The sequence below is a fragment of the Uranotaenia lowii genome, chromosome 1 (genome assembly GCF_029784155.1).
Source record: "Uranotaenia lowii strain MFRU-FL chromosome 1, ASM2978415v1, whole genome shotgun sequence".
NCBI lineage: Eukaryota > Metazoa > Arthropoda > Insecta > Diptera > Culicidae > Uranotaenia > Uranotaenia lowii.
Genome location: NC_073691.1, coordinates 9284073 through 9343021, shown reverse-complemented (window position 1 = coordinate 9343021; position 58949 = coordinate 9284073). Strand labels below are relative to the sequence as shown.

At 38.2% G+C, this 58949-nt stretch overlaps 7 protein-coding genes across 9 annotated transcripts; 2 read left to right on the top strand and 5 right to left on the bottom strand.

The window, feature by feature from the left end:
- Positions 1 to 9598: 9598 nt before the first annotated feature.
- LOC129739240 (intraflagellar transport protein 140 homolog) lies at positions 9599 to 15959 on the bottom strand. The gene is made up of 4 exons (XM_055730662.1): positions 15414 to 15959; positions 14982 to 15355; positions 14693 to 14914; positions 9599 to 13951 (listed from the first exon to the last, which is right to left on the bottom strand). Exons 1-4 carry the CDS (start codon positions 15558 to 15560, stop codon positions 10279 to 10281), a joined length of 4416 nt encoding a protein of 1471 aa, XP_055586637.1. The 5' UTR covers positions 15561 to 15959; the 3' UTR covers positions 9599 to 10278.
- A 1247-nt stretch (positions 15960 to 17206) lies between these two features.
- On the top strand, positions 17207 to 18005 carry LOC129739133 (frataxin homolog, mitochondrial). Its single transcript, XM_055730531.1, has 2 exons — positions 17207 to 17605; positions 17669 to 18005. Exons 1-2 carry the CDS (start codon positions 17282 to 17284, stop codon positions 17942 to 17944), a joined length of 600 nt encoding a protein of 199 aa, XP_055586506.1. The 5' UTR covers positions 17207 to 17281; the 3' UTR covers positions 17945 to 18005.
- A 114-nt stretch (positions 18006 to 18119) lies between these two features.
- On the bottom strand, positions 18120 to 19484 carry LOC129754399 (uncharacterized). 2 transcript variants are annotated; one of them, XM_055750453.1, is made up of 3 exons: positions 19348 to 19484; positions 19123 to 19293; positions 18120 to 18963 (listed from the first exon to the last, which is right to left on the bottom strand). In XM_055750453.1, the coding sequence occupies exons 2-3, from the start codon at positions 19263 to 19265 to the stop codon at positions 18141 to 18143; spliced, it is 966 nt and encodes a 321-aa protein (XP_055606428.1). In that variant the 5' UTR covers positions 19266 to 19293; positions 19348 to 19484; the 3' UTR covers positions 18120 to 18140. The 2 variants fall into 2 exon arrangements, with proteins under 2 accessions (XP_055606428.1, XP_055606438.1); XM_055750463.1 differs by having other exon boundaries at positions 19123 to 19284; positions 19348 to 19427.
- LOC129754420 (DNA-directed RNA polymerase III subunit RPC9) lies at positions 19424 to 20159 on the top strand. Of its 2 annotated transcripts, XR_008739024.1 has the most exons (3): positions 19424 to 19583; positions 19647 to 19816; positions 19893 to 20032. XR_008739024.1 is itself a non-coding variant. In XM_055750485.1 (2 exons), the coding sequence occupies exons 1-2, from the start codon at positions 19576 to 19578 to the stop codon at positions 20041 to 20043; spliced, it is 405 nt and encodes a 134-aa protein (XP_055606460.1). In that variant the 5' UTR covers positions 19424 to 19575; the 3' UTR covers positions 20044 to 20159. The 2 variants fall into 2 exon arrangements, 1 of the variants encoding a protein (XP_055606460.1); XM_055750485.1 differs by having other exon boundaries at positions 19647 to 20159.
- On the bottom strand, positions 20048 to 26898 carry LOC129754409 (density-regulated protein homolog). Its single transcript, XM_055750475.1, has 4 exons — positions 26836 to 26898; positions 20982 to 21068; positions 20685 to 20912; positions 20048 to 20619 (listed from the first exon to the last, which is right to left on the bottom strand). Exons 3-4 carry the CDS (start codon positions 20905 to 20907, stop codon positions 20216 to 20218), a joined length of 627 nt encoding a protein of 208 aa, XP_055606450.1. The 5' UTR covers positions 20908 to 20912; positions 20982 to 21068; positions 26836 to 26898; the 3' UTR covers positions 20048 to 20215.
- Positions 26899 to 38600: 11702 nt separating this feature from the next.
- Positions 38601 to 39832, bottom strand: LOC129751141 (ras-related protein Rab-35). The gene has a single exon (XM_055746463.1). The coding sequence runs from the start codon at positions 39511 to 39513 to the stop codon at positions 38902 to 38904; it is 612 nt and encodes a 203-aa protein (XP_055602438.1). The 5' UTR covers positions 39514 to 39832; the 3' UTR covers positions 38601 to 38901.
- A 2086-nt stretch (positions 39833 to 41918) lies between these two features.
- LOC129751121 (uncharacterized) lies at positions 41919 to 52911 on the bottom strand. The gene is made up of 3 exons (XM_055746431.1): positions 52428 to 52911; positions 43306 to 43585; positions 41919 to 43232 (listed from the first exon to the last, which is right to left on the bottom strand). The coding sequence occupies exons 1-3, from the start codon at positions 52527 to 52529 to the stop codon at positions 41935 to 41937; spliced, it is 1680 nt and encodes a 559-aa protein (XP_055602406.1). The 5' UTR covers positions 52530 to 52911; the 3' UTR covers positions 41919 to 41934.
- Positions 52912 to 58949: the final 6038 nt, after the last annotated feature.

Below are 58949 nucleotides of genomic sequence, written 5' to 3'. Positions count from 1 at the left end.
CTGCTGGAGTGAGACGGAGATGTATCTTATCACCGCTTCTTTTTCTAATCGTAATGGATGAGATTCTGACTGAATCGATCAACTGTGCACCGAACCGAAGATTGCCGTGGAATCCTTCAACAATGGAGCAACTGAATGTCCTTGACCTGGCTAACGATATTGTTTTGCTCGCCCAAATACAACCGGATGTGCAGAGCAAACTCGACGACCTCACCGAAAGCTTCAAGGCAGCATGTCTCAAAGTCAATCAAGGGATTTTAAACCAATTGGTTCATTCATCCCCATCCCTCGGAAAGACCGAGTCGATGGAGATCAACACAGGAAATCCCTCTAGTTTCATGGTAGCGGGGCAACAGGTTGAGAAAGTGGAGTGCTTCCAGTATCTCAGATAACGCCTGATGGTGGTACCAAGAAACACATCGAAATCCGGATCAGAAAAGCCCGATTTGCATTTGCGAGTCTCCGGAACATCTGGCGCTCACGTCAGATATTTCTACGAACGAAAATTTGAATCTTTAACTCAAATGTTAAATCCGTATTGCTGGACGGGTGCAAAACTTGGTGCACATATGCGGTAACGACGCGAAAACTGCAAATTTGTAAACCGCTGCCTGCGGAATATCATCCGCATTTGGTGGCCTGACAACTGGATCTCAAATGAGGAACTACATCGCCGGTGTCATCAAAGGGCGCTAGAAACCGATATTCGGGAACGTAAGTGGAGATGGATTGGGCACAAGCTGCGAAAAGATGAGAACGAGAGGCGCTTGAAGGAATCCAGAAGGACTTCGAAAAAGAGGCAGACCCAGAAACTCGTGGCGGCGAAGCCTAGCCGCCAAAATACGAACTGTCGACGAGAGTCTTGACTGGGACCAAGTGAAAACGCTGGCTCCGGATCGTTAACAGTGCAGGTCTTTTACCACGGCCCTATGCACCCTATGCGGTTAAGTTAATGTGGCCTGAGAAGATACAGTAATTCTAAGAAAATCGAACATTTTGGACGATTACAATTCAAACTACAATATCTTAGAAATGATACAACGCCCATTATTGAAATTTTACAGAGGGTTTGTAGAGGCCATGAACCTAAAAACGTGATTTCTATTGAATTTTGGACGAATGTTTCCACATCACATTCAATATGTTCAACAACCGCTAAGTTTATGTAAATCAAAAACTTAAAAAAATATCAATTCTGATTTATCTTTTTCGCTATTACTTTTGTCAGACATTATTGACTAATTTGTGGATGGAAAAGATATTGTTCTCAAGAACCGTCCAAAATTCTATAGAAATCGTATTTTCTATCTGCCCCACGCGTGAGGTGACGATAGTTGAATCACCCAGACTCACTCGATTGCAGGAGTCGCCTAAGTTGAGAAACGTTACTTTGTTTCGCTTGGAACTTTGGGAATGAACCTCTGTCACTTCACTTACACCGACTATCGGAATAAGGTGACTAGAGACCCGTGACGGTAAGGTGATTCAACTATCGTCACCTTACGCACGGCGCATAATAAGGGCTTGTATCTCAGTTCACACATGTTTTAGAAGGCTCAAATTTTGTGAAACTATAATGTGATTGTTACGCAGAAAATTTCAACAAAAAATATCACAGTAAAGAGTTACGGAAGTTCAAAGTTGAAGTGACCGTGCGCGGATTCCCATTTCTACAGAATTGCGAACGGTACGTTTATTTTTTTTAAATTTATTTATTTATTTAATGTCTTTGATAGAAACCATACAGACGTATCTTAAACTAAACATGAGTTATGTTCTAGGACTACGAATATTATTTCTAAACACTTCTTTGGATTGATTAAAATTGAAAACGTTAGACACTTCATTAAAAACACGACAACAATTAAGCATAGAGTTATTTTGGGCACAAACTGTGCGACTAGATGGAATCCACAAAAAGTTCTGTTGACGTAGACGTCTCGCTGGAGCATGAATGTGGATGCTTTGTAGCAGTAGAGGACAGTCAATATTGTTCATCAACAAATCAAAAACAAACATTCTTTGGATGTATATTCGTCTGCGTCACAGGGTCTCAAGACTTATTAGATTGCATCTTTCGGCATACGGTGGCAGTCGAACGGCATCGTTCCACGGCAGTCGACGGAGTGCAAATCGTAAGAACTTCTTTTGTACCCTTTCTAATCTTTCAGAGTGTACTGTTTGATGCGGCGCCCAAACTACCACGGCGTATTCAAGAACGCTGCGCACCAAGGCGCAGTAAACCGCTTTAAGACAATATACATCCTCAAACTCAACAGTGTTTCTACGAATAAAGCCAAAAATGGCAAAGGCTTTTGCGGTTGTGGCAGCTATGTGTTCTGAAAAACTCAGTTTCTGATCAAAAATAACTCCGAGATCTTTAATCGAAACTACTCGTTCCATTTCTGCTGTGTCCATTTTGTAGGCCAAAAGAAGTGGAGTTCTTGCTCTGCAGAAAGTTATGCATCGGCATTTACTGGCATTAGCTTCCATCCCATGAGACTTGCACCAGTCTAAAAATGTCGAGATGTCGGCTTGAAGTGCTGCACAGTCCACTGGTGATTAGATTTTCCGGTAAATCTTAAGGTCATCTGCGTACATCAATTTAGAGGATTTCAGTAAACAAGCAAGATTATTAACAAAAAGGATAAAGATAAGTGGTCCTATGTGGCTACCCTGGGGAACACCGGAAGAGACGTCAAATGGCTGAGATCTGATTCCTCGTAGATTCACAAATGCTCGTCGGTTTGTCAAGTAGGAGTAGAGCCAAATCAAATGCTTTAGAGAAATCTATGTAAATGACATCTACTTGTTGCTTTTTGCTGATAGCGGTATGGAGTGTGACAGAGTAGCTCATCACATTCGAGACCGTTGACCTTTTTTTCATGAAACCATGTTGGTGTTCGGTTATTATTGGTTTAGCAGCGTTGTAAAGTCTCTCGTAGATAATTGACTCAAAAACCTTTGACAAGCAACAGAGAATCGAAATAGGTCTGTATTTCTCCACGCTATGACTGTTTCCCGATTTGTGTATTGGTGTTATAGCGGCCGTCTTCCAAATGCTAGGGAAAATACCTTCGTTAAGTGACCGATTGAAGATGATTTGCAGTGGTTCGGCAAGTGATTCCGCAATGCCCAGTATAAGACACGGCGGAATGCCATCTGGGCCTGGTCCTTTCGACGGATCGATAGTTTTCAGAGCTGTCAAGACTTCATGCTGGGTTAGAAGCGGCTGAGGAAGGTTGATGTCAAATGCAGCCAATGTTGCGAAGTTTTCGTTAATAGCAGGTGGCATTTGTGTTGAATAAACGCTCTTAAAAAAATCTGCAAAAAGGTTTGCAGATTCACAGGCAGTTTCGGAGGAGCGCCCGTCAAACGATATTCGTTTTTTTTCTTTTTCTCGGGATTTTCATCCCGAAGGATGATTCATCCCTCAAACGATATTCGCGATGGAAAGCTGCTGGTACGACGTCTAGACTTGATAAATTTCCAGAATTCAGAAGGATTGCTTTTCACTTCCCTCTCCATATCATTGACGTATCTCCTGAAAAGAGAGTTGCGTAACGCTGAGTAATTAGCTTCCGTTGATGCTAGATCGGCTTTGTTTGCTGCTGTTTTATTCAATAAGTATCGTTTGCGTATCTGGCGTAGCCTGTTTCATAAACGACGAAGGTCGGCGTTCCACCAAGGTTGCTTGTACGACTGATGTTGGAAAGGTCGTTTCTTTGGAGTGTGAAGCGCAACTATTCTTAGCAACTGTTCGTAGAAGATCGAGACAGCTCCATCGGGACAAAGGCTGCCAATAAGCTGTGACCAATCTATGGATGCTAATGCTTCTATTACGAGGCGAAAATTACATCTTCTGAAATCGAGGTCGAGATGATATTCGTCTTCGATAACAGCATTTTCTTAAAAGCAATCGAGTAAAACGACATGCGGTTGGTGATGGCGGTCAGTGTGGCAAGATAGAATTCGGGGGATCCACAATCTCAGCTATCTCAGGTCTGTTGGAAAGATAAGTCAAGAACTCTACCGTTTGTATTTTCACTTGAGCACATTTGAGATAGCCCAGCAGCTCGTAGCTATATTGCATAAACAAATAAGTTCTAAAATCTCAGTAATTTTTTTTAGGTTTTATTTTTGACACTTTGCCAGCATTATGGCATTCGTGTCTAATTATCTCAGTAAATGTTAGAATGTGCCAGATTGGTATTTTATTTCAAATTTCAAAATTCCTAGTATCTAATTTTTTTTCTGGTCAAAATAAATGGAAGAACTTATTCCGATTTATAAATATCGTTAAACTGGGATTTGTTTTAAAGTTTCGCAAGAAAAAAAAATGTAATATCTGTACCAACACGTGAAAAGGATCTATCTCCAAAAGTAAACAAAAACCATTTTCAGTACCTCATGATAGGCCAACAGTTGCCCTACTTAACGGTAAAACCCTTTTGAGTAAATAATATTCCGTTACATTGAAAACTCAATTTGAGTAAAGGATCTTTTAAAAAAAAAAACGAACACACACATATAGGATCTCAGTGAAACTTCATGTTTCTTTGAAGAGATCTAATTTACTTAACTCTAAGGCGTACATCTTTCAAGAATATTATGGCTAGCATTTAACAAATGCTAAAACCACCAGACCACAGAAAGAGTACTATATGTGCCGTGATCGGGATTCGATCTCATGGACTCTGGCTTAGAAGACTGGAACGCTATCCTCTAGGCCACGACCGGCGGCAAACATTCTATAAACATTCTAAAACCAGAACTGCCATCACATGGATATACACCCTTTACTCCGGATCAATTTTTCGCTACTACTCCACAAACAAACTCAAAATAATCAATTCGACTCTTTATGCAACATAAAAACATAATTGTAAATGTATGCGAGCTTAAAACTAAAGCTAAAAATAAGAAAATAGCAAAGGGTGTATAAACAGGTTAGACAAAATATTACGTGAGCTAGGTTCTACCTACGATAGCGCGTTGTTTTTTTCATGAAAATTGATATTCCCCTATTCTAACATGGGATGCTTTTTAAAAATCGTTTGTCTTTTATAAAAACCAAAAATTTGAAGTGATTTTTAATTAGGGATTTAAAATAGGTTGTATTTTTTTCAAACGCGTTTTTCTTGATACGCCATATATGGAGATAGATGCTTTTTATGTGTTGGTAAAGATTTGACACTTTATTCAACAGAAAAACATAGTTACAAATGAACGCGAGCTTAAAACTTATGCTAGAAATGAGAAAATAGCAAAGGGTGTATAAACAAAGGAGACAAAATATTACGTGAGCTAGGTTCTATCTACGATAGCGCGTTGTTTTTTCACTAAAATTGATATTCCTCTATTCAAACGTATAGAGGATGCTTCTAAACATCGTTTGTCTGTCATAAAATGCAAACATTTCAAGTGATTTTTAATTAGCGATTTAAAATAGGTTGTATTTTCTTCAAACGCGTTTTTCTCGATTCGCCATATATGGAGATACATCCTTTTCACGTGTTGGTACAGATATAAATAAATACAAAAAAAAAACAGTTTTTGCTTTCACAGTCTATAAGAGCAGTTTCGCTTCTTTTTTTTAATAATTCGTTTATTTGACACGGCTCAAACCAGTTTCGCTTCTTACTAAATGCAAGACTCAAAAGAAATGTCCTGATTAATCAACAAATACCTCTGAAATGACTCAAATTTACTCAAAATTTACCTTAAAAAAATAGCTTAAAAGCAACTCAAAACAAAGCTCAAAACTAATCAGAAAAACAAATGCATTTTATTTCAAATTTCAAAATTCCTAGTATCTAAATTCTAGTAAAAAACAAATGTATTTTATTTCAAATTTCAAAATTCCTAGTATCTAATTTTTTTTTCTGGTCAAAATAAATGGAAGAACTTATTCCGATTTATAAATATCGTTAAACTGGGTTTTGTTTTAAAGTTTCGCAAGAAAAAAAAAATGTAATATAAATAAATACAAAAAAAAACAGTTTTTGCTTTCACAGTCTATAAGAGCAGTTTCGCTTCTTTTTTTTAATAATTCGTTTATTTGACACGGCTCAAACCAGTTTCGCTTCTTACTAAATGCAAGACTCAAAAAAAATGTCCTGATTAATCAACAAATACCTCTGAAATGACTCAAATTTACTCAAAATTTACCTTAAAAAAATAGCTTAAAAGCAACTCAAAACAAAGCTCAAAACTAATTCAGAAAAACAAATGTCTAAAAAATGTCAAAATTGATAAGAATTACATCAATGTAAAAAATCACAAAACAACATGTTTCGAATAATTCGGCCAGCGGTCTCTAAAAAAGCTGTGAAAAAATACAAAAAACAAATTAAAATACAATTTACAAAAATTATACTTAATAGAAAAATACACCAGAAAAAATATAAATAAGAGCTAAACACTGATTAGTTACCCAAACCTGTTATCCGTATCAAGCTCAAACATTTCAGGAAAAAAACTGTATGATGCATCGGTACCATTGGCATTGAGAACGGATACAACAATACCAACCCGGCTCTGCTGGGATGAGCCATAACTAATTAGTGAAAGATGAACCTTCTCCGTAGCAGGTTTGGGAAAACGAGAAAGTTATGCCCCTTTTTATATGTAGGTATGTTCTCAGCTTCCCAGAACTCGCTCATTTACTGGGATGCTACTTGGGTTTATCCATGCATGAGTGTGGAATGCAGAAAGCATAGAAGGAAAGAAAAGATTACCACACATTAAACTGTTTTTCCTTCTTCTTTTGTAAAACGGAACTCCTACAACACAGTACAATCCGGAAAAAAGTTAAAACTTTTGGAAGCTTTAGAATGGTTACGTTGCAAATTTTGAAGCTGAAACTGAAGGGTATTGTAGAGAAAAAAAAAACAAACAAATCTAAAAAACAAATCTGAAAAAAATCAGGCTGTTAAACGTAACAAAAAAGTACCAATTATGCATGGTATTAAATTAGATTTCATGAAAGTTTTTCGAGTTCTATGAGGCCAGTGAACTATTTAACAGAACAAATTTGTTATCAGTGTTTCACCAGCATAAGCTGGCATCCATGTTTCAGAGTTGGTCAATGCATTTTTTTTAACTTTAGGCAACCATTGGAAACATAGGAATGGAAAGAACGGGGGGAACAGCAGTAATAAATCATAGGGCATCCGACAAGTTTTTTTTATAGAGATTGATCATCTTCTTTTTCTGCTGATACGTTTTTGGAATTGTTTACGGAAGTTTCAAGACAAATAAAGAATTTTTACTCTAATTAGTTTCCAGTAGATTAGAATGCGTCGTATTGATTTGTACGGTGATTGCATTCACAAATCCTTGCTACTTATACTCAATACCTTAAAGCGAGAGCATAAATTAATCCAATGTCTCTACTCCAATCAAAAGTAGTAACACATAGGTCTTCCACAATCCATGATTCACTCCACTCCACTCGCCTGTGTTTTTATTTGTTCCTACTGTATTCCTTCTCATGGAGGAGCGGAACTCCAAATGGGTTTCCAGAATTCCGAGAAATTTCCGACCCAAATTAGTCACTTCGATTCGTTTTGATACACCACCATATCCGTCTCATCAATGAAACTCATTGATATCGTCCTGGTTGAGCATATTGTCGAAGGTCCAAATACCAAAGATCATAATTATTCTGATATTCTCCCACACAAAGGGTCAATTGTCGAAAAACACTCCCAAGATTTTTCCCGTTCCAAAGGCACTTGCATCGAAGCAGCCATTTTGATTTTTGTTTACTACACTGGATTCACATTCACGAGACACCCCCGCGCTCGCAGCTCTCCAGCCATTCCACTTCGTTCAATACACCTAATTCGTCCACATGAGAGCATATCGACTCAGCCAGCAGGCCGAATTTTCCTCCGCCTGCTGTGTGCGGTGCGGAGCCCTAGGAAGCACCCTGGGAGCAAAAAAAGGTCTGCTTTCAAGATTGCTTCGTTTTACAGCTCTCGATTCTTCAAAGCAAATCCAATCACCACACCCGCGCGTTTCAATGTATTCCGAACGACTTTCAGCTCAAAACCCACCGTTTTTCCACTCTAATCCAATAACCCAACTCACCGTCTACCGAATTGCACCGTTTTCACAAAATATTCAAGTACTTTTGACCACCGGAAAAGCCACTTTGAAAAAATTCGTCAACCGTTCGCGTAAAAGTTGGACTGCCTGCCAACGAGCGAATGTTTTTTCTGCGGTGGCTCTGCGAAGAAATTTTACTCCTGGCCCTGGCTCGCTCCTCTAATCAATTACACAAACACCACCGAAGGAAGTTGTAAATTTTGAATGAGATCGAGATTTGTATAACGCACACTAGCGCAGTTCATTCGCTATTGAACAGTGTAAAAATTATAAACAAACGCACACTGTCCCACTCGGATGTTTGAGTGTGCGTGAGAGAGACAGTTTTCGCGGAGTTTTGACAGCGCGACAAATTGCGCGAAAATTTTATAACGCATAAACGAGGGACCACATTGTTTTCAAGAAATGGAACATCATTCAAATTTTGTTCTTGAAAATTAACCCGTCGTTTCAAAATGTAACAAATCAAGCGTGAGTTTTCAAAAGGACGTATGTAACATCAGACAAAATCTGAGAAAAAGGAGGGATAAAATTATGTTAATATAAATAAATGCTATTTAAAGCTGTTTGATCTAGAATCAAGTTTTATCATGGCAGCTGTAGGAAAAACAATAATGTTTTAATTATAGGTTTGAGCATACTGGATTTTTTGCTGTTTCCTAGTGAATTTGTTAAAAAAAATATTTTACACCGTATTGTTGAGTTTTTTTTTCACATACGCCATAATGATTCGTCGTTGTGACAGTTTAATATTTACATACACCCTTTATGATTCGTCGCTTGGACAAATTGTTTTCATTATGCGTCAAATCAGATACGTCGGTTTTTTCACATCATTGCAGATGCGTCAGATATCATTGCAGATACGACGGTTTGCTGCGATCCTATCTGCTGTGTGTGCGATATTATTTGTTTTGACAGATGCGTCGTTTTACCAAAAAGAGGTGTAAAGAAGAATTTCGAAAACACTGAGAAAAGATGACATAGGTCGTTTGTATATTTTTTTAGCTAACGGCATATTATTTTTTTTTGTACAAACAGTTAATTCATACAGAAGAAAATAAAATTTACTATACCGTGCAAACAGTAACTCAATTTGTTTACTTTTGCGACATACGTCCTTTTGAAAACTCACGCTTAAAATTTGCAACAATTAATGTATGAAAAAATGGAAAAATCGCATTTTATTTTACTTTTTTTTTTAGATGTACGCATAATTTCTATCTGTTTAAAATAATTTTTCAGGAAAAATAAAAAATTCATGAAACGAAGGGTTAAAGTTATTACTTTATTGGTTTTGCTTCAACTTAAATAAAAATCAAAATTTATATTTTTTAAAGCTATAGCTGTATACATATTGCAATCTATTTTATTTACTTTTTTTTTAATTTTTTTTAATTCGATGTTTCTTAGTAAAAGCAAGTTTGTTCTGTTCCTATTGTAAAAGTCAATTTGTTTCAAACTAAGAGTCAATTCAAATAAACAAGCTTTAAAAAACAACATTTAATGTTGTAATAATATCACCTTTTTCACGTTAAATAAAGCCAGGTAAAGATTTTTTACTATGAAAAAACAGAGGATGTAGACTTCCGTTTACCAGAACTTTTTCCGAGATCTTTCCTCAAAAGAGGACCTTCTACTTTGTAAAAAAAATTATTGAAGCCGATTGAGACTTCCACTGCTGTTAAAAAAGAAACCGAATAGAGTTATCTTTTTCGATTTAGCTTAAAAATTCTGCTTATGAAAAAGTGCACCATCAAATTGAGACCTCTACAAATTAAAAATGGGCGGTTTGAGATTTCTATTGACAAATGATGACCACAGATTGAGACTTCCGCTGGTTGAAAAAAAATGTAGCAAATTGAGATTGCTAGTTATGAGGAAGACTTCTGGAGATTCATACAAAATAGGCAGATGCTCGTGAAAATCTGCAACAGCGAGTTGCGTCTGTTTATGAAAATAGCAATTTTTTGCAATCACTATCACTTTTCATGAGAAGGGGATTTTTAAAATTTAGTCTTGAATGTGATAAGATTAAGAACTAGTAAAATTTTTTATTTGTTGTGCCAACCTAACAATTCTATTGCTAGTATTTTTAATTCAACAGATAAAGTGCAGAAAGTGCGATGAACACAACACGCTCACAGGACTTATCCTAAACTTTCAATGGTCAAACTCCTCCTGGATTTCCTCTTCTTCACTGTCCATGGTGACTGTGGACGAGGTGAGCGGCCGCTGCACCCGCCCTTGCGTTACGTACGGCTCCAAATTGATTCCCGTCTCGATGACCAGCTTATCGAGCAGTGCCTTTTCGATCAGCTCCTGTTGATACCAGTCGGACTTTTTCTGCACCAACTGTTTCAAATAGAACAGAGCCTCCGAATACTGACTGGTAGAAACCAGGCATTCGATCAGCATCGCCAGCAGGTCCCAGACACGGATCGGTGGCGCAACCGATTCTTCTAGTTTGACTTTGAGAATTTTAATTGCCGCCAGGTATTCTCGTCTTTCGATCGCGTCCTGAAGTTCGATGACCTTGCGAACTTCCATCATGGCCTGCTGTAAGGTGTCGTTGATTTTCTGTGAAGGAGGCGTGGCTCGGGAAAGGCACTTCGAAGCTTCTTGCAGTGCTTTCAGGGCTTTGTCGTAATCTCGGAACTCGTCGATTTCGGCCTGGGCACAGTTGGCATAGAAGTTAGCCAGCTGATTGTAGGCCTGACCTTTGGTGTAGAATGTGACAATGTTTTTGAGGATTTTCGAGTCGCTCTGCCAGTTGAGGGCTTGAAGGTAGTTAGCGGCCATCACGTACACCTCTTTCTGACGAGACATTCCGGCAAAGAAGATGATTTTATCGGTGTCACCAGATTTGAGGAGGCTCTTCATGGCCCGTATTTTGTCGCCAGCTTGGGTGAATTTTTTGGTGGCCGAATGGTAGTCACCTTGTTCCTGGAGGATTTCGCCAAGTTTTATTAAGATTTTTAGTCGATCTTCGTCAGGAATTTCATCCTTCGTCGGTGTAAGGATTTCGGAAAGAGTTTCGGTTAGCGGAACGGAATGGTCGGCAGCAACCGTTAGAGCTCGTTGCAGTTGTCGAGCGCTGGCCAGCAGTTGAACAGCTTTGTAGTGTTGTTCTACTCCGATGAAAAAGTCTGCGCAACGGTTGACGAGTTCTGGATCGGAATTACCATCCAGTTCCGATGCGATTACTTGGAGCGATTCGGGTTGTTGAGATTTGAAGGCCATTTCGACGGCTTTGTGAAGCATTCCTGCTCGATGGTACAGTTCAACAGCGCGACGGTAATCACCATTTTCTTCGAAATAAGCAGCTGCCGAAGCTTTATCACGTGGTCTGGCGGTGCAAGCCACTGTCCAGAGATCGTCCTGAAGATCATTTTCCTTACAAATGCGAACGGCGTTTCCATAAGTTTGAGCTCTGGTGTAGAACTGTATAGCTTCGGCAACCTTGCCACTGTTTTCGTAGTACCTTGCCAAATGATAACAAGCGGCACGATCGCCACTGGTCCTAGCAATTTCGTCAGCTTTACCAACTTGTCCGATGAAGCATAGGATTCGCACCTGAGAGAACCAATCCTCAGATTTCTGGTAGATTTTGAAAGCTCCCTCCATATCGCCGCTACTCTCAATGTACTGTGCCCACCACTTAAGCAGGCCAGGGTCTTTCGTATTCTGCATGTACTTTTTGAGAGCGGAAGGATCATCCATGAGCAACTGGCTTACGTTGTGAATTAGATTGTTAGTTTTCTCGTAATACTGGATGGCTTTCTGAGTTTTGCCATTTTCCTTCAGCCACTCGGCGTATTTGTAATAGGTGTTTTTAAGATGCACCCTGTCTAAATGTTCAGCGATTTCTAAGGCTTCGTCAAAACGCCCAGCTGCCTGGTAGAGTTTGTTCAACAGATCATACCGGCCGACCTTCTTGTACAAAGCTTCGGCTTCAGGAATCATATTTAATTCGATCGCCAGAATCGCAACCCTAGATTCATGTTCCAGCGTTTGATCTTCCATTGCTTTTCTCAACGCACGAACCGATCTCGCCTGCTGCAAATGTCCCAAACAAACCTTGGCAACATCCAACCTCCCGGTGTTAACGCACAGCTTCGCCAGATTCCTCCAAACGGTATCGGATTTCAACGACCGTATACAACTGAATGCCTGGTCCATATTCTCCTGGGCTACGTTCAAACTAAAATTCAGTACCATATTTCGGGTAGCCACATCACAATCTTCCAAGCCTTTGAAATCCCTAAGAGGGATCCGTTCTATCTGATTCAGCCTTAAAATAACAACATGTGGAATGCACAGGTTAATCAGTTGGTCCCCGCTTCCCAGATCGATCGTTTCCAATTCCTTCATCTGCGACTGTTGATCAATGAATAAAAGCTGAATCTGGGATTCAGAAATATGAGATCCTTTATTTTTCCCACCCGGGATGGTTTTGGTCTCGCATGCCAACATTCGCGGGTCATCACTGTCCCAATAAAACGTGATTGGCAGATATTGTGTCACCTGCTGAGTTCCTTCAACGCCGTCCTTGCGAAGAAACTCAAAATGTTTCACGCTGTTACTCTCCAGATTCCACAGGTACAGTTTACCATCGGGCAGTAGCTGCTCATTGGCAATTGTAAAGGCCAAATACGTTCCATTGGCATTGCTCTTGGCCATAATGATCTCGCCGAACTTTTCAAACAGATCGTACGCACTCTTGGGCGGTTGAATCAGTTTCAACTCGTGCCGCGAAATGTCGAACAACTTGACGTACCCATTGATGGTAAACACCGTCAAAAAGTGGTTTAGCAGATCCGCACCAATTGGTTTGCCCTCGTTATCGCTGAAAAAGATCTCCTGATAGATGACTCCGCTGAGTGAGTAGATTTTGACCTGGTCCGAGCCCAGAGCTACGACATTTTGCTCGTAAAGATAAATGGCGACACAGTCCACCAAAAATGATCCAGCAGGAGTTAGCATCAACGATTCTCCATCGTAATCTGACACGGATGCTGCCGAGGAAATCATCGATGATCCCCCGCCTGCATTCCCTACTCGATAAATCGACACGGTTCGGCCATTGGTAAGCACCAAACTGATCTCATTCAACGCCAGATTGATAATGGAATTGTCACTTCTTACGGTCGCAGTTCTGAACCTTGGACTTTGTCCACTGGCCACCGATGTGCTTTGTTGGACCAACTCCAGTTCGTTGGATTTTTTCTGAGTAGCCCACAGGTTTCGCGTGTGACCTGATAACAACGCTTGTTCCTTCAAAATGTACACATTCGACAGACAATTTACCATCATGCATGGTCGATTGGCATCGGTAATACCCCAGGTCAAACTTTTAATGGTTCCTCGGACCGGTGTTACATTCGTAAGTTGCCATTGCTTCTCTGGATAATCGTACGATCGAATGACGTTCAACTTGCGCCACGTGTACAGATTGCCCTGATTTGTCCCTGCACTCAAAGTTTGATTTTCCTTCGAGTACGCCACGCAGGTGAAAACTTCTACCGCTGGATTACGATTCATCCCTATTGCCGCAGCACCTGTGTCATTTAACACGGATCCCACTCCACTGGTAAGCTCCATGGAAAGCACGTAGTTGTCGTTGCTTTCGATATCCCAAATACGAACCGATAGGTCTCCCGTTAGGATAGCAAGGGCTGCCCCAACGCCGGCTACCCAGGTGATCGAGCTTTTGTAACCGGACGCTTTGACCGATCCAGACAGTTTCACCCGATCCAATTCACTGATCTGGCCGCTGCTGTCCACCTCGTAGTGCCCTATGGTGATGTCCTCCAGCAGAAGCACGATCGAGTCTCTATGTTATGAGAGATGGAAAGTGTTTTTCATTATATCTTACTTTAGCCATTTTTGTCAATAAATTTGGTATTTTATTTTCCGCCATTTTGGCTCTTTTTTATTAATTATTTTCGTATTTTTTGCATTTTTGTCAAACTTTTGTCATTCATGTCATTGTAGTGAATTTCGTATTTGTTATTCATATTTTCTTTTTTTTTATGTTTCAAAGTAATATTTTGTAATTTTCCTAATTTTTTGTGCTTATGATTTATTCATTTTTTTATAATTTTTCTCCCTTTTGTTAGTTTTGTGATTTTTAATAATGCTGGCTGACATATTTGATATTTTTGTCATGTCTGTATTTTTTTGTAATTTCTGTAGTTTTCGTAATTTCATAATTCCTGTATTCTGTCACTTGTGTGACATTTAGTTTTTTTTTATTGTCATTTTTAAGATTTGTGATTTTGCGCATTTATGTCATTTTTATCAGTTGTTTCATTATGTCATTTTTTGTGTTTCGAGAATTTTGTCATTTTTGTAAATAATTTTAAGTTTTATCTATCTTGTAATAGATGTTCTGTTGATCCTATTTATGAATACATAATTCAAAAGAATGGAAATCCCCAAAAAAAACTAAAATCTGCTACTGAGCTACTAAGATCTGGCGTTCACACTTTCGACAGCCTTGAACCGTAGTGTAGTGTAACATTAAAAAGTAAAAAGGCGTTTGAATCTAATTAGGTAATTAAACGTTACTTACTGCTTAGGGTGCCACAACATCTGAACTATCGGAATGCTGTCTCCGCGAACGATCTCGGTACACGTTCCAGTTTGATTGATAAAGTACAGTATCCCAGCCTGAGTGCATGCGTAGAAACAATAGTTATCCTGCAGCGAAGTCTGACCCAGGTTTCTGACTGCCGTGCGTGGCCTCCACGTTGTCAACGTGTCCAGAGCTGCTTCATCTCCGGCCACGGCGGCTCTTTAAAAAAATTATAAATTAACTTTCATATTCATGAAGCATTTTAAAACAACGAAAATAAAATTACTTAGCCAAACTGGTCAGCTCCCGGTTGCTGGCACTCTCGATCGATTTGCGGAAGGTAATGTGTAACAGAGGATCTCTAAGGTCATGATTGAACATAGTCAAAAACTGTCCATGGCCATCGTACCGCCACCCGGTCAGCACTCCCATGGCATCGGCCGTTATGACCCGACCTCCTTTTTCACTAAACTCGAGCAGCATGATCGGTGATTTGTGCGGCCCATTGATGGTCGTAAAGTCCCGCTTGCCTTCGAACCAGGCATGGATTTCCCCGTTCTCCCATCCACTCAGAAGGATTTTTTTCTCCGGATGCCACGTCAAAACGGTGGCCTGGGACGTCGAGTGTACCGGATATGTGACATTTCTCAAAGGGACACCCTGAAAAGAAAGAATCTGGTTAGAAAGATATTTAAACAAGCAAATGGGAAAAATTTACCGTGTCATCGAAAATCGTCACCGATCCTCCCCTTTCGTTGCTATACGAAGCGACGGCAAAAAGCGGTTCTATAGGATGCCAGCAGCTAACGGTACTGATGGCTTCGCTGTCCAAAAATTGAACTTTACTGTCGAAGTAGAGCGTCATTTCTGATCAAATGATTTTTTTACTCAAAAGTATCACTGACAAGCTGTAGATCTTCCTACAGTGAAATTTTTTATCGATTTAACATCCGAAGAACACTCAATGGTACATTTTCCACGGAAACGGGACACTTTTCATTCATAAATCGAATTGTTTACATCGGATGGTACAACAGAGGGTTTCCATGGTTTCTACACGTTCACTTCAATATTCACACGATCAAGGTCACCCGAGAATACGATTTCATTCATCAAAACACTATGGATTTACAACTATATTTTTATACGTTTGGTCTTTGAACGAACCCGATCAAGCTACAAGTTGTTTTCTAATAAGAAAAGGAAACTGTTTTTGCTTGCAGGCAGATATAACGGACATAATTCTGGCAAGGTGTTTCTGGTATCAGATCAGTAACACCTGTTGATTCGTATACGTGTATGTAATGGATTTCTTTTACAGAACACAATATGGGTAAATTGAACATTTAACCGGCAGGTTTTTAGTTGAATGAAATAAATTTGAAAAAAATACTCTATCTAAAATTAAAGTTTTACCAGATTTGACGGAAACTTTTAATGTAGGTACTAAACTAGGTAATTGGTTATCTAGAACTGAATTTTAAAAGATGAAATTAAATTTCAATTTTAAAAGTCATTGATGCGATTCGATTCTAATTTTTAAAATAACATCTAAAATCAAATTTAAATTCATTTTATTTGTTTAAGCATTTTCAATACCCAAAAAGAGTATAATGTGTATAGCACTAAAAGGACGCTTTTTACTAGCGAAATTCTTGTCGTTGGCATGTTTGTTGTTTATTTTTAATATCAGCAAGCTACGTATGTAATATTAAAATTTGGTTACTACCACGTGTCTTGAGGATATTATCTAGTATAATATACTATAGTTACTAGATTATAAATGGAATGTCGTAAGACTACTGAATAACTGGGACGTTGCTAGAAGGCAAGGCTTCTATTATTGGCGACCATATTTTGGTTTTTCCTGAACGTTTGTCTGGCGTGTCTATCTAAAAGGATTCTATATACAGACGATTTTTAGAAGCGACATTAGCTTTTAGTTTTCTCTATAAAAGGACCAATATAATTGAAACAAACACCATAAATACGTTTTTATGTTCTGAAACAATGATAAAATACAACAAGAAAAACAAAAGTTTAAAAAAAAAAAATTAAAGTACTAAAAAATGACAAAAAGATGAAAAATTAAAAAAATTAAAAAACAAATACAAACAAAAAACTAAAAATGACAAGAAACAACTAAAAAATGATGAAAAATTACAAAAACTGCTGATACGACAAAAACAACAAAGATTATAAACAAAACAAGAGTAGTGCAAAATGCATCAAAACATGAGAAAAAATGATAAAAAAATGACTAAAAATGGTCGGAAATTGACTAAAAATAACATTAACGATAATAAAAATAGTTATTTTGTAAAAATGAAAGAATAAAAAAATCAAGAAAAAAAATCGTTTGATTTTGGCAACACAAAATGTTCGGGCATGTTGCCAAAATCGAACGGGGTCTGTACATATTAAATTGTAATTGTTCCAATTTGACCCGAATTTCCCGTTAATAGATTTGGGTGCATTTCATCCTAAAAGTGAATGTTTGTTGAGTAGAGTGCAAATGCTGTCAGTTGAAAAAACAAAAACAAGTTCCATCGAATAAAAAAAATCCAACTAGAATTTCCAAACAGCATGATTACGACGGCAATCCGGATACCGTTACGCGGTTTAACTCGACCGCCGTTTGCCAGAATCGTCACATCCTGTCTACAAAATCGAACCAAACAGTTGAATACCCGGAATGTTAATGTGTTCAAGACATCGCCAGAAGAAAAAAGTACCCACAGACGACGATGGTTCAGTTCCATGAACCCAAACGACTTCCTAGCCACATCGCTGATCGATTCGGCAACCTACGAAGTGGTCTGCTCGGAAACCATCGAATCGTTGTGTGATTATTTTGAGGAACTGGTCGAAGAATGTCCCCACCTGAAGGCAGCCGATGTGACCTATGGGGTAGGTTCAATATTTGTTTTTGGCAAAATTATCACAAATATATGGTTCCGATTTTCATTTTAGGACGGTGTTCTGACGGTTAATTTTGGTAGTCCCTACGGAACGTATGTGATAAACCGACAGTCCCCGAACAAACAGATTTGGCTTAGCTCACCCACGAGTGGTCCAAAACGGTACGATTTTATTCCGGATAAAGATTCCGATGCAGCAACAGCTAGGGGTTTCTGGGTGTACAAACATGACGGGGTAACGTTGCACGACCTGCTACAGCAGGAAATTGCACCTATAGCGAAGAAAGATGTGAACTTCAGCTCGTTGCCCTTCAGTAAGGCTAAATAAATGAAAAACGGATTGACTCCGTACTAGTTTAGTTAATAAAAATTTCTGTTCAATTTGAAAACAGTTTTTGTTTTAAGTTTTTTTTTCGGAAAAATTTAAATTCCTGAAACTAAATCATATTAAACAATGAAAGTAAGGTGATATAAATTGAATTTAGAAAGTCCGTTAGCGTTAAGAATCACATTTTTTATTGAAATTAAATCGAATTACCTGTTTCGCCGTTGAGAAAGCTCATGATGCTCATCGTTGAGGCGCCATCGTTTTCCACTGCTTCCATGCCTTGTCCCGAGGATGATCCGTGTCCACCCTCCAGGAAGCTGATGTAATCTTCCTCCTTGATATCGCCGATCTTACTACCCGAGCAATCATCTGCCCCGATACCACCCAGACTTTGGGCAGCCGAAAGGTGATTTTCTTGCAACAGTTTATCGTACTCCTGAAAAATGTCCTTGAACTCGCGGATTTCGTTTTTGTTTTTGTTGGTTATTTCTTTGTAATAATTGTGCAAACTGGTGATGCTTCTCTTCGTTACCCCGTGGAATCCCCGCTCCAGGGTCACCACATCCAAACAAGACTCTGTTTCACGTCCATCGCTGACCAGCACATCCCGCATAGCTTCGCAGATCAGCCTCATGTACTGATCCATTCCATCGACTGCCATTATGAGTGCCGATTCGTTGATTTCGGAAAACCCGGCTACTCGCAGCAACCCGCAGATGACCTTCCGAAGAGCTTGCATCAGAACCGGCCTAGTTAGGCGCGGGTAGTTCTTCGGCTCCCCCCGGGTAAACTTGCTGTCGTGAGGGTTGACAAACCAAAAGGGCCGAGTTATTTTCTCATTCCGGCTGAGGTCAGCCGTGTTTGCGGGTGGAAAGTCAATATTCGGCATCAGCTGACAGGGGTTTAGTATGTAGCTGTAGCCCGATTTCGTCGAATAGGTATCGATCAGGGTTTGAATCATTTCGGTTTGGTTCATCACTTCAATGGTTTGTGTCACCAATGGATTCTTCAGGGGGATGCTGAAACAGAAAAAGGTGATGGATGTTCGTGAAACGAAAGAATTGCTGGGATTCAAACGATTGATATTGAAATCGATGAACTTTTCCAAGTTTCGGCTTAAGGTAAGTAATTAAAGTCCCATGTTCAAGAATTCAGATATAGTAAAACAGCAAACTTACCGCTTCTCTCTGGTGATTGTATAGGGTAGCTTTATCTGCTGGAACTTTTCCATTTTGGTCATCGGCAGCACGATTTCGCTGCTCTGAACTTCCTTCTTTCGATCGCTACCATCCTCAAAAGAACCCCAGTGTTTGCGCTTCATCGGGATGCTTTCTAATATGCTAAAACAACTATTTATTTCAATAAAATCGAAATTTTTATCTCGTTGAAAAAAATTTACGCACCAGAATGCTTCCTATTTGAATTTGAGAGCACATAGATCTATGTTTGTAAACATAGCGCATAACACTGACAGCATTTTTAAAGTCGGGCAAAACTTCAAAACACATTCGCATGCACGCCCATTCTCAAAAACCTCACTAACGAAAGGGTGTATTTCCACAAAATACGGATCATTTCATTTGATTTACATTTTAAAACCGTGGATAGTAGAAGCTATAAAACGCGTCATAATGGAAATGTAAGTAAAACGAATTCCCTTAAAATCGTAAATCAAAACTAAACCATTTGCCCTTCCTTTCAGAATAAATCCGAACGCTGCGATTCTCACCAACTACGAGGTTATGACGACACTCAAAAACATGAAGAATAGCAAGAAAAAACATGGGCTACATAATCTGGCTACCATCACCTACGAAACGGTGCAATACCTGGAGGGCACGTCTTGTCGGGATCAGACGAAGGAAGCCATTGGTGAGTTTCTGGCAGCGATGAAACCGTTCAATTTGACAAAAAACGAATGCCTGATGATGATTAATGATCCACCCAGTTCACCCCTCCACATCCAAATCATGATCGAAGATACGGACGAACGACTAACGGACGAGCAGGTGAACCAAATCATTGAATTGGCGGCGAAACTTCGCCCGAGGGAACCCGAAGAATCAGGGACCGGTCATCAAACTGAAGGTCAAGAGTAGCGCGTTCGCTGGTTGACAAGCATTTCTTATTTTGTTTTCTTCTTACATTAAGAACGGATATTGAATATTAAATATAAGAGACTTGGTTTAAAATAGAATATCGCTACGCAAGGAAATCCCGATTGTGTGTATCTTCCGAAGTTTACATAGGCCCTCCAAAATTGGTATGAGTCTATCGCTTTTGATCGCCCAGATCTTCGATAAAATCTTCATCGACTTCGGGCCATTTCTCCGGGATAACATCGAACAGGTCGTCCTTAACGTCTCCCTGGATAACGATCTCGTCATCGCCGGTTACCGAAGACCCACACGCGAACTTCGTTCCGAAGTATTTGGCCGCCACCTTCAGATCAATCTCGAAGGTGGCCAAACCAGTGACTACGGTCACCGATTTCTTTTTACCACGAGCGGACCGTGACAAACATACCTTTTTCGGTCCATCATCCTTAGCCTTTTTTGTCTTCATCATACCCTTACCGCCTCGCTTCTGTCGCTTTTTGTCCTCGTCACCTCCAGCTACGTTATCATCGCCATCGGCTGAAGCCGGAGCCGCAGAACCACCCTTTCCGTCAGCTCCTAGAATAAAATAAATCGCTTGAATGAAATTAATTAATCTACAATCCAACAAAAAACCAACTCACCACCAGCGGAACCGGTACCATCACCCACCGATCCTCCCAGTTTGATCCGCGCGAACTCGTCTGGTAGGTGCTTTCCTAGCCACTGTTTGCATTTCTCGTAATCCGGATAGTACTCGCAGTACTCCAGCGGCATCGAGCAGTTGCCACAGTACTGGACAGTGAGCGGATAGTTGACGCCATCCTTCGGCCCAATCTGGAGCCGTTCGGGAATTTCTCCGACCATGGTTTCTTTAATTTAAAACCAAATAAAACGTCATTGACAGAAAAATTCCTCGCAAATTATCTGGGAAAACTTACCTGAGTTATTGTTCCTTCAATTTAACAAAAGTCAATTAGAATATTACTAGGAATTCTTTCAATTTTAGCAAAAGAGGCCGGAACAATAAGGATTAAGCGTGTAGTCGATTTTTGTGTCACCCGATCAAGCCACAAAATAATTTATGTTTTATACGCGTTTCTCTTGGGACAATACATTCGTTACTTGTACTACCCGAACCGTCGAGCTGTGGCGCGACCGTGGAAGGCGGATTTCCGGCCGTATATCAGAGATCTCTGCGGAATTTTCCTGTTTGGTGCAAACAAATCTCCTGCTTCTTCTTTCCTGCTTCTTCAAGCTTCAGTTAGGCAGTCGGCAGTGGTCCCAGTTTGCCAGACTATCTTACTTAACTAAAAACAACTTGGATCGTCTGTTGTACCTTGGTGCATTGGCAGACGATCTGGCCCGAGGTAAAAGCACCAATTTCACAAGCACTCAGTTTAGTACCTTAGCGCCTTTAACTGCAGTGTGGGCCCAGGTCAAAGCGCAAATCACCCAGCACCGTTGGTGGCTGAAGAGTTGTTCCCTAGCAAACTGCCCAAGCAACCAAAAGTCGCGATTTTACTTAACTCCGAACTCCGAAGTTCACATTTGGCTGACAAAATGTATTACGGGAACTTCAGGTGACTCTTGTCGCGTAAAAGTTACTCAGGAACTTCCATAGCCCTTTGAAAGGTTAAACTATCGATAACGGAACTTCTAAGCGCTTTTAATGGAACTTCTTTCAAGAAGGTCGATAACGTTCGCGTAACATTCCGAAACGCACCATTAAGATACTTGAAGGTGTTTTAAAGAACCTATATGGGAAATCTAAGCGACATGTCAGAAATATGTTTTTCAAGAAGGTCGATAACGTTCGCGTAACATTCTAAAGCGCATCAGTAAGATACTTGAAGGTGTTTTAAAGAACCTATATGGAAATTCTAAGCGATATGTCAAAAATGTTTTTCAAGAAGGTCGATAACGTTCGCGTAACATTCTAAAGCGCACCATTAAGATACTTGAAGGTGTTTTAAAGAACCTATATGGGAATTCTAAGCGACATGTCAAAAATGTCTGTCAATTTCTTGTCATGGTATTTGTTTTGTTTATATCTGTACTGATATTTACAAATGGAGTTCAAGATTTTTTCGAATTTTTCTTACAAATGTTAAATAAGATATTCGAATAAATTTCTGATGATGCAAATTTTTGTTATGATTCATATTGTGTACTGAAAGTCCTTTGAACGAAATAAGGTACCTTCTATTGACCAACCCACTCAATCATCTCAAATGACATTAAGTTTAAATACTAATTATTACAGTGGCAATTAGCTATTGCTGGATTGGTCGAGAGGCTGGTGAGTTTCATTGCAACCTAGAGAGCAGCGGTTCAATTCTCTAGGCGTGTAAGCAGCTTTTGTAATCAAAACAATATAATTAAAATCAATGAGATAGACCATGATAGACCGGCAACCTAGCAATCTGACATGTGGTTGTCAGAGCAATCTGTCAATTGGATTTTTTTTTCGTCGCGTAGAAGTTTCTTGACATTCTCTTAGAAGCTGAAAAGCGTTCTCTACAGCCACCTAAACGAACTTGAAAGTAGCTTTAAGAACTTAAATTTTGGGCTGATTAGCATTCTCTTCAGACACAAACGAGAGCTGATTAAGCTTCTATGGCACCTTTTTAAGGGAATTCTGGTTGCTTGGGTGGTTATACTTTCTATGACCATTCACTAATTATACAACGTCAGTTAGTGTAGCTACGTATATGTATCATGAGTAACGAAGATATCTGCCAAGTCTGCAGTCAGACAAATCCACCCTCAAAAGGAAAACGTTCATCTAAAACAAGCAAAGTCAATTGGATCTGTTGTGATAGTTGCTTGAAGTGGTTCCACTACCAATGTGTTGGAATCAAAGAATCCATGGTTGATGCAATTCAAAATTTCTGGTTCTTCTGCAAACCATGTTCGATTCAAGGAAACTTGATTGCCAAGCCTTCTGTCGATATCGTTACCCAGACCGACTGTTCATCTGATGACATCAAGCACCTCCAAACTAAAATCGACGAAATTACCGTTAGTTTGGCGAAGCTCCAGACTGAGGTTGAAACCACTAAACTGAACAACATAAAACAAGTGGACTCTCTCAGAAACAAAGTCAACAAAGTGAAGCAAATCGACGAACAGCTGAACGAACATCGAAAATATGTTAACGATATAGGCAACAAAATCGAAATGATCGAGGTCGGAGCCAAACTGCTTAACACTTATTCGCATGACATCAACTCGCACAGACTGGCACTCAACAAAATCCCTTACCAACAGGGAGAAAATGTGCACACCATCGTTGGACAAGTCCTAAACTTCCTAGACGCCACGCAAGAGGCGTCTCACGTAACTAGCTGCTTCCGAATAAAAGCAAATACATCCAAATGGTCTGACAGAACTCTGACACCGACGATAGTTATCGTGTTCAACAGCCGAGAGTCGAGGAAAAATGTGTTACGGAAATACTTTGAAAAATTCCACAGTGCTCGCCTCAGTCAACTCAAAGTAGGCATACCACTAGAGTATCGTTTCACCTTAAATGAGATGCTCTCTGTCGGTACCTTTCGTATTAGAAACCTAGCGCTACGACTAAAGCAACAGAAAAGCCTACGCTCAGTTTTTGTTAGAGACGACAAAGTATCTGTTCTACTTCCAAACCACACCAAGTATACACCTGTGGAAAATATACCATCTCTCTTAGAACTCGTTAGGAACGACACCTGCTTGGACGAATCCATATTCTACGACGCAAGATCATCCAATGAGTCTACATCTTCGTTTGTTTAATAATCCTGCTGCACTACTACTACTGACGTTTCCCATAATACAATGCCACAAGTACAAAATAACCTACGTATAGGTCACCTTAATGTAAGAGGACTGGAACATAACATAGACGGCGTTAAACTGATTCTAGAAAAAACCCAATACCATTTTTTTGCTGTGACCGAAACTAAATTGAAGCAATCGTCCCCCTCTGGACCTTTGAGGATCCCATCATACGATTTTATAAAGCACTCTTTGCCTGCAGAGAGAGGCCGTAGAAGCAGAACATGTGGCGGAGTCGGCTTATATGTGAAAAAAGGATTGAAAGCGTCCCCAGTACTTAAATCTGAATTCGATCCCAACCTCCCTATTGCATCAAGAATAGAATTCCTCGTAGTACGCGCTCAAATCAATACCATCCAGATCGGAGTAGTAGTTTTCTATAACCCATCGAGCTGCAATCAACATTTCGGCAAATGCTACGAAGAGCTACTTTTGAAGACAGCAGATTTTGGCTTTGATCGTCTCTACATTGCAGGAGATTTTAACATCAATGTCGAATCACTCCAGCCTTCCACCAATCTGTCTGCTCTAAATCGGATCAATTCGTGCTTCAACCTTACTATACTTCCGACAGAACCCACCAGAGTGACTGACACTTCTTCAACCACCATCGACTTGCTAATAACTGATACACCACAACATGTCTTCAAATCGAAGACAATCGTTTGCACTGTCTCCGATCACAATATAGTTTATCTTCTGTCAGACATAAGAATGCCGCAACTCGAGCCGCAAGTGATACGTGTGAGAAACTTCCATAACATCGACCAGTCCCGCCTCCAAGCAGACTTTGAAATGTTAGATTTGGCCCCAATAATAGCTGCACCTGATCCGGATACCAAAACTTCGTCATTAACCTCCTATCTTCAAGCACTTTTGGATCGTCACGCACCGGAAAGAACCATGGTTGTTCGCGACAAGCGTACGCCGTGGATAACACATGAAATTTTAAGAGCAGTCAAAATCCGTGACATGGCATACTCACTTTACTCGAGGAATCCAAATCGTATACGAGGAAATGCAGAATGGGCCGACTTTGTAAGGAAACGCGACAAAGCCAAATCTCTCATAACAGCAGCCAAAAAAAGGTATTCAGAACAATTTTTCGACCCAAGCCTCCCAGCGAAAAAACTATGGAGCAATCTCAAACGAGAGGGTATTCATAACACCGCTAAGAATACCTGTAACAGCAATGAACTGCATGCCAACCAACTCAACACATTCTTTGCACATGGTCATCAACAACTCTCCAATACTTCTAACGATCCTCTACCATTGCAACAGCATACTGAGGGAGACATAAGGCTCAACAACCTTCCCCTCTTCAATTTTTCACCCACTTCTGTGGATGAAATCTGCAAAAAAATATTCGAAATTGATTCGAATGCCACTGGTTGCGACAGAATACCTATCTCATTTATTAAGATGCTCTGTCCGTTCATACTCAGCATACTGCATCACATTTTCAACAGCATAATTGAGGCCAATACTTTTCCAGCGTCATGGAAAAAAGCTATTGTCACACCAATTGCCAAGGTTCCCAACCCAACACAGCCGAAAGATTTTAGACCAATAAGCGTCCTACCTGCCGTTTCAAAGGTGTTAGAAAAGATTATGATGTCACAAATCACGCAACATCTGTGCAACAACGAACACTCCTTGCTTGCTTCCTGTCAATCAGGCTACCGTAAGAACTACAGTACAACCACGGCCCTATGTAAAGTTACTCACGACATATATAGCAAGTTCGATGATAACAACTGCACAGTGATGGTTCTAGTGGACTTTTCGCTAGCATTCAACTGTGTAGACCATCATAAACTAGAGCAGAAGCTGATGAACGAATTTCTTTTCTCACAACCTGCCTGTGACCTCATCCAGTCTTTTCTTGGCCAACGAAGTCAGGTGGTACACTGCAATGGTAGTTTATCCACCGAATGCCAACTTAACGATGGTACTCCACAAGGGTCATGTCTAAGCGCTCTTCTGTTCAGTCTCTACATCAACAGTCTGCCTTCGTCTTTGAAATGCCACTACCAACTGTATGCTGATGATCTTCAAATCTACATTTCCGGACCAGTAACTGATATAGATAGACTGGTAAATACTATTAACGAAGACCTACAATCAATTAAGGTATGGGCAAATACGAACAAGTTGTATCCCAACCCGAAAAAAACCCAAGCAATTATCTTCTGCAAAACCGGACAAATAAGCCCAAACAGTTCCATCCTATTCTGTGGGGAAACTATCCCCCTATCTAGCAAGGTAGTAAACTTAGGTTTAACAATGGACTGCAATTTGAACTGGGCACCTCACGTGAACCAAATTGCCATGAAAGTGTTCAACACGCTTCGCACCTTTCGACGTTTTGCACCGGTCCTACCACAACTTACCAAACTGAAATTGGTACAATCTGTAATTGTACCGATATTCACCTACTGCGATGTTGTCTTCTATCCCGGACTATCTGGAGCTCTACGAGAGCAACTTCATCGATGCTTCAAATCTTCAGTGAGATTTGTTTTCAACCTCAGAAGACGAGAAACAACAGCTAACGTACGCAAAACGATCTTAGGACATGACTTATTGTATAACTTTGAAATCAGGATCCTAGATTTCATGTGGCAAGGATACCAAGGCCTATTACCCGACTATCTCCAACAACATCTGCAAAGAGGGCAGCTAGAGAGGTCCCGAAGCTTCATAATCCCCAGGCACACCACGTCGAGCGGGAAAAGTATCATGGTGCACGGTGCGTCATGCTGGAACAGCATCCCCCTAGAAACAAAACTTAAACCTACCAGGACCAGTTTTAAGAGAACTGTTAAAAGTTATTATTCCAGTCTAAATGTGTTGTGATTACGTTGATTCTCCTGTGTAATACTTTCCCTGTACTCTCCTTAACCTTATGTATTACCAAAGAAGGCTATCGTTACTCAATAAAATTACAATTACAATTACAACAATTCGTCGAAGCTGCGAAGAAATCCGGCGGCCACGCAGGTTTTCTACCACAACACACTTTTGTTGTGCAGAAACTTCTTCTTCTTCTTCTTTTCTGTGTGGTGTCCACCACATTCGAGCAGGGCTATTAAATCCAAGGTTCTTAGATACACTAGGTTCTCCGACTTTCACAGTAAGTAGGCGAGGAGTGAGCGGGGCTCTCAATGAGTTTGTTTATTTTTTTGCTCAGCTTTTCTGGGGTTTGTTGGTAAACAAACTTCATGAGTTCCGTATAGTTGCATACAAGGGGGGTACATAGTAGGTGTACTGATCAGCCGAATTTCCGAATCAGCCATGCTGGTTTTTCAAATCGGCTACCATGGACACGTTGCGTTTGTTTACCAACAAAGCACTCAGTTTTCGTCCCGCTAGCCTCATGTTTAGTTCATGAACGTGGAAAACTCCCGAGTATTTAGATTCTGCGCTATTCTAAACATTTTTCGAAGCTGTTCTCCAGAACGCGGAGAGTGCAGACTCGGCTATCTATCATCTGAGAGTTGATGACTATGTTTACGTAAGTTTGCCCAGCTTTTATGTAACGCTTTCGAGAGGACGGCTCCGGTGTTCGGACTTGCTGTTCGACGAAGGCATCCGCAAGAGTATCAGTCTGATGGAGGGTTTATTGAAAGGGCTACAGGACAGCTGTCCGGAGGTACTAATCAGCAAATACCTATTTCTATTACTAAAAATCTGAACAATGATGCTCATTTCTATTTTCATCCAGATTCAAACCACATCCGATCCGACTACTGCAAGGCGGTTTCTCGATGCTGTACGAAAGTATCAGCATTATTTTCTGCGGCGGTTTCAATAGCGTTCCAGAATGTGGCTTGAACCGGCTGATGAAGGAATGCTTTGTCGAAGACGAGAGTACTGTCTGGCTGAACAACAAGGAACAGGCCGTTAAAGTGAACGATATCAATCCGTTGCCTGCCAAGGAGGAAGTAAAGCTCTGCGATACGCATGACACTTACCAAACTTCTTTCGGTACAGACTGGTCTTTTTGTCAAAATATTGAACAATGATGATGATTTGTTTTATAAATTAAACATTTTATTTAGTTTTTACAATGAATAAAACCTTATTTTCGGGAACATTTTGAATTAATCTGAATGTTTTTTATCATTCCAACACACAGGTAAAACCGAAAGAAAATTTTTTTAGAACATCCGGAATGATAGGTAGGCTCAACTCCAGTGGTGGTTCCAGGGGTGAGTCCTGCCACCGTAGAAATACACTGCGATATTTTTCTGATTCGCTCGAATATCCTCACAGACACTGTTTTTGTAGCCAGAAACATTACCGGCTTGTGCATTTGTCGAGGATGAGCTCGGGATTGAACAATCCGTCGAATGATCGATTGTCTAATAATTGCCGATGCCATCGATGGGTTCTGGTGTTCACGGGTTTGGTCCGATGGTAATCACGGGTAAAAAACCCTGTTTGAGGCAGGAAATTTTGAAACTGGGTCGTATGAAAAACACCATGCAGCTCGAGCATGATTAGCTGGTTTGGAATTTCGAGTTCGTTAGTTGCCGTCTATCAGTGGTTTTATATAGTTTATCCGAACAATTACCGGTGGCTGCTGGAAACTGGCTTGGGGTCATTGAAAATCAATTCTGATGAAATTGAATCGTCTTGCCTCACTAACAATTTTTTTCCCTATGTTTATAAACAAAAATAACGAGCACCACCAACCCCCGCGCTCTCCTAGCCTACTTACTGTTAAAGTCAGCAAACCTTCTATTTCAATAACCTTGGTTGCATAGCCTACATAGACAAAATGGCTGAATCGGGAATACGTTATTCGGGAACACCTCCTGAATATATACTCACCTTGATTAAATCTAATCTACACGCTAACTTTTGGCTACCCCTTAACGAATACTTTTGACCCGTTATTGGATAAGACTGGGAGAACTCCTTTTTTCGGATAAAACCCCTTTACCCTTTAAGGGGTACTCAGCATGATAACGCCTTAGCGGGTCAAAATTACCCCTTATTTGAAACGCTTGCGCTGGATAGAGATGTGAGCAGTGGCTTGTCGAATGGAAAAAAATATGCAATGAAATGTCTAATCAAAATAAAACTGAATTACTATTTTTGAAATCATCATGTATTGTTTGGAATAAGATTGTTCATTAATAATTTTAGGAAGTTTTTAAAAATCGATCCTCCGTTGCGATTTTTTTCCGGAATTCCCATCGTTTGCCTGAACGTATTCCTATCGGTAGCGGTATCGAGATGATGAAAACTGAAAGGAAATGGAACTTTTTGTAATATGAAATTGCTTAATAAATTTGAAGAAAAAAGCTTACGTTAGAATACGACAACATCGGCTGGGTTGAAGTGCCGATACGGAGCCGTCTGTGTGCTGCAAATTAGGTTTATTTCCTGTCCCAAGATCATCTGTAGCGGGAATCATTAAAATTAATATCTTAATGTTCATTAATAATGTCTACATTAAATAATAATTAAACACTTACCGATTCACGACCGCAAATGAAACGTTTTAAATATGACAAGACTCAAAACTACCCTTTTTGAAGGGAATCAAGCCTTCCGAAATAAGGGGTAATATTGATCCGTTAAAATGACCCTTTATTTGACAGATAGTGGAGGTTCTCAATAACGGGTCAATTTTACGCCTTTAAGGGGTAGCCAAAAGTTAGCGTGCACGCTAACTTTTGGCTACCCCTTAACGAATACTTTTGACCCGTTATTGGATAAGACTGGGAGAACTCCTTTTTTCGGATAAAACCCCTTTACCCTTTAAGGGGTACTCAGCATGATAACGCCTTAGCGGGTCAAAATTACCCCTTATTTGAAACGCTTGCGCTGGATAGAGATGTGAGCAGTGGCTTGTCGAATGGAAAAAAATATGCAATGAAATGTCTAATCAAAATAAAACTGAATTACTATTTTTGAAATCATCATGTATTGTTTGGAATAAGATTGTTCATTAATAATTTTAGGAAGTTTTTAAAAATCGATCCTCCGTTGCGATTTTTTTCCGGAATTCCCATCGTTTGCCTGAACGTATTCCTATCGGTAGCGGTATCGAGATGATGAAAACTGAAAGGAAATGGAACTTTTTGTAATATGAAATTGCTTAATAAATTTGAAGAAAAAAGCTTACGTTAGAATACGACAACATCGGCTGGGTTGAAGTGCCGATACGGAGCCGTCTGTGTGCTGCAAATTAGGTTTATTTCCTGTCCCAAGATCATCTGTAGCGGGAATCATTAAAATTAATATCTTAATGTTCATTAATAATGTCTACATTAAATAATAATTAAACACTTACCGATTCACGACCGCAAATGAAACGTTTTAAATATGACAAGACTCAAAACTACCCTTTTTGAAGGGAATCAAGCCTTCCGAAATAAGGGGTAATATTGATCCGTTAAAATGACCCTTTATTTGACAGATAGTGGAGGTTCTCAATAACGGGTCAATTTTACGCCTTTAAGGGGTAGCCAAAAGTTAGCGTGTGTGTAATAGCCCTGACATTCGAGTTCCCTGAGAACTCTTGGACCGGTTACAATGACCATATGTCCATCAAATTGTTTAACGTCGTTCGACGGTTATTCCAGGATTGTTGCAGTTATACATGGTTAAGTTAGATCCGTTTGTCTATTGTTTTTAAAAAGTTTACTACTTCTCTCAAAGTTTCTACATGTTTAGTTTTTAATAGCTCTGATATATTTCGATACTTACAGTCAAAACTATATTGTACTCTTGTGTTGTTATATTTTCCACATTTTAAAATAATGTGGTTGGCGTTTTCTATTTCATTGCATATGTCACAGTATGGGTCATCCTCAAGTTGCATTTTGTGTAACCAAAATTTACTGAAGTCGTGACCGCTCATCAAACGGTTGATTGTTCGAGTTTCGTGTCCATTTAATTTTAGTTTATAAAACCACGGTTTCTCACTCCATTCGTTCTGAATCTCATAGAATTTCTGGCCTTTATTAATTGCATACTCTGAATACCAAGTATTGGCAGACGAGAACTTGTTTGATTGGAAATATAGTATAGCATCTTTAGTTAATATTTGGTGTTCGATCTCCTCTGTCGACGTTGTGCCCATTTTGGCCAAGTGATCAGCGATGTCATTCCCTTTGATATCAATGTGACTTGGCATCCATTGAATTTCAATGTTATGTTCGAGACATTTATTAAGAATATCGTTAACAAGTTCGCTCTTATGGGTTTTGTTCTGGCTATCACTCAATACCATGCAACCTGACAGGGAATCAGTGAAAATCACTGCTCTAGTCGGCGTTGTCTCCGCTATTTTATTCGTCGCAATTTGTATCGCAATTAGTTCAGCTGTCATTATGCTCGTTTTGACTTTCAATTTCCTAGCAATACGTTGATTGCCTCTTTCTACGTAAATGCCAACACCGGCTACTCCGTTCACGATGGAGGCGTCTGTAAATATTTTTGAGTGATTTCGGTAGCGGCAATTGAGTAATCCCAACACTCTTTGTTTCATTTCCCTTGTGTTGCTGTTCTGTTTGCTGACACGCATTCCAATGTCTAGGTTAACAATTCACGCTCATTTTTTTTTAAACATTAATGACTTTTATTGAACCATTTTATGAGATTTCCGATAGAACTGCGATAATTGTTGTTTTTCAACCACAGTGTACGGTTTAATTTCAAGCATTTCGTAAGTTCTGAGGAAAAATGTTGAAAATGGTTAAATTTCAACCGTAATATATAAGAAAAACAGTTGCCATTTTTGGACGCGCAGATAACAATTGTTCGACTGCATGTTTTAGCGAATTTTCTAACTTCAGGGGAATAATCTGATTCAAAAGCTTGTAAGTATCTGCTAGACTGAATAAAATTGAAAATTACTTTCGAACATCCTCCAAATCCCTCGCGTCACAAACATTTTTTTCTCTCTCAAACAGGACAAAGACGGATCACAGGCTGTTTCACATTGATCCGGATCAGGAGCTTCCAGTAAAAATCTGTAGGAGCAGAATCGGGTGCCCCGCAATCACTCCAGACGAGGCATGCAGTGCATCATCCGGAAATGGTCTCATAAGAGGAAGGAGGAAAATTAAATTACAAAGATCGGATTCATAATTGTGCCACATCGATCAATATATTTTAAAATAAAGGTTCTATTGATGAAACTCCGATTTATTCTTGTTGTTCTTCATTCATCCGAATCATTTTTTCCTGAATTTATCTCATTTTCACTTTTTTTGCCATGCTTGAAAAATAACCATAATCTAAGTTCTTCCCGGAATCTCATTTTATGAGTTTTCACTGAAAACTCATAAAACGACTTAACCCACAAAACTGCCATTATGGTTATTTTTCAAGCATTAATGGTTCAATATGGCCGAGCGTGATTTTGAGTAAAAAGTGGTATAGAAGATCACAACCTCTTGATAACTTAAACTCGATCAGCTATATTTACTATTTACGGTAGTTCAGCTATTACGAAAACAATGAAGATTGATTTCATCGAACACTATTCAAAGGGTAAATTGCAATTATCCAGTAAAATAACGATCCGCCAACTGCAACGTTGATAAAGTCGCGAATGCCATAAAGACGGTAAAACGACTATAATCGAAACAAAAAAAAAAGTAAATCGCAATTGCAACTAACAGAATACAACTGTGATTACTTTTTTGAATGCTGATTAAATTAGAGGACTGAAACCGCTGTCAAATCGTTGGCGAACGCGCCGTACCAACATCCATCAGAGTCCAGAACGTCAGTGCGTGGTTCCCGAAAATAAACACTTTAGCCAAAAAAGGGCATTTAAATAGGGTAACATATTGATTGCCAAACGCATCTATTAGTGTCATACCGATGTTAAGGATCAATTGAACATGAAATCCTTAAAATTATGCATTTTGTCCCTATACACATTTTCTTCTGTATCTTACTAAACATAAACATTTCCGAGCCGTAAATTTTACGAACGTTAACTAATATGAAAAAAAATACCTCTGGTACAAATTTGCTATTAGAGCTTCCACAAAGTTTCGATTTAGATCTTATTAACTGAACTCGCGGGCATCGCGCAAAGTTATTCGAAATAAATAAATAAAATGCTCTGGGCACCGCGTGCTGTGGGCTGTGCCTGTGGCTGCGTACTGTTTAATGTCGGGAGGGTGAAGTCAACCCTTTCTCTATTAGAGGAAAATGGCGACTGTTGTAGGGTGCGTTCTTATGAAAAGTTTGGTTGTCGTTTCGCAGCGCGAGTTTTTTTTTTTTCAAGTAAATAATGAAGAATCTTTAAGTCGATTAACAGTGACGGTTGTTAGTGCCTGGTAAGGTACGAAAAATTCATATCGCAAATCTGTCGGGAATTTGGGTTAATCAGATGAGCACGCATCCAAGCCCCCTTAGAGGGGCAGAGCCCCATGCGTGATTGAACAACTCGAGACGATGCGTGTCGAAGACAGTGTAAAAGTTCAAACCAAAAGAAAAGATTGAAAATGCTTACAGGTAAGTCAACCGGAACTTATTTTTCAAATTAAAATTTATTTGGATTCGAAATAGTATCCCTTTGAGAAATGTTAAAGTATTGCTGGGTATGATGAAGTTGCGAGACCTCTCGTACTGCCCTCTTTGCAGGTGTTATTGTAGCTAGTCGGGTAATAGGCAATGGTAATCGTGTCCCAAAATTGTTCTGGGCTGATCTATCTCGATGTCTAAAAAGACAAATCTCACAGAAGCACCTACTATCCTTGACCTTGTACAACAGTTATATGCTAACTTTGGGGCTACCGTAATTTCGAATAATAAACTTAAACTTAAACTTAAAAGGACTTACGGACGTAATCAATAGAAAGAACCAACATTAATAAAAAAAAGCGAATTAAATAATCGCTTTTATCTGAATAGTCATGTTATTGTTTCATTTTTTTCATAGGAACTACGACAATTATTTGGTCTTCTTTAGAGTTAGATTAACTATCTTCATATTTTTCGAGAGTTAAAAAAATCTTATTCAAAGTTAATCTTTAGAACACTAGACAGTTTTTAGTTACACTTCAGAATAAATCTCTTACAGAGTTTGATTCTTTCAGTTAATTGTTGGATAACACTTAGTTAATGTCGTCCTGCGAAAGCAAATCAAATGCCCAAAATACTACACGTGCTTTTTAACTTCTGGCATAAAAATAAAAGGACTAGCTTTATCTAAAATATTCCTAATTCTCCAACAATTGATGAAATTTATAAACTTAGTAATATCGTGCTTTAAAGAACAATACCGTGGAATTAATTTTGAAATCGGCGGCTCGAATAACAAGGAAACTTTCTAAATAAGTAGTCTATATGATTAAATCTCTAGAATAATAAATATTTTTGTAAACTCCTCTTTGTTCTAAATTTGGAATATTCATTATACTTATATAGAAACTGTAATTTTTAAAAAGACGAGGTTTACTTCAATTCAGTAAGATTTTATTTCATCCTACACATAAAAGAAAATTATATTTAAATAGATCATGATCGTTGTCAACAAAAGACGATGGGCCTTATTCTGCGAGGCGAATGAAGTGACTCGGAGTCACATTAGTCGTAGTCACGTGACTCTAGTCGGGGTATTCTGAGAGGCGACTCACTCCAGGTGACTAGTTCATTGCTTTGGAGGCGAATGAACAACAGATGTTCATTTTGACGTTTCTTAGCAAATGAACAAGGTTCATCGGGTTCACCATGCGAAATATCAATCATGTAATGTATATTTAAAGAAGGTAGTGTGATATTCAATTTCCTGCATGACGTCACATTCATGAAGAATTTAAAAATTTATACTGATTTAATGCATTTTTCATGCAACTAAACCAAAGAAGGATTTAAATCAATACCGAATCTTTATGAACATGCTGATAATCCCTAAACGGAATTCAAATTGTGTTTTGTTCTAGTTCAGGTTGAAGTTTTGGATTTCTATGTTTGTACGGAATAACATTTCAGATTTAATATGAATTATGAATTCTTTGAAACGATATTCGAAATAGAATCAGAATTTTTTTTCTTTCCTAGGATTCTTCATTTTGAATCTTAATCTTAACAGCTTTTAAATTCAGATCGAAAACTTAATCTGAAATTTAATTTTATATTCACGATTGTCTGTCTTATGATAAGTCACTATAATTCCAACAAAAAACGATTGTCTTATCATTTTTTTTAATTACCCTATTTTTATAGGTTCATAATTCAGATTCAAAGATTTAAGAGTATATTTAAAACTAGGGTTTCAGATATAATTACTTATATTTCGAATTCTGGTTTCAAAGTTCAGATTTTTATTTAATGTTCAGTATCAAAAGTTTAAATCTGGTTAGCTAATATAGAAAAGTCAAAATCAAGATGCGTATTATAGAAACACGAACTCAAGGATAGAGGTAAACTTTCTGAAAAATGAAATCCATAACTTTATGTTTTGGTTTATGAAAACCATAACTTTATATTTAATTACGTAAACAACTTTCATGTTGCCATCCTGTATATTTTGGATGACGTCACTTCAAAGAAGCATTCAAAAAGTTACACTTGAAATACCATGTATATCATGTGAGTCAGAAATGCGAACTGAAAAAAAAATTAGCCGTATGTGATGATACTTGAGAAGAGAGCCTACACAACGATTGGTTTTTAAGGTAATGCAGGTTGAAGGGAAACATCGAAAACTTAGAAATGATAAAAAGACTCATATGCGCAGAAGGGCAATAAAGCAATCGAGTGGAAATATTTTCCGATTTATACAGGGTTATGAACTTATATTCAAAAGAAAGAGTTTTTTAGCTGAATGAAACTATAATTTCAAAGTAGTCAATTATTTCTTTGAATTCAGCCACAGTACCGTGGCTAAATTCAAAAGAAATCATCGATTACATTTAAATCAAGTTTATGAAGTTTTCTGAATTCCGTAATAACTGTTAAGGATAATTTTAATATATTTTTTTCCTTATTCTATTTATTGTGTGTTCTATTTATTTGTGTCTATTTTTATAGAAATTCTTTCCTTTATTCGGATTATGAATTTAGAATCTAAACAATAAATAGCTACTAAATTTTAGATTCAAATTCAGATTGAAATTTGATTTGAAAATCTAATCCCCCTTCTAATACAAATGCAATCGATGGAATATTACACCTAAAACAATTAGATCGACTTGAACATTAAAAGTTCATTTGAAGAAACTTTTGCCCAATGTCGTTACATGATAAGGTGATGCAAATCTAATTTGATTTTAAGAACAACTTTATAAACTTCAATTAAAATTTTAAACTTCAAAACGTTCCATTCGTCACGCGAAGTTATACTAGCTGTTTGCTAATAATATAGGCACTTTTAAACAACAAATAAGTGGCGTAGTTTTCTGTTTCGGTTCTACTAAATTTGTGCTTGAAAAAAATGCCTCACCTGTTCATGACACCTTATGGACTTTTGCCACAGCATTCATTCTTTGACAACTGCAGCATGAACGTCTCTTGAAATTCATTAGGCGAACAGTAATAAACCAAAACAACAGTCGGAACAAATTCAAAATCAGCATCGCTTCGAGTTTAAATAAAACAATTTAAATAAGTTTAGGTCCCAGCCATGAAAGAAAACAAGGAGATTCTGCAGCGGAAGAGTAAGCAAATAAAATCCCGATGCGATTCATACATCCGATGATTTTTCTCCAGCTTAATCTAGTTTTACGCGAAGGTAAGCTTTGTCAAAAGATCAAAATTATAGAAAATTACCAATTTTTTTTTCAGTTCTAGCATATTCAACGAATATTACCGCAGTGATGATTCACAGAACTGAGCAAAGATAGAAACAGAGATTCCACATTTCCTGCATTTCTGCTATCGGCTCCAGAACCTACACAAAATGGTCAAACTGAAGATGTTTCGACTTAGTGGAAAAATGTAACAGCAATCAGCAGACATTCTGGACGTTATTCTACTTTTTTTTATATAGTAATTTGAATGTAAAAAATGAAATTTAATGAATTGCCATCAAAATCTGAACGTAGTTATTCCATAACATTTAAAAAAAATAATGAAGATTTTATAAAATACTTTGAAATCCGTAGTATTAGACAAATTTTAAAACAGATTCAAATCTGAGACAAATATTAAATATGAATACAGTATTTTGACATTGTGATTGTAATCCTTGGATCGAAATAAAGTTTATAAAATTTTATCCGAAATAAAAAATTTCAGATTTTGATCAAATAAGAATTTGTAGCGTTTCTTTAACATTTTCACAATAAAATTAAATTATATTACAACCAGTTGTTCCATATTCCATTTTATTTTTCAAATCATATTCAAAATAGTCATAAAAAAGTCTTAGAATTGATTTCAAAATTATGATTTTTTTTACTGAATTCTCTGATACACATCAATTTTTTGTTATACATAAATTTCTTTGATTCTTGTTCTCAAACCTTGTGGCTGCCTTAATCTGGAATTAGACTCTACTAAAAAGCTTGAAAATCAATGCTCAAAATCCATTTTAAATAAACTCAAAACTTCTTCAGCAGACACGCCATTCCCTAAGAAGCTTTCAGAATAGAAAGCACGAATTCAAAATATTTTAAAAATTGCTAGTTATGTTTTTCTAAACGATTTATTTTAAAATTTAGTCCTTTTTCAAACTTATTTTGTGAAAACAAAAACCTCCATCGTTTTTTAATGGAATTAATATGCGTTCTCATCTGTTTCCTACCGAGTCACTTGCGAAATAGGTAACGACTCCAAAAGTCACTTGCCACCGACTTGAGTCACGCCATTCGCCTCTGAGAATACGGTGACAGTAAAAAAAGTTCATTCAAGTCACCTAAAGTTCATTCAAGTCACGGCATTCGCCTGCTAGAATACGGTGACTCTAAAAAACTAAGTCACTTCACGTCACTCGCCTCGCAGAATAAGGCCCGATATCGGTATCAAATTTTGAATACGGCGAATGCGCCATTACCTTTGTTTTGAGAAAAACGCATTTCAATTTTCAGAAAATAAAATCATTTTCCTATTTAGCTGCGTACAATCATTTTCCTAAAGAAGTCGCTAAAATGCTTTCAAATTGGTTTAATTTCAACACCCGATCGATAAATATAGCTTTTCCGTACTAATTACCACAAAAAATTAATAAATATAACTGTGGGCCCTTTTACCACAGACTGGTGCTCTCATTTTGTTCATTCGCCAAATTGGAGTGCCCTTTTGAATTGCAGAATGACTATTCGCCTTTTGGATCACTCATTAAAGAAGCAATATTCAAGCAAATTTCGGCTTGAAAGCGGGTCCAAATGATCACGTTAACACATTAGCACATTCAACGATCTTATAAATACTGATTTGTGCATCTCCTTGTCCTGGAAATTTTTTTTTCGAAAACTTCAATGCCCTTTTTCCATCTCGAGATAACTATTGGCCCTTTTGTTCGCGACGAAATTTCGAGGGGAAATGGGCGAATGAACTGTGGGATTACACACTCATAAAAAAGCTATTCGCCTTATTTAAAAAATTAAATTTAACTTCACTAAAATAAGAAAAATTGAAAGGAGATCATATTTTCGGATGTAAAATGAATAGTTTAACGCATTTATGTGATAATCTGGATTTGTTTACAGTTGGCGCATTCGCCGTATTCAAAATTCGATACCGATATAATATCGAAAACTACCACAACAAGGGATGTTCAATTGTTAAAATGATTCCTGAAACCAATATTTGGGTTTTTACGTTGGCTTTATTAGTCTAAATATATATTACAAAATCTTATTACATTTTGTAGGTTTTTTTTACAGTAATTGTGAACGTCTACTCTAGAGTAATTTTTCTTCTTCTTAAAAGGTTCCCAATTGTTCTGTATAAAATAAACACATTGAATGTTTGTTTTTTTTTTTGCTGGAATCGATGCTTGAGGAGGCCTTAAATGTATGGATATAAATCATAAAATCATTATGTTTTATTTTGTGTTTCATGACCTCTCGAAAAAATTCATGCTGTTAGCAAATCTAGAGTCGCGCTTCAACAGCATTTTTTCTTTTTCTTCAAGTTTCCTCCCTTCCGAAGGTTAACCACATCGTTGCTGTGATCCGTTTGGTTTTGCTTCTGAGATTGTTTCTTGTGCCGCAAGACCTGCTCTGTGATGGTCAGAAACATTTCCTCCACGTTGATGTTGTCTTTGGCCGAAGTTTCGAACAGCTGAATTTCCATTTGGTCCGCGAATCGCTTAGCATCCTCGGTGATGACCACCTTCCGGTTCGGGTCATCGTTCTTGTTGCCGACCAACACCTTGTTGACGACATCACAGTTCGATTCGATTTCCTGCAGCCATCGTTTCACATTGGCAAACGATTCCCCGTTGCTAACATCGTACACGACAATGACTCCGTGTGTGCCCCGATAATAGGTATTTGTGATGGTACGGAACCGTTCCTGGCCAGCGGTGTCCCAGATTTGCAGTTTGATTCGTTCCCCACCAATCACCACCGTTCGTATCTTGAAATCCACACCGATGGTTGTAATATAACTTCCCGAGAACGTATTGTCCGAGAATCGGATCAACAGAGACGACTTCCCGACACCACTATCTCCGATGATGAGCAATTTAAACAAATGGTCATATTCACGAGACATTTTTCTTTCCCTTCCAGCGAAACTCTCATACGCCCAGACGTAAAGTGCACTTTTTTGTTGTTTTGTCGTTAATTTGATCGGTTCTAAGATGACACGGATACGAGGAGCTGACGTTGTTTGAGTCTCAATTAATTACAAATGACTAATTAAAATACAAAAATTGTAATCAAACACACAAAAAGTTATAAAAAAAAACAACATCCTTTTCCAGATATTCCTAATTTGCTTAATCCGACTGAGGCACTCAAAAGTTTGACAGTTCCAGCCAGACGAATTCTGTCCCAGACACAAATCGCTGCCCGACATCGCTCTGATGTCGGACTGAAATGGCTGTTAGACTGGTTCAAACAATTTTGCCTGACGTCCGTCGTTGTGTTGGTGCATTTTTCGCCTGAAAGAAAAAGAACGAAAGTGAGCAGCTGAGTGCTGGTCAAATCTCGGACTCGGATAGGAATGGAGGACAAAGATGCAATGATTTCTACCCTTTCTATCCGACGTCAGAGTCGTCGGAGTCGTCCCAATAAAAACTGCAAAAGTGTGCGGCAAAAGGCGATGGAAGCGAAAAGTTATTCTTTCTCTCCTTAAGAAAAACCCGTAAGATCTGTCAAAAGTTGGGTGAAATTTTAGCTGCATCTCACTTGCACTAGTGGAAAACCATCACCCAAATTCGGCACCGCTTCCATCACCTAATGTCTGCGATGAGGAAAAAGATTCAGCGGAATAAAGTTGCCAGTAGAAATGAACAAATTACTTGACTTATTTTCGAGAAACATAAATTACTGGTGTAATGGATAAAGAGTAAAAATGTTTAAAAACACTTATCGAGTGAAATTCTGACAACTGACAAAATTTCAATGTGATGTCACGTGTACTGTGATGTAATTGGATAACGAGCCGTTGTACTGAATCAGAATTGCGGGTTCAAGTCTCGTCGGTGAGTCGTTATATCTTGTTCCAAAATTTCATGGTATTTACGACTTACGGTTTTCTTTCATTAATTCTCATGTTTCTCTAAAACATCTTCAAAAATTTGAATGTGACGTCGTTTTTCTCACGAGGGCACCATGACGGTAACCCTCAAATGAAAATGAAAAACCTTATTTTGTCAATAACTCAAAAATATGACACATTATTTCGATTCCCTCAATATGAGAAAATTTCCATGGTGAAAATCGGGGGAATCGAAATTAATACAAATGGAATATTTGAAAGGTTTTGAACACTGACACCAGTTCAAAATTAATCTTTTAAATACTGATCATATTTTAACTATTCCCCATCGATATCACCATGTTAAAAACCAGTGTGTGTCGCTTTTTCAAGTTATTGGCGAAATAAGATTTTTCATTTTCACTTGAGGTGCACCGCGACCTTTACCTGTTACAAATGTGTTAAGAATCCGTCGCCGATTGTCCGAGGCGTTGGCTGATTTTATTATAACATCTTCAATGCTGGCGACCCGGAGCCAGCGTCTTCCCATGCGGCCAGTCTACTGTTCATATTTCAGTGGCTAGACTAAGCACTTCGCTTCGATAGTCTTCTTTCATGCGTTATATTCTTTCCCTTAACTCCAAAGTTACACAAAACAGTATGTTTTGGAAAACTTGATTTATAATGTTCACAAAGATGTAGAACATTCATAACTTTTGTTATTAGGAACACTTCTAAATAAAATAATTAAAATTTTGATTTTTTCCGAAAAATTATCTTTTTTTTTTGTCATTTTCCATTTTTATTTATCAATATTTTTGTCATGGTACCTCGAGCAGCTCCAAAAAAAAAATATTTGTGACAATCAATTTTCCAATTTTTGTCCGCCTTATATTCCATAGTGCTACGCCGCCACGAGCTCATTAGTCTGCCTCTTCTCCAACTTCAATGTTCTTAAGGATTCCAGTCTAACGCCTCTCTGCAAATCTCATTTTCATCACTTAGCAGCGTGTGCCCATCCATCTCTACTTACCTACGTCAGCGAATCTTAATTTCCAATGTAATCGGCAATGAAGTTCTATTCCCCGTTTGAAATCCAGTTACCATAAAACGGGTAGGATTTTTTGTGTTGATTAACATCGACTAGGTCTTTCCGACCTGCTACCTTGCAGCTTTTGGTGAGGTTGTCAAGTTTGCTCTGCATATTCGATTGTCTTTGAGCGAGCAAAACAATATCGTCATCCTGGTCAAGGTCATTTAGCTGCTCCATGGTCTAAGAACTTCAAAGAAAACTTCGGTTTGGTTTGCAGTCGATCGATCCTGTCAGGATCTCAAGCATCACGATGACAAAAGTAACGGTGACAAAATACATCCTTGATTCAATTCACCATGGCTCGTCGTGAGCATCACATTGACAATAAACGTGACATTCGGATAAAAATAAATCCCGAAGCATCTTTTCAAACAGTTCAACAGATATTTATATTCTAATTACCTAATAATGATCCTATAATTACACGCCAACCACACACTCCCACTCAAACAGTACAGCAATAAAAGTGTTAGCAATACATAGTCTATCCGGTAGTACACGTACGCCAGGTTGGTGAATCCGGCGATCAGTACCACGGCCAGACCGCTGACCAGACACAGGACACTCTTTATTTGGTTCCACTGATGACCGTTGAACTTTCGCTTGATTACCAGATCCTGGTAGGAGCAAGCGATGGCATGCCCCACACCTATCAAAACACACCCGGACACGGTCCAGAAGCTCGATTTGGTCGAGTACACACAAAAGTACCCGAACGCCTTGAAAAGGATACTGAAGATAAGCAACTTGTCCTGCTGCTTTCTGAATTTGATATCACACCAAAGTAGCAGAATGGATCCAATTGCCCAGGCCGACGAAATGATCACCAGCGAGAGCAATAGCATTTGGCGAGGTTTTCCTCGATGCGAGTAATGATGGCTCATGAACTTGGGAAGAATCGTTAGGAATAGGATGAATACGCATAGATCTATGGATTTCAACAATAGGCAACTGTAGAATTTAATTTCCCGAAATGCTTGAGGGAACGACTTCACAAGGTGTCGATTGAAGTGTTGCCTTAGGTTGATTCCGTGGTATAGTTTGTCCATGTGTGTGAGAACCAGACTGAGCCACTTCTCTTTGTCTGGTTCTTTTACGGGTGCTACCGGAATTGTAGCAGCTTCGTATGCCGCCATATTTTCGTCATCTTCTTCGATGATCATTTCAAGAATTTCTACGCCCTCCGAATTATAACATTTGCCATCTCGCGCAAGCAAATCATCGTCGAAATCGTCCTCCAGAGCAATCTGCACCTGCGGTTCCGGTTCATCGCGACAAAAGTTGCTCGGATTTTTCCAGCGCATCATTGGCACTCTCTCGGGTAGATCTCGTACCGTTGGAGTTGGCTCGAAAACATCTACGTTAGAATAGTTTTTCGCCACATCGTTGTAAAAGGATTCATTTCCTTTCTCTGTTATTTTAACAAACGAGTCTTGATCGAGTTTGAGAAAATTCTTCTCGTTTTCTATCAGTATGGTAATTGGTATTAGATTTAACAGAACTCCTCCCAACAAAAGCAGAAGCGCACCATGAAAGTACTCTCTCCAAGGACAGTAAAATGTGGCCAGCAGAAACATCGGGGTAACCGATTGGCCGAATGAGTGCAAAAACTTGATAACGAACATTTCCTTTTTTGCGTTAAAAATCTTCGCTAGCACCTTCCACATCTTAGAAAAAACCAGATGGTAGCCGTAACCTGTAAAAAAGGAAGACAACATTCTTGAAAATATCCTCTGCCCGAATCGAAACGTATATGCAAGATTATATACCTCCAACAAAGCTATACAGCAACAGCACCACCTGATAGGTGCCACCCCGCTCATTGGATGCATCACCCATCAGCGTGACCAAACCGCTGGTTGAGATTCCCACGCACAGGATGCCTACGCCCATCAGCATCGAGCGCGTGTTGTTGAGATTGTGCCGCACGAAGAGCGCCCGGTGGATCAGATTGAAGCCGAACAGCATGGCCGAGGGACACATCAGCTCCAACTCATCCCTGTCGATCAGCAGTATGCTAAAGAAGTACAGTGGTGAGAAGATGACGACCTGGCGAGGAGAGGAGGGTATACTTTTATTTTGAGGAACAACGTATCTTCATGATAAGCAATGATTACGATCCATTCAAAAGAAAAATATATCTTTATGTACTCAAGGGATCAAATATACCCATAACATACATTTTGGAAAACTTCTTCTTAAAAACAATTGTGAGTTTACTATTGCTTTGAAAATGTGGCATTATGAAGTTCATATTATACTCTAACGATTTACATATTGGAAAAAAATATCAAAAAAGATCTTCAAATCACAATTTGATAAATTTTTCAAACAAAGTTCAATAACTCGAAAAATAAAATTTTTGAAATTGGTTGAGATTACAGCATTGTTATTTTGTTGTATTCGGCAGATTTTTCTAGAACATTTGATATTTGTAAGACATTCCGGTTCCGGTTTATATATATATATATATATATATATATATAAATTTTGGATATCTTCTTCTTGGAGAGCTTTCACATCAAATTATTATTGGAATACAAAAAAAATAAGATACTCTGAAATGATTTTTTAAGTACAGACCCCGTTCGTTTTTGGCAACATTCAATTTTGGCGACATTCGATTTTGGCAACATCCATGGGTTTTAAGAAGCGACATTACCGTTTAGTTTTCTCTATAGCAGGACCAATATAATTTAGACAAACACCAAAAATACGTTTTTACGTTCAGAAATGGTGATCGAATACAACAACAAAAACACAAGTTTTATAAATAATTTATAAAGTACTTAAAAATTACAAATAGATGAAAAAATAAAAAATCAAAAACAAATTCAAACAAAAGATTAAAAATGACACTATCAACTTAAAAATAATGAAGAATGACAAAAACAGCAAAAATGGCAAAAAAAAAACAAATATTATAAACAAAACAAAAATAGGGCGAAATCCATCAAAAACATGAGAAAAAACCTAGAAAAAATTTAAAAATGTTCGGAAATTTTCTTAAAATAACGTTAATGATAATAAAAATTTCAGAAAAAAAAACCGTTCGATTTTGGCAACACAAAGTTTCCGGGCATGTTGCCAAAAACGAACGGGGTCTGTAGTTTTGATCTGAAATTGTTTTTTAATAATTGTTTTATCGGATATAAAAAAAACTCGTTTTTATTGCCTTATCTCCCCTGTGAGAAGGGTTCACGAACGAAATAACGTCACATTTAACATATGGCTCCATTTGCTTGATAAGTTTCCGAGCTATACATACTTTCCTTCCTACCGTTTCTTCTCTAGAAGAAGGAGAGCTGTTGAATCTTAAAAAAAACTCTCATGTAAAATATGGTTTCTATTTTTTGAAAAAAATTAAAAACTATGCAATAAAACTTTCCCCCTTTCCCGGCTTTGTACTGTATGGAAACATTTGTCATAATCGAATACTTTTTCTTTCAAATTTGTTTCCAATTATTGGATAAGTTCTACAAGAAATTGTGCGGAACTCCTTTTCCCCTCTCTTATCCCTCAGTGGAAGGTGAAACGGTTTTTTTTTAATTACCCTAGAATCATTTCTCGTACCCTTGTACTCTTCCCTATAAAACTAGGTTAAATTTATTTGATGAGCTCTTCAATTCATCAAAACAAACGTATGACACCTCCCTTTTCTTTCCTATCCCGTGAGGGGAACCATCTGCTAGATTAGCACTCGAATTGTTAAAAAAAATTGTATGGGAGCTCCCCTTCCTCCTTCGTATCGAATCAGTGAAAGAAGGAAGAAACCTTAAACAATCATAGAAAAAAAATCTACTCTCCATTAAATTGTATGGAGATCCACTTTGCCCTTTGTATCTCCCCAATCGAAGAGGGTGGAGTCCCAAATAATCATAGAAACATTTGGGTCTCGTCCCCAAATAACATGCCATGTCAAGTTTGGTTCCATTTGTTTGAATAGTTCCTCGAATTTTGCTGAAAATTGTATGGAAGGCCCCCCTTTTTTTATTTCCACAGTGGATGGAGGGTGGAATCTCAAACCATCTTCAAAATATTTTTCTACCTATATACCCTCGCTAGCTAAATTTTGCTTCGTTTGCTTGATTAGTTCTCGAATTGTACGACTACTGCCGCACTAGAGGCTCTGTTTTCTATAAAACCCCTACACTTGATCCTAAAACAGGAAGCATCAGGTATCAGAATGGGGGTAGGCTTAATAGCGGCACGTTATCCAAAATCCAAACATACGGGAAAATTGTGCCTAACTAAAACAGGAAGCATTCTCATGTGCTTTTCGTCTACAGGCAGTCAGAAAATATCGAAATATCATCGAGTAATACAAATGTGTGGCCTGAATTAGTTAGATTAAAAGAATTTAATTTAGCGCCAACCGATTTAACCCTCTCCAGCAGAGTTACCTACATGGGCTTCAAAGTCAACTTTCATTCTCCTCATGAATGGTTATCAGGTTAAGCAGAGGACCAAATGTCCTTTTATATTGTACTCTATACTCTCAATTCGTTATTAAACGACCAAGTAGAATTTATTGTCACGAGTTGAACACAGAACATGATCAACCACTTTTTGAGCTGAGCTATACATTTGTATATGCTAAGGAGTGTATTCGGAAAAAAATGCAACACTTTGTTTTCTGAATAACTTTTAAATACATGGATAGAAATATATAAAATTTTCAGTGGAGCTACCTATTACAGTGTCGGACAATAGAATAGGACCGCTCTAATGCAAAATATTCAAATCACCTTTAAACTGCCAATTCAAATTCAATAACATGCGGCACCTAGCGGCAAGCACTTTTTGTAGTATGCCAACTTTGTATACTGCACGTTTGTTGCAATCAAAGCAACCCGTTTGTTTTACTCGACCAGAAAGCTGTCAGAGGGTGAAAAAAAGTCGCGTCATAAAATAAGACCAGCTCATCGGTTCGGCTTTCGGCATTTTCAGCGCTCTAGATTTGAAGAAAAGGTGTTGTTTTCCGTGTTGTTTGCCCATTTTCGTGTCCTGGTAAGTATTTCCCATAAAATTAATCATGTAAATCATGAAAACAAACAAAAAATAAAGATTTCCTTCCTCCTACTCTGTTTTCAGCAAAAAAGCGATGGGTCGGGCACAGCACTGCACGGAGGTCCAGCGAGCGATCATCCGGAATCTGTACAAGGCTGGCAAAAGCCAACGCGAGATTGCCGACTACTTAGGAAGGTCGAAAACTTTCGTTTTCAACGCGCTTCACAGCACCGGCAAACGAGAACTGACCGGCCGCCCCCGCAAAACGACGCCGAAGGACGATTCGGCAATCAAGCGGGCCTCGCAAAAGGACCCTTTCAAAGCGTCCAAGCAGATCAGAGACGAGCTGAACTTATCTGTGAGTTCCCGGACGGTTCAGCGACGGTTGGCGGAGAAAGGACTAGGAGGAAAAAGTCCCCGGAAGGTGCCGATGCTGACGCCGAAGCACTTGAAGGCGCGGCTGAAGTATGCGAAGGACCACTTCGATTGAGTCGGTCCGGAAAAGGAGAAACTATGGAGAAATGTGCTGTGGTCGGATGAGACCAAAGTGAACCTCATCGGCTCGGTAGGAAAGAGTTGGGTCCATCGCCCCCTGGTCTGTGCGTATATGCCCCAGTATACAAATAAAACATTCAAAAATGAAGGAGGTAGCATCATGGTGTGGGGGTACGTGCTTTTCTTGGTACGGGGTGGGTCCCTTGTACTGGATCGACCGAATTATGGACCAGCATCTCTACGCCTAGATACTTCGGGAAGTAATGCTTCCACAAGCCGAGTGGGAGATGCCCATAAAGTGGCAGTTCCAGCAGGACAACGACCCCAAACATGCCGCTAAAACGGTTAAAAAGTGGTTCCAGGATAATAAGGTAGACGTTATGAAGTGGCCAGCACAGTCCCCTGATATCAATCCCATAGAGAACCTATGGGAAATAGTCAAACGTAAAGTGAACACCGAAAAATCAAAAAACAAGCAGCAGCTGTGGCAGAGAATCCAGGTGGTGTGGTACGTTATCCCAGTGAGAACGTGCCAAAAGCTGGTGGAGTCGATGCCGAACCGGGTGCGAGAAGTGATGCGTAATGTAATAAGTGTTATACCACCAAGTACTAACCCTGCAAATTGATTACGGTATGAATTTCCTTTTTTTTTAATTTTTTTAACCATGAATTCTAAAGCGGTCCTATTTTATGTCGCGTTATTTTAGTCAGTAAGTATGCTGGAATTTACAATTTGTAAATGGTTTGATGCACTTAAATGGAATTTTTTTCTCAAAGTTTTGTCACTTTCTGTTTTGGATTGAGCTCTGGTCCTATTCTACTGTCCGACTCTGTATGTAATGTTTACAAGTACAAAATTTGGTTATAATCTGTCAAGTGGTTTTTTGGATAGCGTCAAATGAAGAAGCTTATTGCCCAATTTTGTTGGGCTCAATGACATTAATTTCTAATCGAAAGTGAAAAATTTAATTTTAAAGAGACTGATAGGGTGACCAATTTGAGTACTAAATCATAGAATTCCAACATATTGAGGACCTAATATATTATATAAAAAGTATTATAAGAAATGACAAACGACTCTTTGATTGGCTCAAGAATATAAAATCTGCATATTTGGTCCATTCTATGTCGAAATAAGGCACGTCATACTCCAGAAATCTCTCATTCTGTGTTTTTCGCGGTTCTAAATGTGATAAAAATCGCTTGAAAAATAAAATTTTCTAATTTTTCATTGATTTTGATGTTTCTACTAAATAAATCATTTATCAACCCAGTTACATATATGAATATTAGCTTTTTATTCAGTAAACAGAATAACTGTTTTCAAGAAAAAAAAGTCACTGATTTTGTTTCCTTAAATTTCTATTTATGGCTTAAGATATTGGAAACCAAAAACTTCTATGACTTAAAAAGGAAATTTTCAATCAACTAAAATATAGCTAACATAGTGAAATTTCATTAGTTAACTATCTTTGTTCAAAAACGGTATCTTGGTGTCTTTCGGCTCAGTTTTCAGACACCAAGAAAACAATTTTAAAGTGCACGTAGACGGTTCCAAAATGGTATAGTTTATGAAAATCGGTTTAGTAGTGTTGAAGGTACATCTAAAATAGTAATCTGGTTCTGTGTATGAAGGAAGGTTAACCACAGGTGTACTACAGTAAAAATAAGAGTATAATTTCATGACAAGGATTGCAAAGTAATCATAAGTATTCCTTATATCGAGATCATTTTTGCAGTCGTTTTTTGAAACGTTTTCAAAGCATAATGATGCCAAATTTTGATATTATCGAAAATTAAATGACGCGTTATACCCACTGTGCTCTTAAAGCTGTTGTAAAACAAGATATAGTTAAGGTCTCAGTTTTTTGCTCTCATTTTTGCTGTGTACCACCTTCTGTCAAACAAAATTAGAGCAAATTTGGGTCCCATGCCGTGATAGCAATATTTTCTATCACTTTGCCAGGGAAGTCTGCTCGGGTATCCAGTAGATTTCAGATAAAGAAAAGTGGTCACCTCGAGCAATCGGAGAACCACTATCTTCGAACTGATCAGTAAGACCTTTCCACCAAGTTCCTTCTTGTATGGTACCATTCCAGACAGCGCCTTGTAAACACTCAGCTTCAAAGGTTGAAAGTGCTTCTGTCGTAGGCTCCATGAGATTGGACCACCTTGCATAGTGAATATGTATATTCACTGGTCGATTTCCTGTCATATTGATCAGTCGATTATCCACGCATAAAATTTCCGGTCATATACATTGGGCCGAAAACATTAAACTATATATCAGCTTACTGATACTTTGATTCGATCATCTTCTTCATCTCATCGTCAGTCTTTGGTGCCATCGCCAGTCTTTCTCTGATGGGCATTTTTAAACCGGATTGCAGCTTGCCATATTGAATCTATTCAGTCTCGTTTCTGTGTAACTCATTTGATCCAAAATTATCGCATCCTCGGTGTATTCGACTGTACCCAGGTCGACTGTACTTGGAATAAGCAATTCAAAGTATTCCAGGCTGTAACCTTTTATAATAAAATGTGTTCCTTTTAGCAAAATTAGGACGCCAAACGGCCAGTTTGCCTGCCTACTGTAGCTTCTCAAGTTACAGCTGTTCGATAACCTAGCTTTTGGCGATGAACAACCTTGAACATGTTAAAATTAGTCAATTATTATCGTTTTAACATCGAATCGAATCTTGTTTTTTTTTATAAAAATATTGTAAGTGCTTTTACGCAAAAAATGAGCAGAGTTACGTTTATATGGCAAAACGGTAGAAAAAACCTCCAAAGTTTTTAACATTGATTCCCTTATGAAAATCATCGGTAACACCGGAAAATCTTTGAATTATAGGTTATTACCTCATAAGCATCGAGACATTCATTGCATAATCTGGTTGTGTTAAATTAGACTGTTTTGTGCTTACTTTTAACCCTCATCCGCATTAGAGTGTCATTTTGACACTATTGCAAGTTTGAATGCTTGTAACTTTTTTCAGAAGCTTCAAAAAAGAAAAATTTCTTCGGGGACCCTAAATGAATTCAAAAGTTCTTTAATACTGCATCTTTACTTTATTTATGGACGAACCCCGGAAGCCTGGACAAAAAAACTCCCTTTTCCGACTTAGAGTGTCATTTTGACACTCCAAAAGTAAAATCTATTTAATTCGTTTGAATAATTATGAACTTCATATAAAACTTATATCAATAGAAACCTTGTAATGTCAGTAAAATATGTTTAGAACATTATATATAGCTAAAGCTTATAGTTTTCCCGTTATTCAGCACGAAAGAAAAAAAATCCGAAAAAACATGCCTTTGGAAAATTGATGTAGTTCATATAATACATGTCCAAAAAAATATTTGACTGATGCATATGAAAGCTGAAGTTAATGCCTACATCATGAAGACAAGAAATATTTTTTAAATTTTTTTTTAATGAAATGGTCACAAAAAGTTCAAAAAAGTGGTCTAAAAAACCTACTTTTCATTCGATTGCTAGTAAATACTGTTTGAGCGATGGTAGAGTTTTGAAAAAAATATGACTACAAAATCTATTAAAATTCCAACATTTTGCTGTCTTTAGATTTTTTATGCAACAAAAATTGAATTTACTGGAATTTTTCAAAGTTCACTACTTTGCGCGATTTTTTTACAAATTGAAATTTCATCTGTTTTTGTGGTCCACTGTCAGGTTGTACCCGGATTTTCAGTGCTTTTGCTTTGTTTGGACCAATCAAGAGTATATTCATTGGAAAGCACATTTAATCTACATTCTAGTGAGGTGCTACAATTCACGCTGTGAGATTTCACAAAAATATGAAAATTATAAACGTAAAATCATTCCTGAATTTCTAGAACTACATGCAGCGGTCCAGCAAAACGTGTTTGTTTGCTCTCCGAGTAGGTACGGTGGGTGGTTATTCGGGCAGAGAGCGAAGCCGAGAGACGAAATAACGATGCGTGTCGTGCATTTCTTGGGCTGTCGGCTTCGCTCTCTGCCCGAATAACCACCCACCGTACCTACTCGGAGAGCAAACAAACACGTTTTGCTGGACCGCTGCATGTAGTTCTAGAAATTCAGGAATGATTTTACGTTTATAATTTTCATATTTTTGGGAAATCTCACAGCGTGAATTGTAGCACCTCACTAGAATGTAGATTAAATGTGCTTTCCAATGAATATACTCTTGATTGGTCCAAACAAAGCAAAAGCACTGAAAATCCGGGTACAACCTGACAGTGGACCACAAAAACAGATGAAATTTCAATTTGTAAAAAAATCGCGCAAAGAAGTGAACTTTGAAAAATTCCAGTAAATTCAATTTTTGTTGCATAAAAAATCTAAAGACAGCAAAATGTTGGAATTTTAATAGATTTTGTAGTCATATTTTTTTCAAAACTCTACCACCGCTCAAACAGTATTTACTAGCAATCGAATGAAAAGTAGGTTTTTTAGACCACTTTTTTGAACTTTTTGTGACCGTTTCATTAAAAAAAAATTTAAAAAATATTTCTTGTCTTCATGATGTAGGCATTAACTTCAGCTTTCATATGCATAAGTCAAATATTTTTTTGGACATGTATTATATGAACTACAGCAATTTTCCAAAGGCATGTTTTTTCGGATTTTTTTTCTTTCGTGCTGAATAACGGGAAAACTATAAGCTTTAGCTATATATAATGTTCTAAACATATTTTACTGACATTACAAGGTTTCTAGTGATATAAGTTTTATTGTAATCGGTTATATATAAAAAGAGTTATGACGATTTTAGCTTGGAGTGTCAAATTGACACTCCTAGTGCTGATTAGGGTAATGAAATCTAATGCGGATGAGGGTTAAAGTGTAATCGAATATTCACTTGACTCATCATCGCATCAAGTCTATTAAAAGTCACTACAATTAAAAAAAATCCTACAATTTTGAAGGTGTATTGGCATATCTCCACGGTTACCATTGTTTTCTTTAAAAAAAAAAAATAGATTATTCATCGACCGATATTTTCGTTAATGTTTACTTTTCCCAACCAAACCTTCACCGACTGCTGCAGTAGTGTAATTGACCGTCACCTCAAATCGGGTGAGACACTTCCCTTATCTCATCGCGCATTAACCGGTTGGTCGATTCATTTATCACAATAGGGCATCAAATTGTCCTCGAATTTTTATGAAGCACACGTTATCTCTCATTTGGCATGGGTTGGTTCTGTCTTCCACGACACGTTTAATAAGGCCGACCGTTTTTTTTGCCTCCCGTTTATTTTGCTCCCACAAATATGTTTGGCACACGATGTTTTTTTTTTTTCAGGCGGACGCGTATACGCGCATTATTCGAATTAGAGATGTCAATTATCACAATCAAGCAAAACCCAACGATGCTTACATTCATGATAAAGATGTAAATCAACAGCTTCCACTTGGGCAGAATCAAGACAATCAAATCCAGCACCCGGGGCTCAACCATTTCATTGATAAATGCTTCCATTTCGCGCCAACCAACAACCCAATCAGGAGAGGAAGTTTTTCCGGGAGTTGCTAAGCTTGGTGATCTGCCGATGCCTAGTGCTTAGCCGTTTCTTGAGACTTTCGAGGTACTCATTACGTAACGGCTACGTGCCAGTTTTGTAATTTCTGTTACCGCAATCTCACGTGGTTGGGAAGTTTTATCATCACCAACCAATATTTAAGTGAAAATCCCGTCTTAATGATTTCGCGCAGCAGAAATAAATTTTCCGGTAGACTTTTAGCGAAATCTACCCGAGCCGTAGATAAACCGTTCGAGTTCGACTAACACTGGCGACGTTTTTCGGTTCGTACCGAGCCATTGTCTCCAAGCATATGAAGTGTGCTCCGTTTAACAACTACCGCACCATTACCATTGCTTTGCGGGAAAAACATTTCCGAATCTACAGGTGTAACCATTACCAGGGCTTTGTCGACCATGCTACCATAATATGGGTGTAGCAAACAACAATCGTTATCTGTTTATCTGTGGCACTAAATTGTATCTCTTATCAGCTTCGCGCCGAGGAGCTGATTGATGATGGATGATCGAGGAAGCGAGACGAGACGTTTGCGGACAGTAACAACAGGTAAACAACACCTTCGCTCGGCTCAGAACCTCTTTGTTGTTTAGTGGAACGTTCAGAAGTTCGTTTGAAGTCCGCTTTCACGCAGTGAAAGATCGGCTTACTAGTCTAGTCGATCCGGTTTCTCCAGCGGTAGAACCGATTTTAAGCTGCTAAACAAAAAAACCTTTTCTAAGATGTAAATTTAGCATAGCAGACCATAGCATAGCACGGGGTGGTTAGTACTGGCTCATACACGCAGTACATCTAATGATTAAGCCCAACACGAGATGCCAAAACTGCCAAGTATCTGAATTCAGTACTCATTTCAAGTGTGTTTATTGAGAGCTAGTGTGGTATCAATGTTGGGATGTTGGGATGGTATCTTTCCAGGTGCATGAAACACATACGAACCTACGTCTTTTCTGCTACAAATTCATTCTTCCGTTTTCAACTATCAAATTTTTCCGAAATTTTTTTCATCAGCTTGAGAAAAAAACACGTCATGTGACAACGGCCAGAAAACATTTGTCTAGGTATATTTCTCAGTACCTTTGTTAAACGTTTCATATGCATGATAGAATGAGTGTAGAAAACTCGCAAAAACACCATTTACCCACCAAGGTGGAGGCATGTATGTATAATACATATTTTAAACATTTGGCTAAAGCGATAAAAACTACACGTATTGGACAATATTCGACACCTTATTCGTACATACTGAATAAAGCAAGAGAGCTCAAGTTTTCGCTCTCAACGCATGCAAACCGTTGCCTTGCCTGCGACAATATTTACTGCTTCTCTCATTGCACAATATTTTCAAATGCACCATCTGATTTTTAACCAGTCTGGTTGTAATGCTGGTAGCAGAGAGAACAATAAAGCTGCTTTCTCACCTGAAGCCCGCGCGGGCGAACAAATTGAGCGAAATCGTCTTAAGAATGTGTAAACACGCGGATTTCTTATATCCGATTCAAACCGACTTCAAGTAACGATTGTTACGATTATTTACTCATTTGGTAGAAATTGCGATTTGCAGTAACGTTGTTAAGGACATAGCTATCGTTTCTAATGCGGTTTTATGTTTTCTGGGTAGATATGAAGTAAAGTATTATTTAATTCTTACGGGTGGCAACTCAAATTTTGGAATTTCTCTTTCAAGCTGCGAAAAAAGTCATGTTTACTTGAAAAAGATTTGATTGGAATTGGCATTAAAGGTACATTGTTCATTGTTAATAAAAATTAGTGAACAGTTGAAAACGGTCCATAATTGACTGTTCGGCTAAACTTCCAGCAGAAGCGTTGTACGGCCTTCATGTCAAATTTGTGAATTCATCTCTTGATTCTTCCAATCAATTGTCGAAGTTCTTGACTTTCCAATTATTTTTGTACACCAATGAGCTCAAAGTTCAGAAACGGCTGTGTAGAAACGGCTTCAAAATTTTCTTCAGACATTCATTCTGGTACCCATATTGATTAGCCAAATCAGACGGCTTGAACCATGGCTTTTAAATACCTCTCTCGGAAATGGCGATGTACAGCATCACTTTCTGTTCAAACTTAAGTTTGAACTTGTATTTAATGTTCGGTGTAGTAGAACTATTCTTAGAATAGCATCGATGGTTTCCGGAGATGTGCGTCTTCGAAAAAGGGAAGTAAATTTCGCCGTCCAAAACAAAACATTTTCTGAAATTTCGTATAATCCAGCGGCATTGGATTTCAGAGACGAAATCTGATCCTCAGTGTATTCTGGGGCTCCTGTCTTCTTTCGGCACTTAATTCCAATTTTTTTCAATGTCTTGCCAATGTACTGATGAGAACGATTGAACTTTTTGGCGGCATTCTCTTTGGATCAATGAATCGACCATTTTATAATGTGATCTGCAACTTTTCATGGATAATTTAGGTCTGCCACGTGCTACACTCCTTCCAATAAGTTATTCGAGGGTAACTTCTGTTCAATTATCTTATTTCAACTTTAGGAGACATTTAACCCTTTCCTTCCCACGAGGTTTTTCACGTTTTAAAAATAGTAATATTGATTAACAACTTAAGTTCTAGAACGAAAGATGCATTATTTTAGTCTACTTTTATGATCCAGTTGATAAATTTGAGTTTTGAGGTGGATCATATATGCTCCATTGGGAAGATAACAACACAGAGGGTGCAAATGAAGAATAAGAAATAGCGGCCAAAATACGAGAATTTCATCACCTTTTTGATCACAAACTAAAACGATCCTATTTTGTGAAATATTTCTTGGGTATGACCAGCTCTCAAAAGTCAATCTATTGAAATTTTTGAAATTTTCAGTTTTGCTTTGAACAATGGCCGCCATGACACTTTTCACCAGAGAAACAAAACATGCCGTTTTTCGAAAAAAAATCACGAGCTTTTGCAAATACTTTGAGACATGTGGTCATTTCAGTAGATGAAATACCTATCCTGAAGAGAAAAAATTTTTGACGGAATGATTTTCATGAGTATTGATAAAAAACTTAGCAAGATGAAAAGTACCTTATGTTCCCAGTGTATCACCTGTGATCCACTTTACTTATTCGAAAATTTATATGTTTTAGTAGAAATCCAAGCAAACCATCATTTGATTTTGCTTACACAAGCAATTTTCTGCACGTCAGTATTTTTATTTGAGAATAATTATGAAAACATGTGAAGTTATTGAACATCAAATGACGACTTGATTTAAATTTCAAAAAAATCCAACTTTTGCGCAGCTTTTGATCTGCCGAGCAAAAACTAGTGAATCGATTTTCTTCAAATTTTGTGCAATGATTCATCATTCATATTTGCACATTCGATGAGTGTTGATCCAAAGCGCCCTGATCAAATGCGAGCTATGCGAAGTTGTGGATCACCTGTGCTACCATGGGAAGGAAAGGGTTAAGTAGGCGGGTCGAGAATCCTCCAAAAACCTAATATTCTCAGGAAAAATAGAGAATTACACAAAAAGCAGTAGAGGAGGAACATACGACGTACGCTATAGTTACCAGATCAAGCACTTAAAAAAGAGTACCTATATAACATTTACATAATTTCTTAAAGGTGTTCACAAGATTAAAATATAAAAAAAATCAGTGGGTATTTAAAACCGTTTATTATTAAGCAAAGAACATTTTCGTTCTGAAATTTTTGTTTGAGAGCTTTGGTTTTTCTTCTGAGAAATAATGCAAAAACTCAAAAAACAGTAATATGAAGCCCTCAGATCCATCTTAAAATCGTGTATTTTCGAAATAAGCTTTTTTGCACTTGCCTCTTTGGCTCCGTGTTTGAAATCATTGTGTATACATATTTCTGGTGGATCATAATAAAATACCAATTACACAAACTTCATTAACAAGTTTTAAATCTATCATTTATTTACGTATAGGTACTTAGTATAAGTGTATTCCACATTCCTCTATGATGATCAATTAAAATACGAATAGGTTTCCAGTTCACTGTATTAGATATTGCATCATACAATTAATTGACTACCTTCTGAATGTAAATTAAAATTTCAAAGACCAAAATTTGAATGTATGTCTTAAAATACCGAGAGTCGAAGTAATTAGCGATTGAATATTCATGCACGAATAATGAGAACGGTAAAATCCCAACTTCAATTCTGTCGGGGAAGGCCAATGTTTAATACTTCGATTCCTCAATCTTCGGTTTCGCGCGCTTAGGTGAAGGTTAGTTGATGATTATTGTGAATAATTGTAATAAGTTGATATTGGGCCGTTAACAGTGACTTCCTCGAGGCAAGAACCGGTGTTTAAAATTACCGCTTTGAAACACGTTTCCAGATTAATCGTTTCCACTTTCATCGCTGGCATTAGCTCTCTTATCGCCATCCTGGTCAAAGTCAGCGGCCTTTGGATGAATCAGTCTGAGGTGTCTTTGCAGCTGGGTTGTGCCTTCGAAGCGTTTAGCGCATATCTTGCAGCCGTACCGGTCAGTATGAATGAACCTGTGTCGCTGAAGCACTGTAGTCGCAATAAATGTTTTCACACATTCGGTACAGCGTAAGCGAGGGTATTCGGCGCCGACATGTTCGGTCTGGATGTGAACTTTCAGCTCCGCCAAAGTCAGATGTCCCAGGTTACAGATCAAACATTGGAACTTATTTGGTCGCTTGTTTCTGTGTCGAAATTTGATGTGACTCATAAGATGCCCTTTGTGTTTGTAGCTTGCGTTGCATTTATCACAGGAGAATGGTTTCTTATCACCGTGAATTTCGCTAGAGTGTTGTCCGAAGTCGGCTTCTGAGCAGAGGTGCAAATGAACGTTCAGCGCAAACGTCGTCGAGAAAAAGTCGCAAGCTGATTATTTCTTGAAAAGGTTAAGATCAGCTACGACGCCTAACTTGTGGTTGGAAAAAATGAACGCATCGCAACGACGCTGTGGCACGATTGGTTCAAATGACTGCATCTCTTAAGTTCATTCCGATGCTTTGCGAACAGTTCGCCTACTGATTTTAAGGCGACGTCAACCGAAGGATCCGTTCGTTTGAATTCATCGGGGATAAGTTCAAACAACCTTATCGAGATAGGGTCGTTTGAACGTTCAATTGAATGTTCACTTTTGAACGTTCAATTGAATGTTCGTCTGATGCGTTCGGCAGCCTAAGGCAAGACGCCGAGCCGTGTTTGGATGGGATGGATTATTGATATGGTGCATTGCTTGCGTGTGATGTTCGGTCGTCGCTCGACGATAGAGGGTGTCGGGTGTCTTGTAGCGCGCGGACGACTTGGTAAAGAGAATGAGGCGCAGCTACAGTTTCATTTAACGGTGCAATTTTACTGAATAAAATGCAAACCGCCCAACTACGGTTGGGCTTGTAAGGCTTGTAAGAGATTTTTTATTCTTTTTCATTCCATGTTAGGTTCAGAACTGAAGCAAACCGTCAAGACCCGCGAAATTTAATTCAAATTTTCAGATATCAGATTCAGATTTCAGATTTTAGATTTAGATTCCAGATTCAGATTTCAGATTCAGATTTCAGATTCAGATTTCAGATTCAGATTTCAGATTCAGATTTCAGATTCAGATTTCAGATTCAGATTTCAGATTCAGATTTTAGATTCAGATTTCAGATTCAGATTTCAGATTTTAGATTTAGATTCCAGATTCAGATTTCAGATTCAGATTTCAGATTCAGATTTCAGATTCAGATTTCAGATTCAGATTTCAGATTCAGATTTCAGATTCAGATTTCAGATTCAGATTTCAGATTCAGATTTTAGATTCAGATTTCAGATTCAGATTTCAGATTTTAGATTTAGATTCCAGATTCAGATTTCAGATTCAGATTTCAGATTCAGATTTCAGATTCAGATTTCAGATTCAGATTTCAGATTCAGATTTCAGATTCAGATTTCAGATTCAGATTTCAGATTCAGATTTCAGATTCAGATTTCAGATTCAGATTTCAGATTCAGATTTCAGATTCAGATTTCAGATTCAGATTTCAGATTCAGATTTCAGATTCAGATTTCAGATTCAGATTTCAGATTCAGATTTCAGATTCAGATTTCAGATTCAGATTTCAGATTCAGATTTCAGATTCAGATTTCAGATTCAGATTTCAGATTCAGATTTCAGATTCAGATTTCAGATTCAGATTTCAGATTCAGATTTCAGATTCAGATTTCAGATTCAAATTTCAGATTCAGATTTCAGATTCAGATTTCAGATTCAGATTTCAGATTCAGATTTCAGGTTCAGATTTCAGATTCAGATTTCAGATTCAGATTTCAGATTCAGATTTCAGATTCAGATTTCAGATTCAGATTTCAGATTCAGATTTCAGATTCAGATTTCAGATTGGAAATGGA

Bases quoted from the DNA above. Each gene is read 5' to 3' on its own strand.
- LOC129739240 (XM_055730662.1), bottom strand. From the start codon at position 15,560: ATGACGCTCTACTTCGACAGTAAAGTTCAATTTTTGGACAGCGAAGCC. The intron at 15,356-15,413 runs GTAAATTTTTCC...CTTTCTTTTCAG, and splicing joins TGACGATTTTCGATGACACG to GGTGTCCCTTTGAGAAATGT. The intron at 14,915-14,981 runs GTAATTTTATTT...ATTTTTTTAAAG, and splicing joins GAGCTGACCAGTTTGGCTAA to AGCCGCCGTGGCCGGAGATG.
- LOC129739133 (XM_055730531.1), top strand. From the start codon at position 17,282: ATGATTACGACGGCAATCCGGATACCGTTACGCGGTTTAACTCGACCG. The intron at 17,606-17,668 runs GTAGGTTCAATA...TTTTCATTTTAG, and splicing joins CAGCCGATGTGACCTATGGG to GACGGTGTTCTGACGGTTAA.
- LOC129754399 (XM_055750453.1), bottom strand. From the start codon at position 19,265: ATGAAGCGCAAACACTGGGGTTCTTTTGAGGATGGTAGCGATCGAAAG. The intron at 18,964-19,122 runs GTAAGTTTGCTG...TTTCTGTTTCAG, and splicing joins ACAATCACCAGAGAGAAGCG to CATCCCCCTGAAGAATCCAT.
- LOC129754409 (XM_055750475.1), bottom strand. From the start codon at position 20,907: ATGGTCGGAGAAATTCCCGAACGGCTCCAGATTGGGCCGAAGGATGGC. The intron at 20,620-20,684 runs GTGAGTTGGTTT...ATTTTATTCTAG, and splicing joins TGGTACCGGTTCCGCTGGTG to GAGCTGACGGAAAGGGTGGT.
- LOC129751141 (XM_055746463.1), bottom strand. From the start codon at position 39,513: ATGTCTCGTGAATATGACCATTTGTTTAAATTGCTCATCATCGGAGAT.
- LOC129751121 (XM_055746431.1), bottom strand. From the start codon at position 52,529: ATGGAAGCATTTATCAATGAAATGGTTGAGCCCCGGGTGCTGGATTTG. The intron at 43,586-52,427 runs GTAAGCATCGTT...TCTCCTCGCCAG, and splicing joins TTTACATCTTTATCATGAAT to GTCGTCATCTTCTCACCACT. The intron at 43,233-43,305 runs GTATATAATCTT...CCTTTTTTACAG, and splicing joins GCTGTATAGCTTTGTTGGAG to GTTACGGCTACCATCTGGTT.